We start from the raw sequence: 72089 nt of genomic DNA on the forward strand, positions 1-72089 counted from the left end.
GCAGCTTTGGGCCCAGGGTGAGAGCCACCAGCAGTAGAGTAGACAGCTCTGGGTCTGGAAATGAAGGAACAGGAGGCACCATCAGGGTAGGCATCTAGGTTCTATTCCCAGGGGCCTCGATTTACATCATTCAAGGTGACTCAAACTTATTAATGTTCTGGAGGTCATTAATATCCTCCCCTGTGATCAGCCTCAAGGCAGAATTTGGGGTGAGAACTTCTTCATCTCACTCACTCCTTTCTCACTGCCAGGTGTCCTTCTTGAGGGAAAAGGTGAGAAGAACGAAGACTCAGGAATGTGCAAATTTGGTTTACTGAATTGGTCCTCACACCCTGTGGGGCAGATCATAGAGCCTCTTTCTGATGAGCCAACAGTCTCACAGTTTACAGACGGTGGACAGATGAGGTGGTTCAGACCCAAGGAAACCCCTCACTTCTGGCCTGCAGGATGACTCTGAGACCTTGTCTTTGGACCAGGACAAAGCCAAACTCTCTGGGCCATAGGGACAAATGTCTGCCTGGCCTCACATGGAGTGAGAACAGATGTCACGGTCAGTGAGAGGCAAGGCTGCCCTGCTTTGCTCCATGCACATGGTTTGACAAATCCCATGTATAGAGGTGAGGAGGAAGTCCTCAGGCTGACCTGACCTCAGGAGACCTGCTGGATGGACAATACCCTGGGGAGGCAAGGGAATGGGGTCTAGTGCTCAGGAGAGTTTCAAACACCATCCAGCCCATCTGGACCCCAATGTCACTGTCAGCTGACGTCTTTCTGTTAGACACAGAGGTTGGATCTGTAAATACAGTTTCAGATTCTTTTACAATGACTGTTTTTTTAAAATATTTACACAAAGAAATTAAAATGATTTTTGAAATATGTGGAATAATTTTAAAGAAGGAGCAGAGAGCTCACCATATTTGCTCCTGGCATGTTAAGAAGATGGCAGGTCTCAGCTGGGGGTTGGAGGGTGCTGGACTTTTTCTCTGTTGAAAGGGCTGTATCGCCCATGTTTGTACCTGCTTCTAGAGGGCAGCCTCTAGCAGAGGACTGGAGGAAGTGGGGATACAGAGACTTAGCCAATCCTCTCCACTTCATATACTCAAAAAGAGCATCCAGCAAGCCAGCTTTCTGTCTGAGGCTGAGTCTTGTTGTGTACCACATTGTTTTTAACATCTTCCTTTGCCAGTCCTGCCTCCTTCCCTTTCTCACAAACGTGGATTGGCAGCACTCCACAGTGAGTGAGTCTGCTTCCCAGGGCAGCTGGCAGGCAGAGTTTATCTGGGAGGGGTCTGGATTGCCAGCTCCAATGAGCACAGTTGGACATGGGTCCCTACCAGTTGGCTGGCCAAGAAGTCCCCAGTCCTGATGAGCAGTAGAGCAGGGTAAGTCCCAGTTTGCCTTGGCTGGAACCTCACTGTGGTGACCTGGGCTGGTATAAGCAGAGGAGGGGTGTACTCTGGCAATCTGGAAGTGAGTCGATCATTATAAGAACTACAGGTTGGGTGGCTATTGCTGGGCATCAGTCCTTCGCAGGAAGACAATACAATATGAAGACCAACTGATCACACATGAAAAGTTTTTTTGTGAATGTCAGAGGACTTCCAGGCAATATTGTAGACTCCTAACTCCTAGAGCTGAAGGGCAGAAAAAGCTTGAGGACATAATTGGGTCCAATATAATCATAAAAGCATCAGTGCTACAGAGAGGATTGACTTCTCAGCTACAGTCACCTGTTCTGCCAAAATAGGGCTGTGAAGGGAAATATGAGAGAGCGAGATACTGAATTGTGGGATAGGGACATTGGGGCCAAGGCATTCAAAGCCCACAAGGCACTATTTGACTGGTGAAGACAAGGCAACAGCTTAGTTACTCATCTTGGAATATAACCTCTTAACTCAAATTAAAAAACAATAAAAGGACAGTAAATTCTATGGAAAACTGGTTCTCAGTAATCCTTGGAGAGCAATGCCCAAACTGTGAAATTTCTTGGAGACTTAAGAGAAAAATCATAAAATACAAATGCACAATTACCTATGCCATTGCCCCCCCCCAACCTTCATCAGCCACAGGAAAGGGCAGGAGAAACAGACAAGGGCAGGTAGCCAAGGAGTCTGAGAATTATTTGGAAATCCCATCAGCAATATTAAATCCAGCTTAAATTAGAAAATATTGGAAATGTGTCCTGTGGTCAGGACACAGATCATAGGAAGGGATTTCAAAGTACGCCTGACCCAAGAGGGTTGACTCAGAACCCCCAGAGTCTGTGAATATGGTATCTTACACTGCAAGAGGGACTGCATGGTAATTAGCTAGGGTCTTGAATGGATCATTATCTTGGACTATGGGAATTGGAGCCAACTTAATTACAGAGACACTTACAAGTGAAGGAGGGAGGCAGGAGAATGGGAGCAAGAGGCGTGATGACCACAGCAGAGGTCATGCATCTGGGGGCCTTGGTAGAGGAGTGGGGCTGCTTCTAGGTGTTGGAACAACAAGGACACAGACTCTCCCCCAGTGCCCCCAGAAGGAATGAAGTTCTGCCATCCTGTTTTAGACTTTCCACCTCTAGAAATGGGAGATAATGAATATGTGTTGTTTTAAGCTACTAAGTGTGCGCTAATTATTATAGCAACAATAAAAACCCAATACAGGGAGGCATGGACATTTTAAAAGGACAGATGTGAATAAAAGGGTCAGGCACAATTTAAAATGCATTACTCTGGGGGGAAGGTAAAAAGGAAGGAAGAGGTGCTGTTTCAAAATTGAGTGGTCAAGAGACAAAGAAAAAAAGGGGATGGCAAACTTGGGGTCCTGAAAAAAGAACCAGAAAGATCACGGGACTTGGAAATTCTCCCCCACTGTCCAAGCCAACCAACCAATCCCAAGGCCCAGTAACATATGTGGTCACGCTATACTGAGAGAAGGGAAGTCCATTAAGCTAGAAGTATTGTGAAATAACCTCAATACCATAAACATGAACAAAAAGATGTACTTCATTACACCACACCCCTATAGACCCAGGATGGCAGTGGCTGGAGTCTTGGGACAGCCAGGGAAGGTGGCATCTTGGTGCAGCAGTGTCACATAGACACCTTACTCTTGACTCCAGCCTACCAACCCAGACAATCCTAGTATCCATTTCCAGCCTTAAGACACTAGCAAGGTTACTAGTACAGGCACACTGGAAACACCAGACATAATGGCCATAGCTTGAGCCTCAGTGCACAACCAAAGACTAAAACCCAAACCCTAGCTGATCCAGACAAGATGGTGTGTACTCATTTCTCCCTGCTCTCCTAATTCAGTATAAGCCTGATCCCTGGAAATCACATAATTCAAGCACAGGAGGACTCTGAAAGGTGGAAGAGGAAGCCAGGTGGGCTAGGTGTCTGTGGACTGGAGGAGGAACACAGCATCAGGCAACATGGCTCCATACTCCCGTGTCCCCAGGCACAGAAGGAGGCCCAGGTGTATCATTTGAACAAAGAAAAATCTACACTCAATAATCTCAGTTTTCATTTCAAAAAATGTGGAGAACAGTCTGAGGGGTTTGAAGTGGCGGGGGGGTGGGAGGTTGGGGTACCAGGTGGTGGGTATTATAGAGGGCACGGCTTGCATGGAGCACTGGGTGTGGTGAAAAAATAATGAATACTGTTTTTCTGAAAATAAATAAATTGGAAAAAAATGTGGAGGAGCAAAATAAGCAGAAGGGGGGAAAAAAGAGAAGAAAAAACAATAAAATAGAAAAGAAAAGCAATAGAGAAAATCCCTGAGACAAAAGTGGATTCTTTGAAAAGACTGGCAAAATCAAAACACTTTTAGCATTTCCAACAACAAACACTATGAGAAATGACACATTTCCCATATGAAGAATGAAATGGGATATCACTACAGATCCTACAAACATCAAGGATAGCAAGGTAATATCATGAGCAACTCTATGGGCAGAAATTTGGACCAAAGAAAAGAAATGGACCAAATTCCTCAAAAGCACGGCTTGCCATGAGCATCCAATATGAAATGAAGAATTTGAGTAGCCATTCAGATTCTTTTCAGATCAACAAAAAAAATTGTGGAGTCGCAGGTGTTTCATAGGAAAATTCTTTCAAGCATTTACAGATGAATGAAAACCAAGTTAGGTGCACAAAGTAAAGTTATTGTAGAAGTTTTGGGAACTCTGAATATATATTCCATTTATTCCATAGTCCATGAGGGAATTATTGTTAATTTTATGAAATGTATAATTGTATTGATTTTGTGGAAAAATCAATGTCACTAATCACATGGCCACACAATTATGGACTCCATTTGCAGCTGGATGTGCATGCATGACTAAGTCATCAGCGGACACAATGATGCAACTTTTGCATACTTCTAGTTTTAAGAGATATTTGCTGCCATTATGATGAAAACATCTACAAGGGATAAAAACCACAACTAGGTAAGAAAGAACAATAGCGGGGATGGGGTGGTGGCTGGTCTGGCACAGTGATGTAATCACTGTCAGGAGAAGAAGCAGGAGGCAGGAACAATAAGATCATCTCCCTCCCTCTCTTCTTTCTTTCTCTAATGCATAGTTATGTCAAAAGATCTATAAATGTAAGTACCAAGCCTTACCATTGATTATCTTGGAGTGTGGGTTTTGGGTGAAGGAAGCGCACACCAAAATTCTAGTTTTAATCTATAGACTTCTGGATTATTCTATTATAAGCATGAATTACTACTTTTCACATAATAAAGGGTAAAATTTAAATGCCAGATCACGTGGCACAAGGCTCACCAGAGTTTCCATCTGTGCACTGGTCTTTTCGGTGGGCAGAGGTCTCCAGTATATGGCTTTTGCTGACTACCTGCTGGCCATCATGCTTCACCTTGCATGTGAGCACCATCTCCTCTGTGTGGGCAGAGAAATTGACCAGGAGCCAGCTCATCCAGTTAAAGGTCCCATCCTTGTTCTCTATGATGCTTGAGGATGTTTCTGTTCGGGCCATGTTTCCATTCTCCAGCCAGGTCAGTTGTAGGCGCTGAGGGTAGAACTTCTTTGCTTGGCAGGTGACCTTCACCTGGTCCTCTGCAATGCATTGCTGGGAAACCATCAAGGTGGGTGGAACTGAAACAGCACAGGGCAGAAGCTCTCACCTTTCGGAACAGATGGACCATGGGGAGGGGCTCCAGAACTTAGCTATCCCCACATAGCAAGGGAGTCACCCAGAACAGGGCTAGGCATATACAGCTGGTGCTCCAACACTGAGGGTAGTCTTTGCATATGAATGAAATCCCTAAGCACAGTGCCCAGCACACAGTAGGTGCTCAAGGTGATGGCCCCTGATAAACTAAGAATGAGTGAAATCAAGATACTCAGCCCCACGCATACAGTTTGAATAGAATAACTGTAGCAAAACAAATGACCTCACCAAGCACAAGGTGGCGTGGAGTTCAGCAGGTGCTCAATAAATGGAATTGCTACTGTAAAGTAAAGGAAACTACCGAGAGCGATGCTTGGTACATGGTAGGTGTTCACCACCCAGTGGCCATGGAAACAGTAGGAGGTAATGGCACATCTAGCTGCAGGTGACCTGGAGGGTCTGCCAGGGGTCAGACTCCAGGGAACAGAGGGCTTGGGGCAGGGAGTGGAGGAGGGACAGGCTCGGAGACTTGGGGGCCAGACCCGGCTGGGGCTGGTGGGGAGGGGCATCTACCTCGGAGGACCTCAGACAGGTTGGCAGTCCCACGAAGAGGAGGGACCCCCTGCAGGGTCACGTGGGTCACCTCGCAGATGACCTGGGAGCGAACGTCCCTCGGGCCCAGCACCAGCCTGGTTGTGCTGGAGATACTGTAGAACGTTCTGTCTCCATCTTGGTCCACGCTGGTCCGGGAGGCTGCCAGCTCATTCCCGTTTCTGAACCATCTCAAGGTGATGTTTCTGGGGGAGAAGCCGTGGGACTTGCAGGTGAAGTTCACTGTCTGCCCCGGCAAGGCCCTGACCATCGGGCCCGACACCACGGGGGGAGAGGGTTTGGCTATAAGAAGAGCAGTTGTGAACAGTAAGCATGACTGTGGTCATCAGCGCTCAGGATACCTGTGAGGTGCTGTGGAGAACCCGCCACCCTCAGCGTGCGGAGCACAGTGTCCTCTTCTCCTCGCACAGAGGAGGCCCTGAGGTTCCAGAGCTGAACTCTGAGTCAGGGGCAGGGCCCAGGTGCAGTTCCAGACCTGAGTTCAAGTCCCCCTCTCTCTTCTCTGCCAGGCGACTTCCCACCAATCTGGGCACAGGAAGGACGTTTCTAATGGGTCTGACTGTTGCATCAACTGTTCCTATCTGCCTCCCTGCAAACCTCACTGAGGTCAGAGAGTGTGTGCAGCAGTCCGTGCAGGGAAACAGGGGCAGAGCTGGACCCCCATAAAAGCCGGAATCAGGCTGGCCAGCTGACCGCAGGTCTGGTCGGGGCACAGCCTGGCTCCCATTCTGTGAAATGGGACACCAAGCATTTCTCCTTCCTGGGTTGCAGGGAGGGGCAAGTAAAAGAATGCTAGCAGTTTTGTTTGGAATTTATCACTGAAAACACATATCGAAAGGAGGAGATAACTCAGAAGGTGGCTGAGTAACCCCAGCCTCACTATAACGTTAAGATCCCCCTCTGAATATTCATCCAAAACCCTCATAAGTGTTAGCCTTCTTGCCCCTGTTTGGGGTCATAGGTTTGGAAATTATTCCCCAACATCTTACCTGCACAAATAAAGACAACTTTGTGAGGAAACTTTCCCCTGGGTGGTCTCTGTCTCTCCCTCACCAAGGAAACTTTCCCCTAACCTACTTTGGTTCAGGTACAAAGGGGCTGCTCCTTACCCCTCATTGTATCCCAGGGGGACTTCTGTGGTCTCCAGCCTTCTCTTCCACAAAAGAGCAAGAGTCCCACCCTCTTGAGCCCAACAGTGACCGCCCCCCACCTCTTCCCTTGAAGATTCTCTACTGTAAGTGATTATGGGGAGAGAAGTCCCTCTGGGTGCCCAGACCTGGTGACTATTTAACAGCAGAGGGAAGATGTGTGTTCCCAAAGCTGAGTTTAGAACATGAACTCTTGCTCATGGAGCTGAAACACCCTCCAGGAAAGTGCCTCCCCTGCACCCTCATTCTGCAGAGCCAAGAATGGGGTGCCCTGTGAGGCTGGCACTGTCCAGTGCCTCTGTTCTGTCCAGGTCATTGTCCCAGGCTGCTCAGTGAAGGAGCAACATCACACAACTGGGGAAAGACTCCGGATGCTCTCACATGTGAGAAGCCATGTCCTCCAGGAATAGGCTCGACACTTCATGAGATGTTTGTGTATCTGTCTGATCTGGGGGTACAAAGTAACAACACCCTGTCTCATAACTCTTTTTTTTTTTTTTTGCTAATTCTGTTTTTTTTTCAATTTATTTATTTTCAGAAAAACATTATTCATTATTTTTTCACCACACCCAGTGCTCATAACTCTTTTTAAAATTTATTTATTTCTCAACAGAAAATGAAAACACTTGCAGAAAGGAGGAGGAGTGCCCCATCTCTTATCCTGGACAAAGTCCTACAAAAAAGGCCAAGTACCAACTAATTGAATAGCCTTGTTTTACACATTTGATACATTCTTCTTCTTTTTTTTTAATGTGTGAGTTTGTTTGTTTGTTTTTAAATTTTTTAAATTTATTTTCAGCGTAACAGTATTCATTGCTTTTGCACCACACCCAGTGCTCCATGCAATCTGTGTCTCATAACTTTTTAAAATGCTTACTACTGAAAAAGACAACAACATAAGATTTTCAAGGAGGTCTGAATTTTCTCCTACTTTGACTAGCACAGTGAGTGTGCAGAGAACAAGGCTGTGAATCCCGATGCTTGGGTTCAATCTTAGCTCCTGTACCTGCTTAGGTCAGGTCCCCTGAGCCTCAGTGTCCTCATCTGTAAAAGGGCAGAGATGGGTTCTCCTTGCTACCTCTGGTAAGAGGAGCACCTGCCACAATGAAGACATGGGGTTGGCCTGCCACCTGCCCTTTCCCCTCTGTCTTTACCCATTCTCAACCAGGGCACCACCTGTGTGGGCAGCTTGGGGAAGAGGAAGGAGCGCTCTTCCAGGAGGAACAGACCTGCCCGGTGCTAGTGCTGGTGCCCAGGCAAGGGACGTAAGACAGGGAAGTCCTATAATGTCTGCACAGTCATAATAAAGCCACCTGTCCAAGTCCAGGGGGTGTGGGGAGACTCAGTCACTATGAAGTCAGTCCCTGAATTGCATGAAGCTTTTCTGGACAGACCCACAACAAATGCCCAGCCTCTGGCATCTTCTCCTTCCGGGGCTGTCAGAGTAGACAGCCAGCCTGTGCCTCTTCTCACTGTGATCTTGCTGAAGCTAAAAGAAAGAAAGTCATTGTCCCACCTCCCTACCCTGGGTGCATATGTCCACACTGGAAGGGAAGGGAGTGTAAGCTTCATGATAGAGGACACTTTGCCTGTTTTGTTGCCTGCTGCTCCAGGGCATCTAAAACAAAGTCAGCACAGCAGATGCTCAGTAAGTGCTGAGTGGAGATAAACCTGGCCACCTGGGAGGGAGTGCTCTCTGGAGACAGGGTGAGCTTGGGCCTTATGACTGGGAAAGCTCCTCAGACTCTCAATCCCTCATCCCTGGAACCAGAGAGCTGATCAGGATTGTAAAAGGGAGCTATGGAGTCTGTAGACAAGAGTTCTGGATTTTCCCACCATTTTCTAGTCATGTGGCCTTGAGAAAATAGCATGACCTTTCTCGGCCTCAGCTTCCCTGATCCATGGAAGTGGCTGAAGTCAGGGGCACTCACCACAACACCTTATTCTTAACTGTCAGACAATCTTATTGACCTATTGTCACAACCAAGGGATGGCAGAGGCCCACATCATACTCACTGCTCACGGTGACCTGAGTGCCTGGTCCAGACTTAATCTCTACATCAGGGTACCCTTTCTGGAACTTCACACAGTAGTAGGTTCCGGTGTCTGCTGGGGTGATGTTACTGATGCGAATGGAAAAGTCCGTGTTGTTTCTCCTTGTGGCGTCTGAAATATTTGTCACTCGGGGGAAGTGGCCTCCTTTGAAACTGAAGATTAACTTCCGGCCTGGCCCTGTCCCCCTGAACCACTCAACCTTCCCCAAGGGGAGCAGGGAAGTCATGGTGCAGTGCAAAGTGGCTGTATGTCCGGCTATGATAGACACTAACTTCTCAGGCTGGATCACCTGCAGCTCTGCCTCACCGGCTGCACCTGGAGGGAAAACAGAGCAGTCATTTACTCATCCTTATGTGATCCTGTGTGTTTTCTCAAGTGTTGATCCACAACAGCTCATTGACTGAGTGTGCACTGGGAGCGGACCTTGAGATGTACGTGGCATGTAGCCCTCACCACAAGCCTGTAAGATGAAACTCTATCACAAATGTGGAAATAAGACACAGAGACTCAGTGATGTCACACACTGCAGGTTAGAGTGCCCTGATTAGAGCTGGAGTCGCTCTCTGAAAGTTTCATGCTTCACCAAATGTTTCTGGTTGTCCACTTTCTGGCCTCATAGAGTGTTGCTCTTTCTGGATCCGTGTATTCAGTGGGACCATGAGACTTCTTTAGACCACTGTGTGTGAGCTAAAGGAAGGGATGTGTTTTCTGGGCTGTGCCTTGAACTTCAGGAACCTCTGTGGATGAACTTCCTTCTTCCATATGCATGTGCCCATGCTGGAGTCTGTTGATCAGTCTGGATACTTGAGTGACAGTGATGACAGAGCTTTTGACAAAAAATGAACAGGTAGTTTAAATGAGCGGTAAAAGAGAGTTTCAAATCCCTGTGCCCCCCCCACAACTGCAATCATATTATATCAGCTTCTAAATGCTGCTATAGCAAATTATTAAAAATGTAATGTCTGAAAACTGCATAAATGTACTGTTTTATAATTCTGGATCAGGAATCCAAAATTGCTGTTGCTGGACTAAGACCAAGGGTCAGCCAAGCTGCATTTCCTCTGGAGGTCTATCCTTTGCCTTTCCAAATTCGAGAAGCTACTGACATTCCTTTTCTCATGGTTCCCATCTTCCCATCACTTCAAATTCTCACCTCTATTGTCACTTATCCTTTTCTAACTTTGACTTTCCTGCCTCCTTTTTATGAAGATCCTTGTGAACATATTGAGACCACTTTGATAATCTAGGATAATCTTTAGGTCAAGAGTCTTAAGTCAACCATTTATGCAAATCTTTTCTGTTGTGTAAGAGAAAACTGTTCACAGGTTCTGGGTATTAGAATATGGACCTCTTGGGGGGGGTATTGTTTCATTGACCGGATGTCTCCCAAGACATTATGGAAACCAGAAACTGTAAAACAAACAAACAAACAAACAAATCATTTGTCTAGGCCATTATTACAGAGGCTGAATGAGCAGGTAACTTACTGGAATCTCTAAGAAGAAATATTGAAGAAGTGAACTAGTGCAAGAGTTTGTGAAATTAAACTAGAAATCAATAACAGAAGAATAAACTGAATATTCTCAAATATATTGACATAAAACAACACACTCTTAAAAACAATCAAAAGGCCCAAGAAAGAATCACAGGGAAATTAGAGAACATATTGATTTGAATGAAAATGGAAACACAACATGCCCAAATCTGCAGTCTGTGGTGAAAGCTAGCTGTGCTAGAGTTAAATTTATAGCCGTAATGCCTACATTAAAGAAAGATCACAAATCTATTAACAACCATACACATTAAGAAATCAGACAAAGAAGAGAAAAATAAATCCCAATCCCAAAGCTAGCAGAATGAAGGAAATAAAAAGACTAGTATAGAGTTGAAAGAAAATGTTAATAGAAAAACAACAGAGAATATAAAAAAGCCCAAGAATAGTTCTTCAGAAAAAACAATATGATTCACAAAACTTTAGCTAGATTGACTAACAGAAAAAAAATACAGAGAGAGAAGACTTCATTAACTAATATAAGAAACAAGAGAAAGATTTTACTAGCCATTTTTATAGCAATAAAGGGGATTCTAAAAGAGTACATCGAAAATTGCACACCAATAAATTGAATAACCTAGATTAAATGGAGAAATTTCTAGACACACACAATTTATGAAGACTGAATTATAAAGACATAGAAAATATGAATAGAATATCACTGGTAAGATCATTGAATCAATAATCAAAAAATTCCCAACAAAAAAAAAGTCCAGGACTATGTAGCTTTACTGGTGAATTCTTAAAATTTTCATTTTTTAAAAAAACTTCATTTATTTATTTTAGAGAGACAGAGAGAAAGAGAGAGGGAGTGTGGGGGGGGGAAGCAGAGGGAGAGGGACAAGCCAACTCTGCACTGAGCATGGAACCTGACTTGGGGTACAATTCCACAACCCTGAGATCAGCCAAAATCAAGAATAAGATCCTCAACTGAGGATATCTGAATGACTGAGTCATTCAGATATCACCCTGCCAAACTTTTAAAGAAAAACTAACACTAATCCTCTCCAAACTACTCCAAAAAATTAAAGATTTAGGAAAACTCCTAGGTCATTTCGAGTCTTTTTGAAACTCATTCTAGGGCAGCAAAGAATACAAAAAATACGGGCAAAGATACCACAGGCAACAAAGAAACTACAAGAAAACTACACACCAGTATCTTATCTGAATACTGATGCAACAATGTTCAACAAAACATCAGCTAACCAAACTCCATAGCATATTAAAGAATTATACACAATAATCAAGTGGGATTTCTTCCTGGAATGCAAGAATGATTCAACAAAGGAAAACCAGATAGGGTAATAGGACACATTTATAGAACGAAGAAAAAATTACCATGGTCATCTCATTGGATGCAGAAAAATCACTTGACAAAAGTCAACATTTTTCATGATTAAAAACAATAAATTAGGAAGAGATGGAAACTTACACAAAATGAGAAAATCATATGATAAAACTAGAACTACCTCATTCTTGATGATGAAAGTCTGAAAGTTTTTTCTCTAAGATCAGGAACAAGGCAAGGATGCCCACTTTGACCACTTCTATTCAACACAATACTGGAAATTCTAGAAAATGCAATAGTCAAGAAAAATAAATAGCACTCTGGTTGCAAAGGAATAAGTAAAACTCTCTCTCTTTGCACATGACATGATTTCATGGGAAGCGATCCTGAAGATTTCACACATAAAAGTAAACTGTTAGAGTTAGTAATAAATTCAGTTAGTTTGTGTTATATAAAATCAACAGTCAAAATCAGATGCATTTCTACACAGTAGTGATGAACAACTCAAAAAGGAAATTCAGCAAGCAATTCCACTTACACTAACATAAAAAAGTATAAAGCACTTAGGAGTAAATTTCTGCATGGAAATGAAAGACTCGTACACTAGAAAGTGCAAAACATTGCTGAAAGAAATGAAAGAAGACATAATTAAGTGGAAAAACATCCCCCATTAGTGACTGGAAGATTTTACATTGTTAACTTGTCAATGCTACCTAAAGCAAAAGACTCCACCCCCAAACTACTAGAACTCATACAGCAATTCAGCAACGTGGCAGGATACAAAGTCAATGTGCAGAAATCAGTGGCTTTCTTATACACTAACAATGAAAATACAGAAAGGGAAATTAGAGAATCGATTCCATTTACTATAGCACCAAGAACCATAAGATACCTGGGAATAAACCTAACCAAAGAGGTAAAGGATCTGTACTTGAGGATCTACAGAACACTCATGAAAGAAATTGAAGAAGACACAAATAGATGGATGACCATTCCATGCTCTTGGATTGGAAGAATAAACATTGTTAAAATGTCTATACTGCCTAGAGCAATCTATACTTTTAATGCCATTCTGATCAAAATTCCACCGGCATTCTTCAAAGAGCTGGAGCAAATAATCCTAAAATTTGTATGGAATCGGAAGAGACCCCGAATCACTAAGAAAATGTTGAAAAATAAAAATAAAGCTGGCGGCATCACGTTACCTGATTTCAAGCTTTATTACAAAGCTGTGATCACCAAGACAGTATGGTACTGGCATAAAAACAGACACATAGACCAGTGGAACAGAGTAGAGAGCCCAGATATGGACCCTCAACTCTATGGTCAATTAATCTTCGACAAAACAGGAAAAAATATACAGTGGAAAAAAGACAGTCTCTTCAATAAATGGTGCTGGGAAAACTGAACAGCTATATGTAGAAGAATGAAACTCGACCATTCCCTTACACTGTACACAAAGATAAACTCAAAATGGATAAAAGACCTCAATGTGAGACAGGAATCCATCAGAATCCTACAGGAGAACATAGGCAGTAATCTCTTTGATATCAGCCATAGCAACTTCTTTCAAGATATGTCTCCAAAGGCAAAGGAAACAAAAGCGAAAATAAACTTTTGGGACTTCATCAAAACCTACACATTCAATGCAAGCACTTCCAAAATCCCCAGGGCATTTTTAAAAAATAAGTAGAAAAGTCCATTTTGAAATTCATATGCAATCTCAAGGGACCCCAAATCACCAAACAATCTTGGAAAGAACATATTTGGAGAATTCACACTTCTTGATTTGAAAACCTACTACCAAGTATAATAATGAATACTATGAAATGACAATAAAATAGAGATATAGAGCAATGGAATAGAAAAAGAGAGCCTAGCAATAAACCCTCACACATAAGATCAAAAGATTTTCAACAAAGGTGCTTACCTTTCAATGGGAACGGGAGGAAGAACAGTCTTTTCAGCATAAACTGCTGGGAAAACTGAATATCTACATGCAAAGAATAAAGTTGAACCCTCACTTTATATAAAAAAAATGAACTCAAATTGGATGAAGGGACCTAAATATAAAAGTTAAACTATAAAATTCTGAGGAAAATAATTTAGGCAAAACTCATGATACTGGATTGGGCAATGACTTCTTGGACATCGGGCAATATCAAAAGTGAAAAGGCAACTCAGAGAATGGAAGAAAATATTTGCAAAGCATATGCCTCATAAAGGATTATTAACAAGCATATAAAAAGAACTCCTACAATTCAACAAGAAAATAACAAAAAGCTCAATTAAAAAATGGACCAAGTGTCATTCAATGCTCTTTTTTAAAAATTAATTTATTTATTTTCAGAAAAACAGTATTCATTATTTTTTCACCACACCCAGTGCTCCATGAATCTGTGCCCTCTATAATACCCACCACCTGGTACCCCAACCTCCCACCCCCTCGCCACTTCAAACCCCTCGGATTGTTTTTCAGAGTCCATAGTCTCTCATGATTCACCTCTCCTTCCAATTTACCCCAACTCCCTTCTCCTCTCTAACACCCCTTGTCCTCCATGCTATTTGTTATGCTCCACAAATAAGTGAAACCATATGATAATGGACTCTCTCTGCTTGACAAGCATTCAATGCTCTAGTTTCTTTATTGATTTTCTACTTCGATGATCTGTCTATTTCTGAGAGAGGCATGTTAAGATCTCCTACGATTAGTGTATTCATATCAATATGACTCTTTATTTTGATTAACAGTTTTCTTAAGTAATTGGCTGCTCCCATATTGGGAGCATAGATATTTACAATTGTTAGGTCATCTTGGTGGATAGTCCCTTTAAGGATTATGTAGTGTCCTTCTGTATCTCTGACTACAGTCTTTAGTTTAAAGTCTAATTTATCTGATATGAGAATCGCTACCCCAGCCTTCTTTTGAGGCCCATTGGCATGAAAGATACTTCTCCATCCCTTCACTTTCAGTCTGGGTGTATCTTTAGGTTCAAAATGGGTCTCTTGTAGACAAAAAGATGGAAGACCATTCCATGCTCTTGGATCGGAAGAATAAACATTGTTAAAATGTCTATACTGCCTAGAGCAATCTATACTTTTAATGCCATCTGATCAAAATTCCACCGATATTCTTCAAGAGCTGGAGCAAATAATCCAAAAATTTGTATGGAATCAGATGAGACCCCAAATCACTAAGGACATTTTGAAAAACAAAAATAAAACTGGGGGCATCACGTTACCTGATTTCAAGCTTTATTACAAAGCTGTGATCACCAAGACAGTATGGTACTGGCATAAAAACAGACACATAGACCAGTGGAACAGAGTAGAGAGCCCAGATATGGACCCTCAACTCTATGGTCAATTAATCTTCGACAAAACAGGAAAAAATATACAGTGGAAAAAAGACAGTCTCTTCAATAAATGGTGCTGGGAAAACTGGACAGCTATATGTAGAAGAATGAAACTCGACCATTCCCTTACACTGTACACAAAGATAAACTCAAAATGGATAAAAGACCTCAACGTGAGACAGGAATCCATCAGAATCCTACAGGAGAACATAGGCAGTAATCTCTTTGATATCAGCCATAGCAACTTCTTTCAAGATATGTCTCCAAAGGCAAAGGAAACAAAAGTGAAGATAAACTTTTGGGACTTCATCAAAATCAAAAGCTTCTTCACAGCAAAGGAAACAGTCAAGAAAACAAAGAGACAACCCACGGAATGGGAGAAGATATTTGCAAATGACAGTACAGACAAAAGGTTGATATCCAGGATCTATAATGAACTCCTCAAACTCAACACACACAAAAGAGGCAATCATATCAAAAATGGGCAGAAGATATGAACAGACACTTCTCCAATGAAGACATACAAATGGCTAGCAGACACATGAAAAAATGTTCATCATCATTAGCCCTCAGGGAGATTCAAATTAAAACCACATTGAGATATCACCTTACACCAGTTAGAATGGCCAAAATTAACAAAACAGGAAACAACATGTGTTGGAGAGGATGTGGAGAAAGGGAAACCCTCTTACACTGTTGGTGGGAATGCAAGTTGGTGCAGCCTCTTTGGAGAACAGTGTGGATATTCCTCAAGAAATTAAAATAGAACTTCCCTATGACCCTGCAATTGCACTCCTGGGTATTTACCCGAAAGATACAGATGTCGTGAAAAGAAGGGCCATCTGTACCCCAATGTTAATAGCAGCAATGGCCACGGTTGCCAAACTATGGAAAGAACCAAGATGCCCTTCAATGGACGAATGGATAAGGAAGATGCGGTCCATATACACTATGGAGTACTATGCCTCCATCAGAAAGGATGAATACCCAACTTTTATAGCAACATGGATGGGACTGGAAGAGATCATGCTGAGTGAAATCAGTCAAGCAGAGAGAGCCAATTATCGTATGGTTTCACTTATTTGTGGAGCATAACAAATAGCATGGAGGACAAGGGGTGTTAGAGAGGAGAAGGGAGTTGGGGTAAATTGGAAGGAGAGGTGAATCATGAGAGACTATGGACTCTGAAAAACAATCTGAGGGGTTTGAAGTGGCGGGGGGTGTGGGAGGTTGGGGAACCAGGTGGTGGGTATTATAGAGGGCATGGCTTGCATGGAGCACTGGGTGTGGTGAAAAAATAATGAATACTGTTTTTCTGAAAATAAATTAATTAATAAAAAAATGGACCAAGGACTAAAGTAAACGTTTGTCCAAAGAAGGTATTCAAATAGCGAAAAAGTACATGAAAAGATATTGAACATCACTATTCATTAGAAAAACGAAAATTAGAACCACAATGAGATACCCCTTAATCCCTTAGAATGGCTTTGTCAAAAGCGAAACAAAACACAATACAATACAAAAATATCAGAAAATAAGTGTTGAGTAAGTTGTGGATAAATTGAAATTCTTGGACATTGTTGGTAGCAATATAAAATGATATGACCGCTGTGGAAACAAGGGTATTTTCTTTAACATTTAATTATATATAATTTACCGTAGATTCAACAGTTCTACTCTTAGGTAAATATTCCCCAAATTATAAGAAGGTACTGAGATAATTGTACATCAATGTTAATAGCAGCATTACTCATGATAACTGAAAGGCAACAGAAAAAAAATCATTTCTATCAGTAGATAAATGGATAAACTGTTGTATATAGATATATGCAATGGAATATTACTTAGCCTTAATAAGCAATGACAATCTGATATATTCTATAAGGTGAATGAACCTAAAAAAATATCCTAAGTGAAAAGAGCCAGACGCAAAAGGACAGATAATATGATACCACTTATATAAAGTGCCTAGAAGAGACAAATCCATAGATAGAGAAAAGTAGACTAGGGCACCTGGGTGGCTCAATTGGTTAAGCGTCTGCCTTCCATTCAGGTCATGTCCTAGGGTCCTGGGATAGAGCCCCATGTCTTGCTTCCTGCTCGGCGGGGAGACTGCTTATTCCTTTCCCTCTGCCTCTGCCCCCAGCTTATGCTATTTGTCTCTCAAATACATAAATAAAATCTTAAAAAAAAACTAGACTAGATATTACCAGTGACCATGGTGGGAAGAAGGAATGGGGAATTCTTGTTTAATGTATACAGAGTATCTGCTTAAAATGTTGAAAAAATCCCTGAAATATACAGTGGTTCTGGTTTCACAACATTGTGAATGTACTTAAGGCCACTGTATTGTAACCTTAAAAATGGTTGAAACAGTAGATTTTTACACTACGTATATTTTACACAGTAAGAATTATGTACTCAAAGAAGGTGATAGGCCTGTGTAGAGCCTTTGAGCGGACTAAATGGCTCAAGGGAAAAGAGAAAATATTCTAGGGGCTGGTAGATTTGAGAAACCTGCCCTTGAATGGGCAGATAGAACCATGGGAGTACCAAGCAAGGATACCAGGAGACTTCAAACTCATGTTCTGAAAAGAATTGTGGGTAGTTCTACATCTGGACAATGAGTTACACATTGAAGGGACACGAGTCACCTTCAGGCAATCATTTAACTGCAAGGGCAAGACTTTGCAGTTTGATTTCCTTGCCTCAGTGACAAGCCAGTCCCTGGAGACTGATGTGAAGAAATACAAAATCATTTCTTCTTACTTGAAGTGTCGTCAAAACCAGGCAGGGATATAAATCAGAGAAGCAGGCTGCTGGTGCATCACACATACACCCAATGTTCTTTTCCATTTCTTAGCTACTCCTCAGGGAGGAAATTTGTGTGTGCAGAGTGTGAGCTGGTAAAGCCCCTACAATTAGTATTATTTGCAACCAAACATGCCCTAAGGAGGGCACGTGCTATTATAGGCAGGTCTTGGTGTGCCAAGAACATCAGGTTTGTAAGTCTTGAGGAGAAGATTGGGGTTGGGAAGCCTAACTGCTAGGACAATAATGGGAAGACTTAGGAATGCACCATGTAGAGAGAAATGGAGGAAATATGAGAGAGAAGAGATCAGAGAGTCAAGAGGATCCAGGGAAAGGTGAAAACTCTGCCATCTGTATATCTATAATCCTTACAGTTCATCTCTGGCCCAGGCCTTGCCCCTAAACTCTGATTTTTATGTACAACCAGCCACTCAACATTTTTCTTAAGTAGAAACAAACCTCTCAAAACAAAACAAAACAGAACAAAACCTCTCACGGCTAACATGTCTCAAACTGAACACTTTAGTTTCCCAAACATCCTTGTACTTCTCAGTTGAGGCACCTTATTCTCCTAGATGCTCAGGTCCCAAGACCTTAGAGCCTGTCTGTCGTCTTTCTCTCTCTCTCTCTCTTTCTTTATCTCTCTTTTTCTTTCTTTCTAAATTATGGTATGTTAGTCACCATAACAATACATCATTGGTTTTTTTCTTATTGAGTCTTTTAAAATTGTTAACGTATAGTGTATTATTTGTTTCAGGGGTACAGGTCTGTGATTCATCAGTCTTACACAATACACAGCACTCACCATAGCATATACCCTCCCCAGTGTCCACCACCCAGCCACCCTATCCCTCCCATCCCCCTCCCCTCCAGCAACCCTCAGTTTGTTTCCTGAGATTAAGAGTCTCTTATGGTTTGTCTCCCTCTCTGGTTTCATCTTGGTCCTCTGTCTTGTTTCTCAAATTCCTCATATCAGTGAGATCATATGATTGACGTAGTGTTCAATGATTCATTATTTGTGCATAACACTGAGTATTCGTTAAAACGCGTGCCCTCCTGAATACCCATCACTGGGCTAGCCCATCCCCCCACTCCTCTCCCTTCTGAAGCCATCAGATTGTTTCCTGGAATCCATAGTCTATCATGGAGCCTTTCTTTCCCACCCCAATCCTATGCATTAGGAATTGTGTTGGCTTCCATTTGCAGGCACGCACAATCTGACCTCTTTCCCATTTATTTCCTGACTGCTATCTTGGTTAAAAGTGATTTTCCCTCTTTGCATGAATGCAGTGATCTCTTGAGGCTCTAGTTTCTTCTATTTATGCCCTGTGGTAGTCTATTCTCAATTTTGAATAATTTATAATTCATGTCAGATCATGTGACTTCTGTCTTCAAAACCTTACAATGATGTCCACAATAGTCAAACTATGGAAAGAACCTAGATGTCCATCAACAGATGAATGGATAAAGAAGATGTGGTATATATACACAATGGAATACTATGCAGCCATCAAAAGAAACGAAATCTTGCCATTTGCGACAACATGGATGGAACTAGAGCGTATCATGCTTAGCGAAATAAATCAAGCGGAGAAAGACAACTATCATATGATCTCCCTGATATGAGGAAGTGGTGATGTAACATGGGGGCTTAAGTGGGTAGGAGAAGAATCCATGAAACAAGATGGGATAGGGAGGGAGACAAACCATAAGTGACTCTTAATCTCATGAAACAAACTGTGGGTTGCTGGGGGTAGGGGGTTGGGAGAAGGTGGGTAGGGTTATGGACATTGGGGAGGGTATGTGCTTTTGGGTAAATTGGAAGAGGAGGTGAACCATGAGAGACTATGGACTCTGAAAAACAATCTGAGGGGTTTGAAGTGGTGGGGGGGGGTGGGAGGTTGGGGTACCAGGTGGTGGGTATTATAGAGGGCACGGCTTGCATGGAGCACTGGGTGTGGTGAAAAAATAAGGAATACTGTTTTTCTGAAAATAAATTGAAAAAAAAAAAAAAACCTTACAATGGCAACCATTTCACTCAGAGTACAAGTCCAAATACTTAGGGCCCTTCCGGTGGCTTAGCTGGTTAAGCATCTGCTTTCAGCTCAGTTCATGATCCCAGGATCCTGGGGTCAAGCCCCATGTCAGTCTGCCTGTTCAGTGAGGAGTCTGCTTCTTCCTCTCCCTTCTACCCCTCCACCTCCCACTTGTGGTCTCTCTCTTGCTTTCTCTCAAATAAATAAATAAAAATAAATAAAATAGTTTTTTTTTTAAAGTCCGTATACTAGAACAGAGCAGGAGAATTCTGCTCTCATGTTGCTCCCATGCTATTCATGAAGGCTCTTCCTCCAGAAAATCACATGGCTCACTCCCTGACCTTCTTTCAATCTTTGCTCCATTCTACCTCCTCAATGAGGCCCACCTCGGCTACCTGTTTAAATACATCCTACCTGAAGATTCTTTCATTGTCCTATCCAGCCGTATTGTCATTCTTTTTTCTTAACACTCATTGCTTTCTGTATTCTATGTTATTTACTGATTTGTCATGTCTTCCTGTCCTTTCCTCCACTATGATAGAACTTCCACAAGGGCAACTGCTTTGTCTCATGTGTACAGATGCAGGAATTTCCAGGTGTGTGTGGTACACGGTGGTATTCAAGAAATTGGGAAGTTATTCCTTATGAGACTTCCTGAGGTCTGGAGGTGTCGGCTGGTACTAGATGATGGGGATTAGGATATACAAATGTGGATGTAATTATAGATGCCAATCAGGCAGGAGTTTTCACATCTTTTATCCCTTTTTTCCCTTCCCATCCTGATCCAGCAGGGAAGGGGATCTCTAAGGTAGTAATGCACAAAGTTCTACTCATTTTACCAAGAAAGAAGTTTGCTTGTCTTAAGAGCTCAGTGGAAGGTGAGCAATAAGTCTAGAGAATTAGGAAAGAGGGTGAGTAGCTGAGAAGGAATCACACATCCATTCAATGTGCATTTCATGTAGACTGGACATGATGTGAAGAGAACAATATGGAAATCATTTTTAAGAATTTCATGTGTGTGTGTGTGTGAGTGTGCATGCCTGGGATATGTATTCTTCCTTAAACCCACTCATAAGCACAAACACACACACACAAGTGCGTTAACAAGTATATAAAGTATAGCCTACCATGTTAGTATACAGATTGTTTTGAGGAGTAAATGAAATGGTAATTACATGTTAAAGGCCCAGTAAAAAATAAATAAATAAATAAAGGCCCAGTAAAAAATTCGGCGCATGGGAAACATCATTAACAAGAGTCTGTGAATACATGCAGCACAGTGGAACTCTGGAGACCTCTACGTGTGATGCGTGATGTCTCTTCTGTTTGCCTCTCTGTGTTTTCTAATGTTTCTGCAATTGGCCTCCATGGAGGAGCCTGGAGCTGAGTGGCCTGGACACGAACCCCAGATACTCCACTGACTTAGGTAGGTGATAGTGGGCTGGTTGCTCTCTCTGCCTCAGTTTCCCCATCTGCTAGTCAGTAGTACAGTCATAGCTACAGGTAGGCCTTCTGCGGAGGGTCTGGGTAGCACACCTGTGTTTACCAGGAGGCCCCAAATGCCCAGGGGCAGGGAGAGGTTGAGGAGGCAGGGAATGGGGAGTCTACACCAAGGCAACACTCACCTGTGAGTCCCAAGAGCAAAGCCAGCAGCAGGTGAGGAGGGCAGGGTCCGGAGGCAGATGCCCACATTGTAAAGGCCTGAGGATCCCGCTCTCTGCAAATGTGTGTGCTGGGGCAATGGGGCCTCTGTTCTGTGTTCTCTGTTCTATCTGTGATAGAAGAGGAAGTGTGCATGAATCAGTAATAGGATTGTGAGGCAGCAATCTGCTTCTGGATTGTGAAACAGACGTCAGACAGAGAATGCCTCACATGGTGATAGGAGCCTCTTCTTACATTTCAGAGAGAGTGGTCAGGCCCAGCAGGAATGATGTTTCCTGCCCGCCTGGGGTCTCTGCTCTCTGCACTAGACCCCTCCCCCATCTTCAGATCTTCTTGGCCATTCCACACGTGGAAGCTCCAGGTCAAGAAGGATCTGCATTTGGGGGCTGTGTCTCATGTCCTGAGCCCTGGGGATGGCTAGCTTGTGGCCTCATTCTGCACCAGTACCCACTAAGAGCTACCGAGCTGGAGGAAAGAACAGGTATGCCATGGTCTGCAAAACTTTGGGACCGAGTGAGGTCTGCTCCAGAAATGACTCCCTATTCCAACCCTTTATTGAAGGAAATTGTAAAACTTTGCCCAAATGTGCAATGCAGTGGGGACGTTAGAAGTAGTATGTGCTTGGGGTGCCTGGCTGACTTAGTCAGTGGATGGTGTGATTTTTTAAATTGGGTTTGTGGGGGGTGCCTCGGTGGCTCAGTGGTTAAAGCCTCTGCCTTCAGTTCAGGTCATGATCCCAGGGTCCTGGGATCGAGCCCTGCTTGGGCTCTCTGCTAGGCAGGGATCCTGCTCCCCTCCACCCCCCGTCTGCCTCTCTGCTGACTTGTGATCTCTATCTGTCAAATAAAAAATAATAATAATAAATTGGGGTTGTGGGTTCAAGCCCCAAGTTCAGTGTAGAGATTACTTAAAAAAGAAATAAATTCTTAAAAAAAAATTGTTGGATGTGTTTGCTTCCAACAAAAAGCATCATTTCCTCCATTCTTTCAGGAGAAGAAGTGGGTTCTGTGTCCCAGACATCACACTCCCAGGCATTTATCTGAGTGTAATGAAGACTACTGCCTCACAAAAACCTGTGTGTGAATGTTTAGAGGAGCTTGCTTTGTTATCGCAAAACCTGGAAATATCCAAACTGCCCAATGATAAGTGAGTGGTCGAACAAACTGTGGTGCATTCCTACAGGGAAATGCTATTCAGCAATAAAAGAAATAAACTAATCTTCATGTTTACAGCTTGTAAGTTTCCAAAGGCATTATGTGGAGTGAACAAAATCACTCTCAAAATATCCCATACTGTGTATCTCCACTTCTACAACATTCTCGAAGTTACAGAGAACAGATCGGCATGTGCCAGAGGTTTGGGTGGTGGGGCTGGCTGTTACTCAGAGAGGCTAGCGCAAGGGTAAGCTCTGCAGCCATGGAATTGTTCTGCACCCTGAATATGGTGGTGGTTACCCAAAAATACACATGAGCAGATCAACACACACAAAAGCTGGGAATGTTACAAGATTGAGCTCTAAAACACAATGTCCTTGCCATTATAATGTGGACACGGACTATGATGTCATCCAGAAGATTCAGTTAAAAATCAATTAAGAGTGGAAAATGGTTGCCTCAGGGAGGTGGAAAATAGTGGGAAGTTAGGAGACTCCAGTTCTCATATGTAGAAGGTAGAGAACTATTTGCCTGTTGAAGCATGTGCATATGTAACTTTAACAAAGGTAAAAACTAACCTAGGTGAGATGATTGGTGTTGTAAGAGTTACACAGAAGAAAATGTCTGTACTATGAGCACTAGTCCGAGTGTGATAAGCTTGCTGGACTAAGGCTGATGTTCAAAACTCTATTACATTCTTATTCAGCAGTCCCAAACCCGCTGCAAACAGTAATAGTAGTAGTTAAAGATTCATAAACTAGAAAGTATTAAAGATAGCTCTAAGTAGGGCTGCATAAGACCATCCTGGGACTAAAAGAGCCCTGTAAACTGGTGAGCTGAAAGTCATCAAAGAAAACCTAAAACACCTCATGTCCGTGAGTGGTAAAACTCAGTATTGGAAAGATGTCAATTTGCTCACATGAATATATAATCAATACAATCAAATCATAATGGTAGAAGGGTTTTTAATGAAAGTAGACAAAGTGATTCTAAAATGCATCTAGGCCAAGAAGATCCATACCAGTTATGAGCAACAGGTCCGAGGTGGAAAGTTTTGCCCAAAAGAGGTATTGAAACTTATTATAAAGCTGTTCTAATTAAGGCAGTTAAAAAAAATACATCTAGCATCAGCAAAATTCTTATTGCTGCTTGTATATGTTCATCGATGGAGTTCTTGTAAAATCTTTCACGCACATAAAAAATGTGATTCTCATATGTGGAATTTAAAAAGAAGCAAAACAGATGATCATAGAGGAAGGGAGAAAAAAGTAAGATAAGATGAGAACAGAGAGGAGGACAAACCATAAGAGACTTTTTTTTTTTTTAAGATTTTATTTATTTATTTGACGAGAGAGACCCAGTGAGAGAGGGAACACAAGGAGGGGGAGTGGGAAAGGGAGAAGCAGGCCTGCTGCTGAGCAGAAAGCCTGCTGTGGGGCTTGATCCCAGGACCGTGGGATGGTGACCCCAGCCAAAGGCAGACTCTTAAGGACCCCAGTACACTGGGATCATGACCCAGCCCAAAGCAGATGCTTAACAACTGAGCCACCCAGGCACCCCCCATAAGAGACTCTTGGCTCTAGGAAATAAACTGAGGGTTGCTGGAGGGAAGGTGGGTGGGAAATGGGGTAACTGTATGGTGAGTGTTAAGGAGGACACTTGATGTAATGAGCACTGGGTGTTGTATGCAACTGATGACTCACTAAATCCTACCTCTGAAACTAATAATTCAGTATATGTTAATGAAAAATAAAAATAAATAATAATAAAAATAAAAAAAATAAAAGTCTCCATGAACCAAAGACTATAAAAATTTTATTTTGCGTTTTTTCTTATGGTTTCTTCTAAAAGCTTTACAGTTTAAGGATTTAAATTTAGGTCTGTGATCCACATGATCATATTACATTTCTTTAGTATTTTGGTATAAAATGTACAATAATATTGCTATCAGGTAACATTATTTTCAGACAATATTAAAATTTGTGTATGTTATAAGGAAACAGTCAAGATTCTTCTTCTTGTTTTGGTTCTACTTCTTCTTCTTCTTTTACATATGAGTATCTAATTATTTCAACACCATTTGTTGAGAAAACAATCCTTCCCACATTGAATTACTCTGGCCACTTTTTAAAAAATCACTTGATTGTGGAGCATAACAAATAGCATGGAGGACAAGAGGAGTTAGAGAGGAGAAGGGAGTTGAGGGAACTTGGAAGAGGAGGTGAACCATGAGAGACTATGGACTCTGAAAAACAATCTGAGGGTTTTGAAGGGGTGGGGGGTGGGAGGTTGAGGTACCAGGTGGTGGGTATTGGAGAGGGCACGGATTGCATGGAGCACTGGGTGTGGTGCAAAAATAATGAATACTGTTACGCTGAAAAAACAAAAAAAAATAAAAAAATCACTTGACCAAATGCATATTATGTATGGGTCTATTTCTTTTTTTTTTCCCATGCCAGGACAAATTTTATTTTAAAAATATTTAAAAAAATTTTTACTATCAAAGTCGACATACAGTGCTATGTTAGTTTTAGGTCCACAACATAATAATTTAAGAATTATATGGATTATGCAATGCTCACAGCACAGTAAGTGTAGTCTCCAGCTGTCGCCATACAATGTTATTCCAATTCTGTTGACTGTATTCCCCTGTGCTTTACTTTCATCCCTGTGACTTAGAGGTAGGATAGCTTTGACAGAGATAGACAAGTAGCTAAGGGGCAATAAGACCCCATGAAAAGAATGGCAATAAGATCGACACATTAATGGAGTGGTTTGCTGTATGGCAAAGGCAGGTGGCTGTACTGATCAGTGGGTACTGGATAATTTACCCCAATGGGGAAAAAAAATAAAAGATCACTACCATTTATAACACATGCACACACAAACACACACATGTACACATGTGCACACATACATGCAGCTCAGAAAAATAAATCAAGGTCAAAGGTCTATGGAAAGAGCAAAACTTCATCAAATTAAAAGATGTGGTCCATATACAGAATAGAATATTAGCCATCAGAAAGGGTGAATAACCAACTTTTGCATCAACATGGATGGAACTGGAGAAGATTGTGCTGAATGAAATAAGTCAAGCAGAGAGAGACAGTTGTCATATGGTTTCACTTATTTGTGGAACATAATGAATAGCATGGAGGACCCTAGGAGAAGGAAGGGAATAAAGAAGGGGTTGGAAATCAGAGGGGGAGAGGAACCATGAGAGACTAGGGACTCCGGGAAACAAACTGAAGGTTTTAGAGGGGAGGGGAGTGGAGGGATGGGTGAGGGAAGGGTGAACCCAGTGGTGGTTATTAAGGAGGGCATAGATTGCATGGAGCACTGGGTGTTGTAGGCAAACAATGAATCATGGAACACTACATCAAAAACTAGTGTACTGAATGGTGACTAACATAACATAATAAAAAGATTAGAAGCCCCCCCTTTTTTTGTATAACAAAAACTCCCAAATGATATTAACATTCTTGTTCTGTGGACCACAGCAGAGGAGCTAGAGGGACTCTATCATGTGAACCCAAAGAAACAGAGAGAAAAATGCCCATTGCAAAGTTGTGTTACCCAAACAGCAGATAGAATTTTCATACCATCCTGAGAAAAATCCTTGACTTGTAGCATATGCTTATAATAGAGAGCTATAGAACTGGGGAAAATTGATAAAATTGAACTATGTTTATCAGCATGAGCAAATATCACACACTGTGTTGAGCATAAAATAATAAAATTTCCAGAATTCTGTAGACAGTATAACAATATATATAAAATATAAATTGGTAAAGGGTTTATAGTATGTTATAGTTATAAAATCAAGTTTGAGAATGATAAACTCCAAATTGAGGAAAGTGTTTTTAAAAGAAACAAAAGACCATAATGGCAAAATGTAAATGTTTTGCAAAGATAAGATGGTAGTACCAAGGATTCTTCATATATCTCAGAACCAAAAAATGCTTATTTCATGTAGTGGTTTTATTTATTTATTTATTTATTATTTATTTATTATGTTATGTTAGTCACAATACAGTACATCATTAGTTTTTGATGTAGTGATTTCAAAATATGTAGGTGTTAAAATGGTACTTGGGGAAGCTCTGTATAAAAATAAAATGTGCTCCTCCTAATTATGGAAGCAGTCCAAGTGTCCAGCAATAGATGAATGGATAAAAATGATGTGATATATATATGTGTGTATATATATTTGAATATATTCAGCCCTAAAACAAGAATGAGATGTTGCTGTTTGCAGCAACATGGGTGGAGCTAGAGAGTATAACGCTAAGCAAAATAAGTCACTCAGAGAAAGATGAATACTATTTGATTTCACTTATCTGTGGAACTGAAGAAACAAAACAAATGAACAAAGGGGGAAAAAGGAGTCAAACCAAAAAACAGATTTAACTATAGAGAAATACTGATGGTCACCAGAGGAAGGTGGGTGTGGGGATGAGTTATTGGTGAAGGGGATTAAGAGTATACCTGTCAGGATGAGCACTGAGTAATGTATAGAATTGTTGAATCACTATATTCTACGCCTGAAACTAATATAGCACTATACCTTAACTATACTGGAATTAACTTTCAAAAAATAAAAAAATAAAGTAAAAGTAAAATGTGCCCTGAAAATTAATAAGAGTTGTTCCTGATCAGGAGCAAAATGGACACCTTCTTTTCTTTCTTTCTTTTTTTTTCCTCTTAAAGTTTTTGTTTATTTATTTATTGACAGACAGAGAGAAAGAGTGAGCACAAGCAGGGGGAGCTGCAGAGGGAGAGGGAGAAGCAGGCTCTCTGCTGAGCAAGGAGCCCAATGGGGGGCTTGATCCTGGGACCTGAAGGATCCAACCCTGAAGACAGACGTTTAACCAACTGAGCCACCCAGGCACCCTGGAAACCTGGTTTTCTTGACCCACTTGATTCTCTTTTGGGCAGAGGCACAGCCGGTTTGAAGCTCAATGCATCAAGGTCCAGACATCCTCGGGTCCCTCAGACCTAAGTCCATCCTTGACTCTGCTCTGAAGCTCAGAGAGAAGGAACATCAGGGTGTGTGAGAAAGGGATCATATCTAGGGAAGGGGGGCAGCAGCTCCTTCCCTCAAGTGAACCTCTTGAACAGGGCAGGAGGCAATGTAGTGCAGAGCTTGCAGGAGCAGTCGGGGAAAAATTCATCCATTCATTCATTCACTCATTCATTCTTGTATTCCCCAAATACTTATTGACCATCTACTATGTGGCAGGCACTCTGCATGTCTGGAATCATGGTGCAGATCAGAAAAAAGACCCCTGTCACTGCAGACCAGCCCCTCTGTCTGAGTTCTGAACTCTCCCACACCCACGATCATCTTTGCCACTAGTTAAAGCCTTCCAGTCCTTCGTCACCACCATTAGTAAAGTTTAGCATTACTTTTCTTATTTATTCAAAAATAACTCCTATGAAATTTGACATACATAGCAGTATATGGGGGCACTCTTTGGAGTTTGGAGCTCAAATCTTTGACCTTCATCCCACCTTCACACCTTGGATCTCCACCTAGGATTCAAGGGACGTCATTGAAAAATCTTCAAACCCCAGGGCACTGCAGGATGCATTAGAGCTGGAAGCCTCTGGGATCTCCTACAGACATTTAGAGAAAACAAGACTGTTCTCAACCTTTTCTTGAGGCTGGTTGCCCCCTGATATGTGCTGTGTGAAATAGTGGGCTCATCTTGGACTCTTCTGATCAGCCTATCATAGTGACCACTACCCTCTCCTTATGAAATAAGGCCTGTCCCCAGCTCACCTGTCACAGCTCTGCCACCGACAGATGTAGATGATTGTGAAACTCATCACCAGCACCTTGAAGCCCAGAAGGAAATCCACAAACATAAGGACAGACATCTCCTGACTTACCTATAGGCAGAAGGAGACAGCAAATGGGACTCTGTGACTTTAAAGACCTCATGCCATTCAGCAGACAAGGGTGACCCAGTAGCTCAGAGCAATAGAGGTGAGCTTACCTGAGCTTGCAATGACCTGTATATGCGGAGGTCTGTTGTGGACAGTAGGAGGTTGGCCTAGATGGGAGGTTGCGCCTCGTGCTGCACCTTATAGATGAGGATCCACTCGGACTCCTGCCCCAACACATTCACCAAATGCAAAATTTCCGAAGTGTAGGTCTCATCGCTATTCTGCTTGGATTTGAGTTGCTTGGCTCCCTTGAACATAAGAGACTTCTCTACTTAGGTGAGATGCACACTCTGTGGATAGAATCTCTGCACATGGTAGGTAATAGCCACCAAGTCCAAGGGGAGTGAAGACTGGCACACTGTCACTTTAGGGGGAACTGACACATTCCACAGAAAGCAGAGAATTACTATAGAAAATCCACCATGGGTGCCAAGGACCTCCTGGAAGATGGGCCATCTGCTTAGGGCCTGCTCTAGAGGAGGATGCAGTACCCATTAACAGGTGCATCCATAAGTAAATGCATTGCTGACTGAGAGAGTGCATTGAGTGAATGCATGCTTGATGTGTCAGAGGATGGGAAATGTATGCATGAAAGAATGATGGGATCGAGGAAAGCCATCCAGATCTCTCCATTTTTTTCTCCACTTTGGCTATGAAAGATGCAAAGATGAACATTCCATTCCATTTAAGAACATGTAAGTCAATGACAGTACAGACAAAAGGTTGATATCCAGGATCTATAATGAACTCCTCAAACTCAACCCACACGAAACAGACAAACACATCAAAAAATGGGCAGAAGATATGAACAGACACTTCTCCAATCAAGAAATACAAATGGCTATCAGACACATGAAAAAATGCTCATCATCATTAGCCCTCAGGGAGATTCAAATTAAAACCACATTGAGATATCACCTTACACCAGTTAGAATGGCCAAAATTAACAAAACAGGAAACAACATGTGTTGGAGAGGATGTGGAGAAAGGGGAACCCTCTTACACTGTTGGTGGGAATGCAAGTTGGTGCAGCCTCTTTGGAGAACAGTGTGGAGATTCCTCAAGAAATTAAAAATAGAGCTTCCCTACGACCCTGCAATTGCACTCCTGGATATTTACCCCAAAGATACAGATGTCGTGAAAAGAAGAGCCATCTGTACCCCAATGTTTATAGCAGCAATGGCCACAGTCGCCAAACTATGGAAAGAACCAAGATGCCCTTCAACGGATGAATGGATAAGGAAGATGTGGTCCATATACACTATGGAGTATTATGCCTCCATCAGAAAGGACGAATATCCAACTTTTGTAGCAACATGGACGGGACTGGAAGAGATTATGCTGAGTGAAATCAGTCAAGCAGAGAGAGTCAATTATCATATGGTTTCACTCATTTGTGGAGCATGACCAATAGCATGGAGGACAAGGGGCGTTAGAGAGTAGTAGGGAATTTGGGTAAATTGGAAGGGGAGGTGAACCATGAGAGACTATGGACTCTGAAAAACAGTCTGAGGGGTTTGAAGTGGCGGGGGGGTGGGAGGTTGGGGTACCAGGTGGTGGGTATTATAGAGGGCACAGCTTGCATGGAGCACTGGGTGTGGTGAAAAAATAATGAATACTGTTTTTCTGAAAATAAATAAATTGGGAAAAAAAAAAAAGAACATGTAAGTCAGAACATTCCATTTAATGTGAAAAAATAATGAATACTGTTTTTCTGAAAATAAATAAATTGGGAAAATAAATAAATAAATAAATAAACATGTTACTTAGAAAAGCCAAAAAAAAAAAAAAAGAATCTATTACTCACTTTGTAACCTGACAGTTTAAAATTTGAAGATTCACAGACACTACATGGTTATGAGTCCAAGATATGAGATTTTACACAGGAAGGAACTAGGGTTTGGAGAAGTTCAGTAAGTAGTCCAAGGTCATGAGCAGCAAACCTCAGATTTTGCCAGATGCAGCATGTTTTACCATCAAGCTCGTCTTACAACTTTAAGGCTCTATGCATTTGTGATTCTTGGCTTCTGCAGTCATTACCTATACTTCTAGAAGTCTTTTCAACTGGATTTTCAGCTGTACAGTAGAATGTGTTCATAATGAGGAAAACCTGGAAGATATTTAGATACCATAAAATATATATTTCAGTAGATTTCATACAGATACACAGCATAGTACACTGTAACACTAAGCCAAGGGCAGGAAGATCTAGATTGTAGTCCCTGTGTTAACCACAGTCAAATGCAAGAGAATGGCAGGTAAGCCACCCATACTATATTTTTCAGTTTGAGGGAAATATGTAACTTTTCCATGGCCAGTTGGATGGCATAGAATGTGGCTGGACTTGAAGAGAACATTACTGAGGAAGACTGTTTCCCAACAGCAGAACAGATGGACACGCTAATCTCTTTGTACTTAATGTAATTAATCAGGAAGTGGCAAGGAGCAGAAAACACTGGTGGATCTCAGAGAATAAGAGAACAGCAGAGCTGGGGGTAGACTAGGGCAGACCAGTGAAAGATTAAGTGCTAGGAGAGTGACTCTGCCCTTCCAGGACAGCTTTTCCAAACAAACCTGGTAGTGGAAGACACACAAGACCCCTCCTTCTAGTATCATGGCTTCCCAGAAGCCATAGAGGAGATCACAGTCACTGATTGACTTTCTGTGTGAAGAACAGGTCTCTGACTGCACTGTGGTGGCCCCTAGTGACTGGGATCAAATCAAATGGGCTAATGGAATTGTGAAGGCTTGTAGAGGTTCTGTCTGCCTGTGGATCCATTTGTTTTGATTCAGGAGCAACTAGGCTTTGTGGCTAACTACACCCAAGTTGAGATTTCATCCAAATCCAGAAGCTAACTTGTGGCTACAAGGGTCTGTGAGTGAAGGGTAGAGAGTCAGGAAACAGGCTACAATAGACCCAATGCTTATTCTTGAGGTCAGGTTTGTCTATACACCTCAGAGAGGCCAGTCAGACTTCTAGGCTCAGTTTACCAACTTTTTGGACCATGCAATGCATACTTGTGGTTGCACTTTGCCTACTGAATATCTTTTTATTTTTGAGTTTTTCTTGCCCGATGTTCAGGTTTTGGTGGTTGTGCCATCAAAGAAGAGCATGGTTTGTCAATATGGCTTGATTCAATATGCTGCATAGGGTCCCTGACTGACAGAATGGCCAACTACAGAATCCTAACCTATAGGGTGTTCATGGATTAAGGGGCATAGTATCTGGTGTATAGTGATGATTTGGTACATGTTTCAGGTTTTGAAAAATTTATTTTTACAAGCCAAGGAAATGGAGTTTCTCAGGCTGTACTCACCATTTACAGACATATAGGTGCCTGAACCAGATACATATGCCATGTCAGGATGCCCTATTTCTTTTTAAGATTGAGTGATTGATCGATTCATTGATTCTTCTTTTAAAAAAAAGTAGGGACTAACACACCCTTTTAATATGTTTTTAAATGTTTTTAAGGTTTAAAGAGTGTTTAACGTTTGTAGTTCCTAGTAGGAAAACATTATCTGAATGAACCCTAATGGCAAACCATTGTCGAATGTTTCAGTTGCATGGGGAGCAGAGCAGTAGGGATTCTCCTCACAGCACCCCAGATTTCTTCATGAGAAGGTCAGAGGTACACTGGTTTGTATTATTGTGACATCCATTACGTGATTGAAGTTGCTTTTCCTTCAGCAAGGGCTTTATTAATCAGAAGGGTATTATGCTTGACCTCCAAATTTGGCTGACAATTTACTGATGAGATTCATAACTCTTGGGTTTCTCTGATATTTGATGTATTCTCTGGGTTCTGGGCTGCATCCTGGAAGGCTACCATAACTTCCAGAACCTGCATGACTGCAAGAACTTCCGGATCACTAAGAATTTCATTGAGCCCAGGCATTCCTGCCATTCCAGACAGCCCCCCTGCCATTCCAGGCATTCCTCCAGGAAAATTACAAGGCATTCCCCCAGGAAAGTCACCTGGGAAAGAGCCATACAGAGCTCTTGATTATTGTCTGGCTTCTTCCTCCCTCTGGGCTCTCTCATGTTCTTCCTGAGCCTTCTTAACCCTTTCTATTTTTTCTTTGATCTCTCACTCTTCGTGTTTTTGCTCATACTTTCTCCAATGTTCAGCAATTTTCTGGGCCCTTGGTTGAATTTCTTTCAGCATTGCGCTAGCATCTTCATCATAATCCAGTTTACAAGCAAGAGCAAGATCATGTGCTGCTTCTTCCCAATGGCCCAGAAGTCTATGTGCTTTCCCTCGCCACTTATAAGGCTGAGCTGAATCAGGATTTATTTCAATAGCTCTGTCACAGTCTTGAATGGCAGCATTTGGCTTCTGTAATTTGATGAAGACACCGGCTCTCTTGGCATACAGAATGGCTAAGCCAGGATTTGGTTTGATGGCATGTGCGAACAAGTCAATGGCTTTCTTTAGATCACCATCATTTAGGGCATCAATGGCAGCCACTTTTTTATCATTTTCCTGAAGTATCATTCCCTCGGTTATCTCTACATTTTCATCTCCCATTTCTTGAGGGGCATCAGTATCTGGTTCAATCACACCTTCATGGTCAGTGTCTAGATCACTTTCCTCACTTGATGGTTTATCTGTCTTTCTGTTTTCCTCTGCCTTCTTACTATCTGTTTTTTCTTCCTTGATACTGTCTTCGAATTTAGTTTTATGAGTGGCAGGTGGTATTTTATCACCCATGCTCTCCACCTACTCCCACAGGAAATGCATTTCCTTGGTGTACAGAACGCTAGAATCCAGGGAGGAGTCAAGATGGCAGAGAAGTAGCAGGCTGAGACTACTTCAGGTAGCAGAAGATGAGCTAGATAGCTTATCTAAAGATTGCAAACACCCACAAATCCAATGGGAGATCGAAGAGAAGAAGAACAGCATTTCTAGAATTGATTTCTAGAATCAACCACTTTCTGGAAGGTAGGACTGGCGGACAAGTGAATCCAAAGCGATGGAAAGATAGACTGCGGGGGGAGGGGCTAGCTCCCGGCAATGGCAGAGAAACAGAGCACAAAATCAGGACTTTTAAAAGTCTGTTCTGCTGAGTGATATTGCTCCAGAGGCTAAACCGGGGTGGAGCCCACTTGGGGGCAGCGTGGCCTCAGGTCCCGCAGGGTCACAGAAGGATCGGGGGTGTCTGAGTGTCGCAGAGCTTGCAGGTATTAGAACGGGGAAGCCGGCTACAGAGACAGAGCTGAGTAGTGAGCTCTCAGCTCGGGGCTACCTTGAACCAGTTGCAGGCTCGGTGGGCTAGGAGCGCGGCCAGAGGCCAGGGAGACGGGAATAATTGGGCGCTATTCTCTGAAGGCGCACTGGGGAGTGGGGCCCTGAGCTTTCGGCTCCTCCAGGCCAGAGACTGGGAGGCCGCCATTTTCATTCCCATCCTCTGGAACTCTATGGAAATCGTTCGGGGAACAAAAACTCCAGAAAGCAAACCCGAGCTGATTACTCAGCCCGGCCCTGATAAGGTCAGTGCAGTTTCCACCTGGGGCAAAGACACTTTAGAATCACTACAACAGGCCCCTCCCCCAGAAGATCAACAAGAAATCCAGCCAGGACCAAGTTCACCTACCATGGAGTGCAGCTTCAATACCAAGGAGAGCAGTGGAATTCCAGAGGAGGAGAGAGCAAAGCACGGAACTCATGGCTTTCTCCCCATGATTCTGTAGTCTTGCAGCTAATTTAATTTTTTTTCTTTTTCATTTTTTTTCTTCTTCTCCTAAATTTTTTTTAACTTTTACCCTTTTCTTTTTTAATATTTTTTAACTAGTTTATCTAATATATATATATATATTTCTTTTTTATGTTTTTTCTTTATTCTTTTTTTTTAATTGTTTGTTTTATTTTTCTGGACCTCTTTTTATCCTCTTTCTCCCCCTGCTCATGATTTAGGATCTCTTCTGATTTGGTTAAAGCGTATTTTCCTGGGGTCTTTGCCACCCTTTTAGTATTTTACTTGCTCCTTCATATACTCTTATCTGGACAAAATGACAAGGCAGAAAAATTCACCACAAAAAAAAAGAACAAGAGGCAGTACCGAAGGCTAGGGACCTAATCAATACAGACATTGGTAATATATCAGATCTAGAGTTCAGAATGACGATTCTCAAGGTTCTAGCCGGGCTCGAAAAAGGCATGGAAGGTGTTAGAGAAACCCTCTTGGGAGATATAAAAGCCCTTTCTGGAGAAATAAAAGAACTAAAATATAACCAAGTTGAAATCAAAAAAGCTATTAATGAGGTGCAATAAAAAATGGAGGCTCTCACTGCTAGGATAAATGAGGCAGAAGAAGGAATTAGTGATATAGAAGACCAAATGACAGAGAATAAAGAAGCTGAGCAAAAGAGGGACAAACAGCGACTGGACCATGAAGGGAGAATTCGAGAGATAAGTGACACCATAAGACAAAACAACATTAGAATAATTGGGATTTCAGAAGAAGAAGAAAGAGAGAGGGGAGCAGAAGGTATTTTGGAGAGAATTATTGGAGAGAATTTCCCTAATATGGCAAAGGTAACAAGCCTCAAAATCCAGGAGGTGCAGAGAACCCCCCTCAAAATCAACAAGAATAGGTCCATACCTTGTCATCTAATAGTAAAATTTACAAGTCTTAGTGACAAAGAGAAAATCCTGAAAGCAGCCCAGGAAAAGAAGTCTGTAGCATACAATGGTAAAAGTATTGGATTTGCAGCTGACTTATCCACAGAGACCTGGCAGGCCAGAAAGAGCTGGCATGATTTATTCAGAGCACTAAACAAGAAAAACATGCAGCCAAGAATACTATATCCAGCTAGGCTATCATTGAAAATAGAAGGAGAGATAAAAAACTTCCAGGACAAACAAAAACTGAAAGAATTTGCAAACACCAAACCAGCTTTACAGGAAATAGTGAAAGGGGTCCTCTAAGCAAAGAGAGAGCCTAAAAGTAGTAAGTCAGAAAGGAACAGAGACAATATATGGTAACAGTCAACTTACAGGAAATACAATGGCACTAAATTCATATCTCTCAATAGTTACCCTGAATGTTAATGGGCTAAATGCCCCAATCAAAAGACACAGGGTATCAGAATGGATAAAAAAAACAAAATCTATCTATACGTTGCCTACAAGAAACTCATTTTAGATCCGAAGACACCTCCAAATTTAAAGTGAGGGGGTGGAAAACAATTTACCATGCTAACGGACATCAGAAGAAAGCAGGGGTGGCAATCCTTATATCAGATCAATTAGATTTTAAGCCAAAGACTATAATAAGAGATGAGGAAGGACACTATATCATACTCAAAGGGTCTGTCCAACAAGAAGATCTAACAATTTTAAATATCTATGCCCCTAACGTGAGAGCAGCCAACTATATAAACCATTAATAACAAAATCAAAGAAACACATCAACAATAATACAATAATTGTAGGGGACTTTAACACTCCCCTCACTGAAATGGACAGATCATCCAAGCAAAAGATCAACAAGGAAATTAAGGCCTTAAATGACACACTGGGCCAGATGGACATCACAGATATATTCAGAACATTTCATCCCAAAGCAACAGAATACACATTCTTCTCTAGTGCACATGGAACATTCTCCAGAATAGATCACATCCTGGGTCCTAAGTCAGGTCTCAACTGGTATCAAAAGATTGCAGTCATTCCCTGCATATTTTCAGACCACAGTGCTCTGAAGCTAGAACTCAATCACAAGAGGAAATTTGGAAAGAGCCCAAATACATGGAGACCCCTCCTTCTAGTCTCCTGGCTCCCAGGAAGCCATAGTAGGAGATCACACTTACTGATTGAATTTCTGTGTGAAGAACAGGTCCCTAACTGCACTGTCGTGACCCCTAGTGACCGGCCACCAAGCCTCAATCACATTACAGTTAGAAATGGGTGAGTGAAGTTGTGAAGGCTTGTAGAGGTTCTTTCTGCCTGTGGGTCCCTTTGTTTTGATTCAGGGGCAAGTAGGCTTGGCAGCTAACTACACTCAAGTTGAGATTTCGTCCAAATCCAGAAGCTAGCATATGGCTACAAGGGCTGTGAGTGAAGGGTACAGAGTCAAGAAACAGGCTACAATAGACACAATGTATATTCTTGAGGTCAGGTTTGTCCCTACACCTCAGAAAGGCCAGTCAGATTTCTAGGCTCAAGTAATAAACTTTTTGGACCATGCAATGCACACTTGTGGTTGCACTTTACCTACTGAATATCTTTTTATTTTTGAGTTTCTCTTGCCTGATGTTCAGGTTTTGGTGGTTGTGCCATCAAAGAAGAGCACGGTTTGTCAATATGGCTTGATTCAATATGGGGCATAGGGCCCCCAACCGACAGAAAGGCCATCTACAGAATCCCAACCTACAGGTGTTCATGGATTAAGGGGCATAGTATCCAGTGTATAGTGATGATTTGGTACATGTTTCAAGTTTTGAAAAATTTGTTTTTATGATCTAAGTAAATGGAGTTTCTCAGGCTATACTCAGCATTCACAGACACATAGGTGCCTGAACCAGATACATATGCCAAGTCAGGATGTCCTCTTTCTTTCTTTCTTTTTTTTTTTTTTAAAGATTTTATTTATTTATTTATTTGACAGAGAGAGAGAGAGAGAGAGATCACAAGTAGGCAGAGAGGCAGGCAGAGAGAGAGAGGGGAGGAAGCAGGCTCCCTGATGAGCAGAGAACCCGATGCGGGACTCGATCCCATGACCCTGAGATCCTGACCTGAGCTGAAGGCAGAGGCTTTACGCACTGAGCCACCCAGGCGCCCGGGATGCCCTCTTTCTTTTTAAGATTGATTGATTGATTTTTGATTGATTGATTTGAGAGAGAGAGAGAGAGAGAGAGAGAGCCTGACTCAACGCTCATTCTCATGACCCTGAGATCATGAGCTGAGCCAAAACCAAGAGCCAAATGCTAAACTGACAGAGCCACCAGACACCCCCAGATGCCCTCTTGCTCATGTCACACAGTATCGGGTGCCCACATCTTTGGGCTCCATGTCACTGATGCAGATGGAATAGTGTGTGTGGTTGACCTCTGTGTTTTCTACTTGGTTTATTCAGGGGCAGTGGTTTCCATTGAAACTGAAGATTAATTGCTGTTCTTGCCCATTTTCCCAGAACCACAAGACAGGCCCTGCTGGGGAGAGAGCAGACACATTGCAGGCCAGGGTCAAGGTCAGCCTTTACTGAAACTAAACTCTCAGGCTGGGTCGCCTGGAAGTTTCGATCCAAAGTTCCTGGGAAGAAAATTGGCTTCATTTCTCATGTTCTTTGTCTTGGCCAAGATGATGTGAGGGTCTGGTTCTAGGTCAAGGTGGAGCCTCATTACACCTTTTTTAAGCAACATGTACTGACACAGATGTATGAAAATTACAAATAGGGTTGCTATATGGGATAAGGGGAGAGGGACCCATGTATAGAAAGGGGAAATATCTTCCTTCTGCATCATGATAGGAGAATGGCCTGGAGCATAGTAGATGCTGAATAAACAGAGGAACTTGGTGCATAACAAATTACCAAAAACTTAATAGTTTAAGAAAACATACATTATTTCATAGTTCCTGTGGACAGGAGTTCAGGCACAGCTCAGCTTAGCTGTCATACACAGAAGGAAGATGATGTGAAGACACAGGAATGCTGTGTACAATTTGAGGATGGTCAGAAGCTTCAAGAGAGGCCTAGAATAGATTCCTCCTCAAAGTTTAGCAGCTTTAGTTATAGTTCAAGCTTGAAGGCAACCAAGATGACCTCCAGTTGGTGTATGAATATAGAAATTGTGGTACATCCAGACAGTGGAATATTATCCAGTGCTAAAAGAAATGAGCTAGCAAGTTGAAAGGATATGGAAGAAACTTAAATGCTTAGTACTAATTGAAAGGAATAGCCTGCATACTGCATGATTCCAACTATATGACACTCTGGAAAAGGCAAAACTATGGTGAATATAAATATATCAGTGATTGCCTGGGTTTAGGGTGGAAAGAGGTAAAAAGACAGAGCAGAGAGGATTTTTAGGGCAATGAAACTACTCTGCATAGTACTATAGAAGTTTATATCAATCCCATAGACTATGCAATACTCAGAGTGAACCACAATGTGAACTATGGACTTTGGATGCTAATGACATTTCAGTGTAGGTTCATATTTGTAATAAATGTATCAGTCTGGTGGAGGATATTGATAATGGCAGCAGCTGTGATGTGTGGGGACAGGGAGTCCCATGGGAAATCTTTGCACCTTCTGCTCAATTCATGTGTGAACCTAAAACTGCTTTAAGATGAAGTCAATCTATTAAAGTCAATCTATTAAAAAAGTAATCCATATCAAAGATCATCTAGATTTTTTCCATGATATCCACTAGGAATTTTATAGTTTTGTGTATTATGTATGAGCTATTTTTATGAAGGCTGTTAGGTCTGTATGTAGAAGCAATTTTTTTTGTTTGGATGTCCCGATGTCTAGATGTTCACTGTTTGCCAAAAAAGACTATCTTGGTCATTCTCACAGAACAGTTGGCTGTATTTATGTTGGTGTATTTCTAGATTTTCTATTCTGTTGCATTAATCTGTGTGCTGGTTCTTTCACCAAAGTCACTATTTCAATTACTGTAGCTTTCTTGGAAGTCTTATAGTCCAATGGTGTCAATCTTGAGTTGGCTATTCCAGGTATTTGGATCAATGGTCATGGAGAGGAGACTCCACAAGCTTGTTAACTTTTTCAGCAAATAGAAACAGAAATATTTAGTTCTCTGGAGAGCCTGTAGGGTTCAGCTTCCATCAGTGACCCAGGGAGACCTCTAGTGACAACTTCTGGACAATATTTCATGAGCACAAAACCTCTGCAAATTTTTAACAGCAGTCATCTTTGGATGGAAGTATTATAGATTCTTTTCCTGCTTTATAATTTCATGTTCTCCAACATTTGTTTTCCATTAAGAGGTAGTAACTGTGTGGTGGTAGTAAATTGAAAAGACAGGTTCTTTGTTCCTAGGGGCTGGTGGATGAGAACTCTGATGTCTGTGCTGTGCTCAGCCCTGTGACCATTAGCGTGAAACTATTCCCTGAACAAAAATGTGTGGGACAGACAGAGCCACTGGGAGTTTTTGTGAGCTGGGAACCCTTCCAGTTTAGTTCTGTAAATTCTGAGGAGGACAGAAAAGTTCTCTCCCCAAGAAATTCTAGGTAAACAGGTGAAAAGAACACAGTAAAAAGGCACAGGAGTGTCCCCAGCACATACACCTAAAGACCCATTCCCCTGTAAATGCCAGCAGCGGTGTCAGAAGTAGGGATGGCAGAGGCCAGCACAGTGGGGAGGCAGGGACAGGCATTGTGGTGGCCCCTGGAGCCTTCTCTGTCTGAATGCTGTCCTAGAGAGGCCAATGTCATGCTCTGAGGAGAGAAGACACTCCCTGCCTCCATGATGTCAGAGGAAGGGGATTATGATGAGGGAATGACCATGGGACTTTTAACACTTTTTCTTTGAGATTATCAAATGGAAAGTCAAGGTGGCCACAAGCTGAGAACCTGCTGGGCCAGTCGCTTGGGATTTCCAGAGCTTATGGAATCTACATGCTTGTGCTCATTCCTGAGTCTCATCCCATCCCAGTCTCACCAGGCTCCACCCCTGCTGATGTAGAGACTCAAAGACATGATGTGGAAAGAGATTAGAGTTTTAGAGATGGTGATGATTTTTGTCTTAGAGGATGGAAGGGGCTCCATCCCCATGTTGATGAGACTCTGGATGTGACAAGGTCCCAGGCTTGACCTTGGGCATGGAGGATTTCCTCAACTGAGGCCATCTCAAAGAGGGATGACAGCTGAGGGCCATCTCCTCAGGCCTGGTGTATTACAGGATCCACCACCCTCTGCAGAGCCTTTTCCACCTCAATTGCTTGGGGACAGGACATGGATTAAGTGCATCCACCACTGAGGTCTTAAAGCTACACTACTTCACCCAAGCACCCAGAGTTCTCTGACTCCACCTGATCTAACATGGGCTTCACTAATTGGAAACATTTAGAGTGAATATCATGGGGGACTGAGAAGAAGGTTCTCCAGGGATCTCTGAGTGCCAGGCTTCAGAGTGAGCTCTAACAGAGGACAGAGGACAGAAAAAGGAAGAGGAACATTAGACTTGGGAAGTAAGATAAAATCTGGGTATAGAAACGCAGACATCTCCCCACCACACATTTCCTCGAATTGCCCTCCAGTGTGTGCAAGAGGCAGAGATCCAGCTGAGGACAAGATGTTGACATTATTTTCTTAGAATAGAGTTACATTTTTGGAATAGTTTTACATTAGAGAAAAATGGCAACAATCACACAGAGTCCAATATATAGGTGCATACAGTATCCCCTCTTTATAGCATCTTACAATAACTTGTTGCTTCTGCTATAATTAGTGAACCAATATTGGTGCATTGTTATTAACCAAAATCCATAGTTTGACTTTGTCTTAGCTTGGGCCGCTATAACAAAATAGCATAAACTGAATGCCTTGAAACAACAGGAACTTATTTCTCACAGTCTTGGAGGCTGGAAGTCTGAGATCAGGGTGCCATGATAGTTGGGTTGTGATGAGATCTCTCTTTGAAGTTGCAGAATACCAACTACTTGTGTTTTCACCTGGTGGATGGAGTGAGCTGGCTGTCTGGCCCTTTTTCATGAAGGCAATGATCCCATTCCTGAGGACTCCACCCTCATGACCTCATTATCTGCAAAGTCCCCACCTCCAAATCCCATGAACAGTGGAGAGATACAACTATTCAGTCTAGAACAGATTTCCTTATTTTTCACTCCATGCCCCTTTTTGTCCCAGAATTCCATGCAGGTTACCACATTACATTTTCTTGTCCTGTCTCTCTAGGCTCCTCTCAGCTGTGAGAGCTTCTTGGACTTTCCTTGATAGCAATGGCCTGACAGTTTGGCATGCTGCTCTGGTATATTGTGGATTGTCCCTCATTGCAATGTGTCGGATGCTTTTCTCATACACAGACTGGGGGAGTGGGTTTGGGGAGGAAGGTCACGGAGGAAAAGTGTTATTTTCATCACATTATATCAGGGAGCACATTGTGGCCGTGGTTTATGAGTATTGGTGAACTCGTGATGATGTGACTGGACTGCATTTGTCTAGTGTTCCCTCTGTAGTTACTCCCTATTCCTCCATGCCATCCTGTCACCTTTGGAGGAGAGTCACACCAGTGACTGCACTGCAGGACTAATCAGTTAAGCTCACTTCTGAGCTTGAAGTGTCTTGATAAATCATTTGGAGCTCATGAAGGCATAGCTACCAGGGAAGTGGTGACAGGGGTGCTGGTCTCCAGAATGTGGATATGCAGCCAGAGGAACAGAGTGAAACAAGCTTACCACATCATTGAAGAAGGTGGTGGGAGGGAAGGTAAAATATTGCAAGGATGTGAAACCAGAAGTATTCAAATTAATATTGAAAGGATTTCACAACATTGAAAGTGCAAGGGATTGAATGTTGGAAGATGATCCCAGTTGAGACTGAAGTGAGGTAATTTAGATGGTGGCCCTGTGTGGTCAACTATGCAATCAGAAGAAGGTTAGCACTGTGCAAACTATTCATGATGAGTCTACAAAATAACAAAATGCTTCCCTTTTCAGTGTTTCTAAATTTGAAATGACAATACACCCAATAAATAATGGTTCTAGGGGCACCTGGGTGGCTCAGTGGGTTAAAGCCTCTGCCTTTGGCTCGTGTAGTGTTCCCAGGGTCCTGGGATTGAGCCCCACATCGGCCTCTCTGCTCAGCGGGGAGCCTGCTTCCTCCTCTCTCTCTTTGCCTGCCTCTCCATTTACTTGTGATCTCTGTCTGTCAAATAAATAAATAAAATTTAAAAAATAATAATGGTTCTATTGTTTTTTTCAGTTTCCTATACATTCATCATTGACATTTGGAAACTTTCTGTGTTTTAAAAATGTTTTTAAAGGTTACATAAAAATCATTATTCTCCCTGGTTTGTTGAGATCACTTTGCATGGTTTGAGCTGCACCATCATTGTTCTGTCCTGCACTATTGTGCAAAGTGAGCACTGCCTCCACTTATCATGTCAGCTGATCTTAAGTTCTATGAAAACAATTTAATTAGGTAATGAGCTGTGGGAACACAGAGTGAGAGAAAGGAATTGCTATTTCATACAGGGTGATTCGTGGAAGGGACTTTTTAATAAGGTGACCTGTAAACAGAGCTTAAAAGAGGAAGAGAGTGTCATACAGATCTTTAGGAGGAAGAAGCAGAGGAAAGACACAGTTTGACTTCCATTGCCATGGAATCACTGTAGCTGAACCTGGAGAGCCTGTAAGAGATGAAGAATGGTCCAGGAAGGTGTGCTGGTGGCCAGGACCAGGGAGCAGCCTTGGGGTGAGCATTGTGCGGATTCTGGGTGGAGTTCATTGGTTTTGGGAGGAGGCTTGCACTCACTCCTGAGAGCTTCTCAAGAATTTTATAAGCAAGTTGTGAAACACTGTTATCTTGACATTGGTAACAGAAGTCCACGGGCACTACGAATCAGGCTTCTTTTCCTTTTCCTGAGTAGACTGCTTCACATTTACCATCTGGCCACTGGATGTAGCATCTGAAGGCAGAACTGAATATGGGACAAGATGGGATAGGGAGGGAGACAAACCATAAGTGACTCTTAATCTCACGAAACAAACTGGGATATAAAGTAAGAAAACCGAGGATGGCTCCAGGCTTCTCGACTGCCAGCTCATGTACATGAGCACTGGGGCTGGGAAGGATGAAGGTGACAGAAGAGCTAGTGTTCCCATCACAGGGAGAAGGGCATCTTGTCCCTGGGACTGAGGAGTAGGACATGTAGGCAAAGAGGAAGGAGAATCATTTCTCTTCTTCAAACCAGGATGAGATTCATTTAATTTAAGACCCAGTGAAGAACCTCACCAAGTCGGGAATGTCTGGGAGTTGACAGAAATAACTCCTAAGAACGTGGACGTGAGCATGTAGTTCATGGCCATAGTTCCCAGAAGATGAATGAGAGGCACCTGGTATGTGTAGGTGGGACTTGTCTCTCACATTCAGGCAGATATCCATGCATCAGTCCCCAGAGCAAGTTCCCATTGTCCCTGCTGAGGACCTGGTATAAAGACCCAGCTTTAGGGTCATCAAGGATTGTGAGAAGGAGCAGAAGGGACTGTGGGCAGGTGGGTCTCTGGAAGAAGCAAGGTATTAGGACAGAGTTGGGAAGCTTCTAGTTGTTCCTTGTTTTTGGCTGGGCCCCTCAAGGAAGGAAGGAGGCAGCAGAGACTGAGGATGGCATGTAGTAGGGGAGGAAGGAAGGAGCTGTGGGACCCATGTTCACAGCTGATTATCTGCTCATCATTCCAGAAATATTCCCAACATGTCTCTTATGTCCTCAGGGCTATTTTTCCTCCTGGGACACCTGTTGTGAAAGTACAGGCAGCCCCTGATAGAGGACTCTGCCACTTTAGCCTTCCTCCCTTAGGGCTTGATCCCCTCTCTCCATCCCCTCCAGTATATCTCACAGAGGGTCAGATTGGAAGCTGTCCTCAGAGCAGCCCTCTGACACCTGTCAGCATTCCTCTAAATGCAGATGTCTTGTGCCCAAAGGAGCCCCAGTGCTCCATAATCTAGTGATGGTCTCCAAGGAATCCTCCCACACAGATGCCTCTCATTCAGCCTCTCTGTCCACTTCCTTCCCAGAATCCCTAGGCCTCTGTCCACACTCTTTGATTGACTTTGACCCTGTCCACATTTACAGGCTAAAGGCCCCCTCCCCGACACCTTAGGGAGCCTGGACCGCTGAGACACCTGAGAGTATCAAGGGAGGTGTGTCAGATGCTCTTTACTGCAGGTGAGCACTGACCCTGTGTGACCTGTGGGCTGCCCCTCTTCCTGACCTGGCTCTTTCTGGGACTAACCATGGCCTGCCCTCCCTGACCCACAACTTACAATTGGGCGCTCGCTTCTTGTGGACATAGATGGCAGAGATAGTGATGAGCAGCAGCAGCTTCGGGCCCAGGGTGACAGCTATCAGGATTGGAGTGGATGGCCTTGACTCTGGAAAAGAAGGGATAGGAGGCACCATCAGAGGGGGGCACCCTGGAGTCCATTCCCTGGGTCCTCCACTTACTGTATCTGAAGTGACTCAGGCTTATCAACGCTCTGAAGTTCATGAATTCTTCCCCTGCTCAAGGGAGAATTGCGGTAAGTCTATCTTCACCTCACACACCCCTTCTTGGCTGCCAGGTGTCCTTCTTGACGGAAGAGGTGAAGAGAACGAGCACTCAGGAACGAGTAAGTTTGGTTTACTGAACTGGTCCTCACACCCACTGGGGCAGGTCATACAGCCTCTTTCTGATGAGCTAACAGGCTCACAGTTTACAGAGGGTGGACAGATGAGGTGGCTCAGATCCAGGGAAACCCCTCACTCCTGGCCTGCAGGATGACTCTGAGACCTTGTCTTTGGACCAGGACAATGCCAAACTATCTGGGCCATAGGGTCAAATGTCTGTCTGACCTCAAGTGGAGTGAGAACAGATATCACAGCCAATGAGGGGCAAGGATGTCCTGCTTTGCTCCATGCACATGGTTTGACAGAGGTGAGGAGGGAGTCTTCAGGATGACCTGACCTCAGGAGACCTGCTGGCTGGACAATATCCTGGGGAGGCAAGGAAATGGGGTCTAATGCTCAGGAGAGTTTCAAACACCATCCAGCCCACCTGAACCCCAGTGCCACTCACTGTCAGCCCATGTCTTTGTGTTGGACATAGAATGTTGGGTCTGGAAGAACAGCTCCCAATTTTTTGATTTTGTACAATGACCCATTTTTCTTTCTATATTTGAATTTTAAAAATCCAAGTATATTTCTGAAATACATAGAGCAATCTTAAAGGAAGGAGTAGGGCCTCACCATATTTTCCCCTGGCATGTTAGAGAATGGCAGGTCTCTGCTGCGGAGGTGGGGGGGGCGCTGTACTTTTTCTAAGTGAAAGAGCTGTACTGTTCATGTTTGTACCTGTTTCTAGAGGGGAGCCTGCAGCAGAAGGCTGGAGGAAGTGGGGGAACAGAGCCTAAGCCAATCCTCTCCATTTAAACAACTCATGAAAATATTTAGCTTGCTTGCTCTCTGTCCGAGGCTGAGTCTTTCCATGCTGACTTGTGTCAACATCTCCCTTTGCCAGTCCTGCCTCCTTTGCTTTCTCATGCATGTGCACTGGGCAGCACCTCGCAGTGAACTTTCTCTCTTCTCATATCACCCGAGAGTCTCCCTCCTGGGTCACCTGATGTGTGGAGTTTGTCTGGTTGGGGTCTGGAAAGCCAACTTTAATGGGCCCATTTGGATTGGGGTCTCTTTCTGCCAGCTGGTCATGAGGGCCCCAGCCCTGTGGGAGGTAGAGCAGGGTAGGTGTCGGCTTGCCCTGCCCTTGTCACTGCTGAAACATCACCATGGTGACCTGGGCTGGTGTAAGCAGAGGAGGGGAGTATCCTGGCATTCTGGAAATGATGTGAAAATTACAAGAATTATGGGTTGGGTGGCTGTTGCTGGGCATCAACACTTCGGAGAAAGACAGTGCAAAGTGAAGATTGATCACATGTGAAAGATTATGTGTGAATGTCAGGGGACTTCTGTGCAACAGTGCAGACTCTTACCTCCTAGAGCTGGAAGACAGAAAAAGTTGAGGACACTGTTGGGTCCGACATAAACATAAGAGTATCAGTGCTACAGAGCGGACTGAATTCTCAGCTACACTGCACTTACTGTGCTGGAGTAGGACCCTGATGGGGAAATATGGGAGATGGATACTGAGATGTGGGATAGGGACACTGGGGCCAAGACTTTCAAAGCCCTCTGGGCACTTTGTAATGGGCTGCTAAGTACAAGACAGAGGCTTAGCTACTCATCTCCAAATACAGCCTCTCAACCCAAAGGAAAAACAACGAAAGGACAGTAAATTCTATGGAAAACTGGCTCTCGGTAGTCCTTGAAAAGCAATGCCCAAACTGCAAAATCTCTGGAGACAAAAGAGAAAACTCTCCATGTCCAAATGCATATCACCTTATGCCATTCCCCTCCCACCTTCACCAAGCACAGGAAAGGGCAGGAGATGGTGTGGACTCATCTCTCCCACCTTTCCTGGCTCAGTAGAAGCCTGCCCCCTGGAACTCATGTGAGATCCACACATGGAGGGCTCTGAAAGGGGGAAGAGGAAGGCAACTGGGCTAGTTGCTTCCATTCTTGAGGAGGAACCCACACCAGGTATCCTGAGTCCACACTCCCAATTCCCCAAGACCAGAAGGAGGACCTGCTGTGTAATTCCAACAACGAAAAGTCTAGACTTGATCATTTTTTTCCTATTTCAAAAAAAATGAGGAAGAACAAAATAAACCCAAATCAAGAGAAGGAAATTTAAAAAAAGAGGAGAAAAAGCAAAGAAATTAACAACAAACGATAGAGAGTATCACTGAAATGAACGTGGGTTCTTTGAGAAGACTGATAAATTTGAAAAACTTCTAACCATTGTAACAATGAAAAAAAATGAGAATTGACACTTTTCCAATATCAGGGATGAAATGGGATGCCCTACAGACATCACAAGGATTACTAGGTAATACTATGAGAAGCTCTATGTGAAGAAATTTGAAAACTCAGAGAAAAACACCACATTTCCCAAAAGCACAGCCTACCACAAGCATCCAATATAAAATGAAGAAATTGAGTAGCCCTAGCTATTCAGATTCTTTTCAGAGAAATAAAAGAATCAGGTGCCTGGGTGACTCAGTGGGTTAAGCCTCTGCCTTAGGCTCAGGTCATGATCCCAGTGTCCTGCGATAGAGTCCTACATTGGGCTCCATGCTCAGGAGGGAGGCTTCTTCCACCCTTCTCTCTCTCTGCTTGCCTCTCTGCCTACTTGTGATCTCTCTCTCTCTCTGTGAAATAAATAAATAAATATTGGAAAATTAAAAAAAAAAAAAAAGAAACATGGAGACCCAGATATTTCACAGGAAAATTCTTTTAAGCATTTACAGGTGAATTAAAACCAAGTTAGGTCCACAAAATAAAGTTAATAGAAGAAGCTTTGGAAAATTGGAATATATACTCCATTTTAGATGATACTGGAATTATTGTTAATTTTACTAAGAGTGTAATTGAAACGAATTGGAATTGGCATAAAGTAAATGTGCTTTGAGTGATCATGACTATTGCTGGTCTGCTGTCACAAATAAAGGGAGAGAAGAGACCCCAGGTGTGACCACACATGGTTACACAGGAGCCTGGTCAAGACTCAAAACTACAGATCCTCAGGGTCTCTTCTGGAATTTCAGAATGCCAAGTGCAGATATTTTCCATGGTGATGATGGAAAAGTGTAGAAAAGATAGAGACCATACTAGGTGGGAAATAACAGGGGGAAGGGTGTTTGGCCAGGCATGGTGACTTAATCACAGTCAGGTGAGGAAGCAGGGAGCAGGACGCAAGAAACAAAATCATTGAGGTCTCACCCTGGGTTTTATGGGTTTCCTGGTCCTTCTGGTGGGCTGAGGCCACAAGGGTATGGTTTCTGGTGACCGCGGGCTGCCCGTCATGCTGCACCAGGCAGGTGAACACCATGCCTTCCCTGTGGGCAGATGAGTTCACCAGGAGCCAGCTTGTCCAGTTAAAGGTCCCATCCTTGTTCTCTACAAGGTTTGAGGCCCTTGAGGCCATTTCTGTTCGGGACACGTTGCCATTCTCCAACCAGGTCAGCTGGAGGTGCTGGGGGTAGAACTTCTTCACTTGGCAAGTGACCTTCACCTGGTCCCCTGACACGGTCTGCTGGGAAACCACCAAGGTGGGTGGAACTGAAACAGCACAGGGCAGAAGCTCTCACCTTATGGAACAGACAGAACATGGGGAAGGGGCTCAAGAACTTATCTTTCCCAACACAGCAAGGGAGTCACCGAGAACAGGGCTAGGCATGCAGTTGGTACTCAAACACTGAGGGTAGTCTTTGCATATGAATGAAATCCCTAAGTACAGTGCCCAGCACACAGTAGGTGCTCAAGGATTGATGGCTCCTGATAGGCAAAGAATGAGTGAAACCAAGATACTCAACCCCACGCATACAGTTGGAATAGAATAACTGTAGCAAAACAAGTGACCTCACCAAGCATACGGTGGTATGGAATACAGCAGGTCCTCAATAATTGGAATTGCTATGGTACAGTAAGAGAAAGTACCAAGTGCAGTAATTGGCACATGGTAGGCATTCACGACCCAGCGGCCATGGAAACAGTAGGAGGTGACAGCACATATAGGTGCAGGTGACCTGGAGGGACTGCCAGGGATCAGACTCCAGTGAAAGGAGGGCTTGCAGCAGGGAGTGGGGGAGGGACAGGCTCAGAGACTTGGGAGCTGGACCCGGGCTGGGGTTGGGGGAAAGGGGCATCTACCTCGGAGGACCTCAGACAGGTTGGCAATCCCACGAAGAGGAGGGCCCCCTTGCAAGGTCACATGGGTCACCTCACAGATGACTTGGGAGCGAACGTCCCCCGGGGCCAGCACCAGCCTGGTTGTGCTGGAGATGTTGTAGGAAGTTCTGTTTCCCTCTGGGTCCACGCTGGTCTGGGAGGCTGCCAGCTCATTCCCGTTTCTGAACCATCTCAGGGTGATGTTTCTGGGGGAGAAGCCGTGGGACTTGCAGGTGAAGTTCACTGTCTGCTCCGGCGAGGCCCTGGCCAAGGGGCCTGACACCACTGGGGGAGATGGTTTGGCTACAAGAGAGCATTTGTGAACAATAAGCATGACTGTGGTCATCAGCGCTCAGGATACGTGTGAGGTGCTGTGGAGAACCTGCCACCCTTCTGAGAGTGTGTGGAGGGCGGTGTCCTCTCCTCTTCACACAGAGGAAGCCCTGAGGTAACAGAGCTCAACACTGAGTCGGGGGCAGGGCCCAGGTGTAGTTCCAGGCTGGAGTTCAAGTCCCCCCTTCTCTTCCATGCCAGGTCACTTCCCACAAATCTGGGCACAGGAAGGACATTTCTGATGGGTCTGACTTTGGCATCAACCGCTCCTAGGTACCTCCCTGCAAACCTCACTGAGGTCAGAGAGCATGTGCAGCTGTGACAAAGCCTGGCTCCTTCTCTGTGACATGGGACAGGAGGGATTTCTCCTTCCAGGGTTGCAGGGAGGGGCAAGTAAGAGAATGTAAACAGTTTTGCTTGGAATTTATCACTGAATACTACAGATAGAAAAGAGTAGATGAATCAGAAAGTGGCTGACAGTAACCTCAGTCTCATTATAGTGTTAAAATCCCCCTCTGAATATTCATCTCCAGCCCTAATATGGAGAGCCTACTTGCCCCTGTTCCGTATTATGGCTTTGGAAATAATTTCCTGTGATCCCTTACCTGTAAAATAAAGACAGCTTTGTGAGAGAACTTCCCCTGGGTGGTCTCTGTCACTTTCTCACCAAGGAGCCAAGCTACTTTGGTCCAGTTACAACGGGACAGCTCCTTACCGGTCTTGCATCCAGGGGAACTTCCTGTGGCCTCCAGCTGTTTCATCCACAACAGAATAAATGTCCCACCTTCTCCAGCCCGACAGTGACAGCCACCCTCCTTTTCCCTCTGACATTCTCACTGCAAGCAGTTATGGGGAGGGGTCCCTCCGGGTGTCCAGACATATTGACTGGACAACAACGGAGGGAAGATGTGGGGTCCCAACAGCTGAGTTTAGAATGTGAACTCTCGCTCATGAAGCCGAACACCCTCCAGGATGTACCTCTCAGTCATTCTTAGTCTGCAGAGTCAGGAATGGGGTGCCTGGTGTTGCTGGGATTGCGGGGGCCACTCTGCTCTGTCCAGGATGGTGCCCTAGGCTGCTCAGTGAAGGAGAAACACAGCCCAACTGGGGAAAGACTCTGGATGCTCTTACACGTGAGAAGCCGTGTCCTCCAGGAACAGGCTCGACACTTCACCAGATGTTTGCATACCTGTCTGATCTGGGTGTGCAAAGCTAGCCCACCTCTTCCCGTGTTTTCTTAATGTTTACTGCTGAAAAAGAGAACCATACAAGACTTAAAAGAGTTTCAAGGTGAGGGTGGGCACTTTCTCCCACTTTGACCTGTGCAGTGAGTGTGCAGAGAGCAGGGTTGTGAGTCAGGTTGTGGCTCACTTCCCTGCTCAGGCCGGATCTGCGGAGCCTCAGTGTCCCCATCTGTAAATGGGCTGAGATGGTCCCTCCAGCTTCATCCATTCTCAACCAGAGCATCCTCTGTGTGAGCAGCTTGGGGAAGAGGAAGGAGAGCTCTCCCAGGAGAAACAGATCTGCCTGGTGCTGGAGCCACGTACTGGCGCTGGTGCCCAGGCAAGGGACATATGACTGGAAAGTCCTATAACACCTGCACAATCAGGATAAAACCACCTGCATGCCTATGTCCAGGAGCTGAGGGGAGATTCAGTGCTCTTATGGGAGTCAGTCCCTGAATTGCATGACACTTTTTGGACAGACCCACAACAAATGCCCAGCCTCTGGCATCTTCTCTATCCTGGGCTCTTAGCATAAACAGTGAGTTTATACCTCTTCTCACTGTGATTCTTCTACGTTGAAAGACAGACATGTCCCACCTCCCTGCCATGGGTGCATTCGTCCACAGGAAGGGAAGGGAATGTGAACTTCATGAGAAAGGAGCCCTTCCCTGTTTTGTTTTCTGCTTCCCCTGCAGGCAGACGAGAGCCTGTACACAGCCGGTGCTCAGTAAGTGTTGAGTAGAGAAGAGTCAGCCACATGGAGGGGTCACTCTCTGGAGGCAGGAGTAAGATTGGGTCATCTGACTGGGCAAGTCACTCAGACTGTAAGTCCCTCATCCCTGGAATCAGGGAGCTGGTCAGGATTGGAAAGGTCGACAGCTTTGGACCCACAGACTGGGATTCTAGACTTTCCCACCATTTATCAGGGGCCTTAAGCAAGTATCAGGACCTCTCCAGGCCTCTACTTCCCTGATTGGTGGAAAGGGCTGACATCGGGGACACCCACCACAACACCTGATGCTTAGTTGTTGGTTAGACAGTGGAGGGCATTCTTATTGACTTGTTGTCACAACCAGGGACAAAGGAGGCCTAGGCCATACTCACCACTCACAGTGACCAGAGTGCCTGGTCCAGACTGAAACTCCACATCATCAGGGCTCCCTTTCTGGAACTTCACACAGTAGTAGGTTCCGGCGTCTGCTGGGTTGATGTTACTGATGCGGATGGAAAAGTCCGTGTTGTTTCTCCTTGTGACGTCTGAAGCATTTGTTACTCGGGGGAAGTGGCCTCCTTTGAAACTGAAGATTAACTCCCGGCCTGTCCCTGTCCCCCTGAGCCACTGAACCGGCCCTGTGGGGAGCAGGGAGGTCAGGGTGCAGCGCAGAGTGACTGTCTGTCCGGCTGCAACAGATACTGACTTGTCAGGCTGGATCACCTGCAGCCCTGCCTCACCGGCCACACCTGAAGGGAAAACAGAGCAGTTGTCTCCTCATCCTGCCATGATCCTGTGCATCTCCTCATGTGTTTACGCACAACAGCTGCCTGACCTAGTGCGCACCGGGAGCGGTCCTCGCTCCAAGCCTCTAAAGGGAGATCCCATCACGACTGAGGAAAGAAATATACAGAGAGGCTCAGTGATGTGGTACAGAGCAGGTTTGACTTCACAGCTGGATTTCCTGCCTTGGTGACTAGCTAGACCTGGAGACATCGAGAAACACAAATTCATTAAGTGAAATTATAGTACATGTTAAACTTCAGTAACAATCTTGGCACCTAGGAAACATGCAGCACATGATTAACAAGAGTTTGTGAGTACACGTAGCACAGTGGAACTCTGGAGACCTCTGCGTCTGTTGTGGAATGGCTGTCCTTCTGTTTGCCTCTCTGTGTTTCTGATATTTCTCCTCTTGATCTCCACTGAGGAGCCAGGCAGCATAACATGGTTAACAAGATGAGCTGTGGAGCTGAGTGGGCTGGACATGAACCACAGTAGCTCCACTGACTTAAGTAGATGGCACTGGACTGGTTGCTCTTGCTGCCTCAGTTTCCCCATCTGCTAGTCAGGAATACAGTCATAGCTACCAGGCAGGCCTTTTGCGGAGGGTCTGGGTAGTACGCCTGTCTTTACCTGGAAGCCCTAAATGCCCAGGGGCATGGAGAGGTTGAGGAGGCATGGAAAGGGGAGTCTCCCTCAAGGCAGTGCTCACCTGTGAGTCCCAACAGCAGAACCAGCAGCCAGTGAGGAGGAGGGTGGATTCCGGAAGCAAGGGCCCACATGGTGGAGGCCTGAGGATCCCGCTCTCTGCAAATGTATGTCCTGGGGCGATGGGGCCTCTGTTGGGTGGGGAGGAACAGCCTGCCCCTCTGGTGATGGAAGAGGAAGGAAGCCTGTATGATGCAGTGACAGGGTTGTGAGGTAGTGATCTGCTTCTGGATTGTGAAACAGACGTCAGGCAGAGAGTCCTCACATGGTGTGAGCGGCCTTTTCTTATATTTTGTTTTTGAGTGTGTGTGTGTGCGTGTTTTTAAATTATTATCATGTTATCTTAATCATCATTAGTTTTTTATGTACTGTTTCATGATTCTTCGTTTGTGTATAACACCCAGTGCCCCATGCAATCCATACCCTCTTTAATACGCATCACTGGGCTCACCCATCCCCCTATTCCCCTCCCCTCTAAAACCCTCGGTTTGTTTCCTGGAGTCCATAGTCTCTCATTCTTGGTCTTCTGCTCTGATTTCCCCACCTTTATTTTTCCCTTCCACCTCCTAATGTCCTCCATACTATCCCTTATGTTCCCAAATAAGGGAAACCATATAATATTTGACTTTTTCTGACTTATTTCACTCAGCATAGTCTCCTCCAGTCCCATCCATGTTGATACAAAAGTTGGGTATTCATCCTTTCTGATGGTTGAGTAATATTCCATTGTAAATATGAACCACATCTTCTTTATCCATTCATCTGTTGAAGGGCATCTCAGCTCTTTCCACAGTTTGGCTATTGTGGATGTTGTTGCTATGAGCATTGTGGTGCATGTGGCCCTTCTTTTCACTACATATGTATCTTTGAGGTAATGCCCAGTAGAGCATTTGCTGGGCCATAGGGTAGCTCTATTTTCTACTTTTTGAGGAACCTCCACTGTTTTCCATAGTGGTTGTACCAACTTGCATTCCTACCAATAGTGTGAGATGGTTCTCCTTTCTCCACAACCACTCCAGCATTTCTTATTCCTTGTCTTGTCAGGTTTTTCCATTCTAACCGGTGTAAGGTGGTATCTCAATATGGTTTTGTTTTGAATCCGCCTGATGACTAATGACGGTGAATATTTTTTCATATGTTTGTTAGCAATTTGCGTGTCTTCTTTGGAGAAATGTCTGTTCATGTCTTCTGCCCATTTTTTGACTTGATTATTTGTTCATTGTGGATTGAGTTTGAGAATTTCTTTATAGATCTTGGATACCAGCCCTTTATCTGTAGTGTCATTTACAAATATCTTCTCCCATTCCGTGGGTTGTCTCTTTTTTTGATGTTGTTGACTGTTTCCTTTGTTGTGCAGAAACTTTTTATCTTGATGAAGTCCTAAAAGTTTATTTTTGCTCTTGTTTCCCTTGCCTTTGGAGACGTGTCTTGAAAGAAGTTGCTGTGGCTGATGTTGAAACAGTTACTGTCTATGTTTCCTCTAGGATTTTGATGGATTCCTGTCTCACACTGAGGTCTTTCATCCATTAGATTTTAAGCTAAAGACCATAGTTAGAGATACAAAAGGACACTATATCATTCTTAAAGGGTCTATCCAACAAGGGGATCTAACGATTGGAAATATCTATGCTTCCTACATGGGAACAGTCAACTATAAAAGGCAACTGTTAACCAAAATAAAGAGACATATTGATAATAAAACATTAATAGTAGGAGACCTCAACACTCCACTCTCAGCAACAGATGAAAGACTCCGCATATAGACACCCCCCCCCCAGCCATTGATTAACTAACTGCTTCTTGGCTTTTCTGTAATCGTTTGGCCTCGCCCTTCCCCTGTTAGACCCTTCCCCCAGTTAATTGTTTAACCGCTCTCTTGCCTTTCTGTAACCGCTTGGCTTTTAGGGGGTGATACTGGTCTCCTGTTTAAACAGGATACCTTATGTGCATAGTCATGTAGGCAAGGGGGGTCGCCTAAGTATGTGGACCTAGTCACGTAGGCAGGATGTTTCTCTGCTAAGTAATAAGGTCCACTCCCCCTCCTCACTCCCCCTCCCCACCTTTCTCTTCGCGCGCCGGGGTCCTTCAAAGCCAATCTACAAACACGGAGTATGCCTTACATTCAAACCAGCCAATAAGAACCTTGTAACTATGTTTCTGCTTCTGTACGTATGCGCTCGCTTCCCCAAACCCCATAAAAAGGCCCTGAACAAAGGGCTGGCGCGCGAGTCCTTTTGAGACTTGATCGCCTGCAGGTACCTGTGTCAACTCAATAAACCTCGTGCTGTTTGCATCTGATCAGTGGACTCGGCTCGGTTTTTGGGTCCGGGGGTCTCCTCCTGAGAAGGGGTCCATTCCGGGGTGCTTGGAGCCCCGGGGGATCTTTCATTTGGGGGCTCGTCCCGGGATACGAGACCCCCCACCCAAGGACCACCGACCCACTGTCAGGAGGTAAGCTGGCCAGCACTTTATTCGTTGTGTCTGTTCGTTGCGTCTGTGGCTGCGTCTGAACCTGTTACTTGTGAATTTGCACATGCGTTTGGTTTGGGGTTCGATCGGATCCGTTTGTATTTGGCGAGGGCCAGAAGGAGCTGACGGGCTCGGACTTCTCCCTCGCAGCCCTGGAAGACGTTCCAGAGGCGTTTGTAGTCCCGCCGGGCGGGACATTTGAGTATTTGCGCATGCGTTTGGTTTGGGGTTCGATCGGATCCATTTGTATTTGGCGGGGGCCAGAAGGAGCTGACGGGCTCGGACTTCTCCCTCGCAGCCCTGGAAGACGTTCCAGAGGCGTTTGTAGTCCCGCCGGGCGGGACATTTGGGTCCTTCAGGACATTTGGGCCCCGGTGCAGCGGGGCATTTGGAGCTCAGCCTGTATCAGAGAGATACGTGGCCTTGGTTGGAGAGGGGGAATCCGGACCCCCGGGATCTCCGCTTGAGTTTTTGCTTTCGGTTTTGTACCGAAATCGCGCAGCGTCCTTCTTGTTAACTGTTTTGTGTGTCTTACTTATTGTCCTTGGTGTTTTCTTTGACTCTAAAATGGGGCAAACACTTACCACCCCCTTAAGTCTCACTTTAGGTCACTGAAGAGATTCTGAGTTTCTCCTAATAGATGTGGGGGTTTCTCCCTCACTCACTTCCCATGTTAATGGCTATAACTGGAACCAACTGGGGTTGGTCTAACTCGAGACAGAGACCATAAGGAATATTCCCAAGCAGCTGCCGAAACTCTCTTTGTTTCAGGGAAGTTTCCCTGTGTTCTCTGGCCCGACTTGGACTGCTTAATCCCTCCCCCCTTGCTGGTGGGAAAGCATGGCATCTGCTCCTCTGTTGGGGCTTATGAGCTCTAAAACCGGGAATCTTTTCTCTGCCTCCTGGCAGCACTTTGTTTCTTCTGTTTCCCCCTTATCATATTTCTGTACCAATGTGCGTGCAGCCTGCATGACTAGCCTCTCAATCATGCACCATGGCTCCTTCTCTCTTCACTGTCAAGGAGCAAGAAGAGCAGCCCCTGGACCTAACGCACCCCCACTCCAGATCTTCCCATGCATGTCTCAGGTAAACATTCAAAGTGGAGTGGGCCCAGGTGAAACGTAAATCACTATTGGAACTAAGTTAAGTTTGTTGGTTTAATTAAGATAAGATGTGTCTTTGAAGTTACAGCAGTAAATGTGAAGCTTTTATTCTATCAAAGTTTATTAAAGGTCAAATAAGCTTGTGTTATTTATTAAAATTTGTTAGCAAAGAGATGACTAAACTGATGGTTAATTGTCTGTCTCAAAGTTCTAATGGGTAATTGCTGAAGTAGCTTTCAAAGTCTTTGGTAACCTGAAAGTTTTAAAGTTTTGCTTGGGTGACAAATGGAATTAAATTGTGGACATCTAGGTCTTAAAGGATAAAATGCTAAGTCGTTAATTACTGGATGTAGGTTTATGCTTTTGACTTCTTACTGCAAAGAAACTAAGAGTATTTAAATCTGTTGGTAAACGTGTTTTGCACTTAACTGTTTCATAAATTTGACATCTGAAGAATTCTGTTGTAACAGTTCACAGTTGGTTAATACTTAGTCTTAACTAGAGATTAAGGGGTTTCTAAGACTATCAAATTCTGCTTAGTGTAACTAAAACTGATGGAAATAAGGAAAACTCTATAAAAAAGTAGGTGATATATAAAAAAGATTTAAGGAATGGGAATACATTTTGTTGAAGGTTAGGGAAGGTAATTTTGTCCTCAATAAAATGGTTGTTTGAAAGAAAATGGCTTGGGACAAAACCTGAATGCAAAGGAAAGATGTAAAAGGTTTGTGAAGGGAAATCTTCAGAAAAGGAATTTTAGATATGGTCAGGACAGACTAAAAAAAGAAAAACAGCCTCCAAGGTGATTTAATACTCTCCTGACCTGCCTCCACATAGATTATACTTCCAAGTATAAGGGCCATTTGGCTTTGAGAGATTAAGAAAGCAGCCCAACCTTGAGAGACTGCGAAAACACCCGGTTGCCATCCTCCATTGCCTGTAACCATAGAAATTCACTCTAATCTGTAAAGAGTAAAAAGGGAGATTGATCACCTCCCATTAGCCAGAGATACCCAAAAGAGAGGGTATCCAACCTGTTTGAATCTGAAGAGTGCCTGACTGTGTAAATCTGTCTGTACGGCTTCACTGCTTCGGCTACGGAGTCTGAGTGGGCTGCACCCTGAGTCTCGCAGGGCGTCATATGGCAGAACGGTCATCTACTCCACGGAGTAGCCTGGTCTAGGGTTTATTCGGACAGGCCTTAGCTCAAACGCTCCTAAGTTCCTGTGAGGAATGCGAGCAGGACAGCGGGGGAAAGATCCCCCACCCTTGTCTGCGACATCATTCATGATGGGAGAAAAACCCAGAAAACTCCTATCTTAAGACTGCACACTTAGAAATAAAATTAAAAAAGGGAAAAGACACTGGTATAAAAAAAAAAAGCTGGTTTTCTTTGTTTAAAAGGACAAAGTTTTCTTAGATTAATTGATCAGATAAGAGAATGTAAATGGTTTTCTCTTTGCCAGCCCAGAAAACCCAGTCTCTATGTTTTGTTTTATCACGTGTTTAACATCCCTAATTATATTTAGGCATGTGCTTTAAAACTTTCTAAGATTTTAGCAATTGTTGACAAGATTTAAACCAATGATAAACCTTGGGTTACATTTGGGAAAATGCTATAATTATTCTAGAGATTCTATACATTTCCTAAAGTTTTAAATGTTTTAAAAGATCATCGCTTGATATTATAATTATGAAAATGTTATGTGTCACAGAAGTAACCTGATTTCCTTGCCAGCTAAATTGTAAACTCTTGTCTCATCAGCTCTAACCATATCCATTCCGAGTTTTGTCATTTGTAATTGTTTTAATTCTCTTGTAAAATGAGTTTTATCTTAAAGGAGATTCATATAAAGGAATTTCAGGACAAATAGATATTTGATATACTTAAAAACCCTTAAACTGAAATGGGTAAGAATTTCCAAAACTAACTAAAGGTGCATTCACCAGATTTAGTAACATGGGACTAAATGAACTACAAGATTATAGTGTTGTGTCTCTTAATGTTTTGTCTTGTTTTAGACATTGCTGGTTCTCTAATGTTTGCTCTTCCAGACTAGGGATACTTTTTCTTAAGTTATCTGTAACTCACAGAGATGTAAAAGTGCTCAAGGCATTCAACTTTTCTCTCTATCTAAACCCTCTGAAACCAAAAGGTCTCAGTAAGTATTCTTTCTTCCATGGCAATCAGTCATTTGCATAAGTTCAATAAGAATCTGTTCTCTTTGTAACAGGACAGCATTGGAAACTGGTTATTTTACCAAGGCTTTGACTGGAATGTCATAGTTGAAAAAGACATGCATAGACTCAGATATGACCAGACAGCTTTAAGGAACTAAGGTTGACTTTCTGAAACCTGGAGCCATAAAGCCCCTTGGGACTGTTGGCCTGATACCTTGCTTACAGAGTTCCCAGCAGCCTCACCAGGTGAGTAAAGAATGTCACTCCTTGGTAGGTGCAGAGTCTCATGAAGAGGCATATGCCCAAATCGACAGGTATTGCAGGCATGCCTGATGGCAAGTACGTGGCTTGGCTTCTGGCCTGGAGAGGCTACTAGAAGTTCAACCTAGAGATTCCTTATAAGAAGTTCCAGCAAAGCAGATTCTAAAAGATCTATATGATCACACTCAACTGTTCTTGCTGAGCTTATGTAAATAATGGGCCAAGTTTGTTAAAACTGGACTTGTTTCACAAGTGACTTAGTCCTGATTTGGCTATCTCTGTAAATGAGGGTTATTTTAGAGAAAAAAATTATATTTTAATAACACACCTTTATGGATGTTAAATTCTAGATTCGATTGTCTTTAAATGTTTGTTTACCTAAGCTAAACAATTTGAGGTAAACTTCAGAGAAGTTACACAATAGCTTCTTTAATCGATCTTATTATCTTGTGGGTATATTAACAAGACCCCACGGCACATGATTAAACAACTGGAAAATGGGATCGATTCCCCTATAATTGTATAACTTAACTAACACCTTGTTTATGGCTGGGATAATAAAATTGCCTAAAGGCCAGCCTATTGCACTCCATAGGATTAACTATGGACTTATAGAGATAATGGATGACCCCACTTTCTTTATGATTAGATCGGATGATGCATGGGGGCCTCCCCTTATCTCTTGACAAGTTTTCTCACTTGCCAGTGATCCTCCGTAATCAGGATATTGTTAAGGCTGAACCACTCAAAGGTCTTCTTATTGGTTTCATCCCTTAGTCATATTTATCCTAGAGGCCACCTCTGTTGAGGTGCAATTGCAAACAGATGCTTTAGCGAAACCTAAAACAGCCCTCCTATAAAAAGAGCCTCAGAGCTCACTATGGAACAGCCCCTAACTAATGAGTTCACATCAGGTCCAGATTTTTCTTAAAATTCAAAGGCCACCAAAAAATGATGAAGGCCGACTAATTAAATACTGGGCTATACTTACAGATATGCCGGATGAATGACAGTTTACTGATGACAATAGTTTTCATAAAAAAAAAAAATAAGAAAAGCTAGGTATACTGTAGTGTTCACTAGCACTTTGCAATTGCCAAAGCCTAAGAATAAACATTAACATTGACTCCAAATATGCCTTCCTGGTGAAAGATCCCCCGGGGCTCCAAGCACCCCGGAATGGACCCCTTCTCAGGAGGAGACCCCCGGACCCAAAAACCAAGCCGAGTCCACTGATCAGATGCAAACAGCACGAGGTTTATTGAGTTGACACAGGTACCTGCGGGCGGTCAAGTCTTAGGAAGACTCGCGCGCCAGCCCTTTGTTCAGGGCCTTTTTATGGGGTTTGGGGAAGCGAAAGCATACGTACAGAAGCAGAAACATAGTTACAAGGTTCTTATTGGCTGGTTTAAATGTAAGGCATACTCGGTGTTTGTAGATTGGCTTTGAAGGACCCCGGCACGCGAAGAGAAAGGTGGGGAGGGGGAGTGAGGAGGGGGAGTTGGACCTTATTACTCAGCAGAGAAGCATCCTGCCTACGTGACTAGGCCCACGTACCTAGGCGACCCCCCTTGCCTACATGACTATGCACATAAAGTATCCTGTTGAAACAGGAGACCAGTATCACCCCCTAAAAGCCAAGTGGTTACAGAAAGGCAAGGGAGTGGTTAAACAATTAACTGGGGGAGGGGTCTAACAGGGGAAGGGCGAGCGATTACAGAAAAGCCAAGAAGCAGTTAGTTAATCAATGGCTGGGGGGGTGTCTATATGCGGAGTCTTTCATTCCCCCCTTTTTCTTTATCATGGATAGAATCTTATATCCATTCGCTCTGGTCCTGTACCAGGTCAGTTTGGGATCTGGTCTGTCGAATTAGCTGATATTGCTGTGTCACCAGTGGTTTCGCAGCCCCAATAGCGACTATAAAAGTGGGATGTCCCACTACAGTAGGTCCACTCTCTGGGTCTGTGAAACCCGGGGCATAAGTGTTCTTAACATACTTTGTTGACTTCAGTCCCCATAGCTTCCCCAAGGATTTAACCCGAGTTGCCCCCAGGGGGGATGGTTGTGAAGGCGGTCAAAGTAATTTTCTACGTCCTAATTGGCTGGAGTTCCCATTGCTAGCTTGCAGATGTTAGGGTGTACTAGCTGCAGGGCTTGCAGATGGGCTTGAGGAACTGAGTTATGTGTCTTTGGAAATTGGGCTATTGATAAGGTAACTTCTTTGTTGTAAATCTCAAGGACATTTGCAAACAAAGGGAGACTCCTGCCTTACAAGACTGTGATCTCTGCAATATAAACATTTGTTCTTTTTTCAGGGCAGTCAGGGGTGCCTGTGAAATGTCATACATATTACCAAGGGGAGGGGTGGAGAGGGGGTGCAAGGCGCCAGCCCCTGCTCCCTCTTCAGCCAGCCTCCTGAACAATTTTGACCCTTAAATCTTTAAGGTGGTTGAAGGTGGAAGGTCTTATCTTCTGTAATTTCTTCCTGCTGAATAGGGGCGTAGAGCTGTCCCTACCTACTCAGGTCAACATTGATCAGTGGAGGAATGTATAGGGGAGTTACGAAAGGCGGAGGCAGCTGAATCCAGTGCTGACAGTGTAAAAGTATCTTTGCGCATGGTAAGGATCATCTGTCATGGTGAAGTCATTGCAGCGATGGAGTCTCGGCATCAAGTAGAGAAATAGCGAACAAAGCAACATGTTAAGGTTAATAAGGCGATAAGAATGAGAAGCCCAAAAAGGAGATTTGGCTACAGTCCTCCTCCAAACCAGTAAGCTAACCAATTGCTGAGAGAGAGAGAAGGATCTTGTAGAGCTTTAATCTGGGCATTCATATCCTTTATTAATCCTGTGACACTTTTGTGATAGTCTGGGATGTACACACAACATTCTGTCTTGATAATTACATATATGCCACATGACATCCTCTAGTCACAAAGATGGAACAAAAATGGATGCTAAGTGATTATACCATTTAAAAAATAGATCGCATCCATCTTTGTTTTAAGTTGGGGAGACTAGCTGGAGTTGTAATGGTTTTAGTAATGCGCCCATGAATCCAGGCAAATCCTAAGGTACAGCGACCTATCCACCCTGGAGGAAGCCAGGGCCACAGGTTTGTTTCACATATCCACTGGGTTCCATTTGGAGCTGGCCATCTAATGCCAGGTCGCCTTGCCCAGTCAGTAGCAAACCAGTCAGTAGCCTGGAGTACTGTTACTTGGGAACACATTTCTAGTGATAGCCATCCTAGATATCGTGTGTTATTTGCCCAAATATCACTCGTATGATTTCTTTGTTCCCAGCATAAAACTGCCTTCTGACTGAGCCGTCCAATCGTGGGTGTAAGCCACAGATATGCATCCCAGATTTGATATACACCATCCTTAGTAAGTTAAGGAGGGTTTTGTAACTTAGGCCCATATTTGATTGGGGAGTTATGGCTTGACAGCAATCCCCTTTTTTTTTTTTTTTTTTTTTTTTCCAAATTGCTCCATGGGCATGTAGTACCAGGAAGGCATATTTGGAGTCAGTGTTAATGTTTATTCTTAGGCTTTGGCAATTGCAAAGTGCTAGTGAACACTACAGTATACCTAGCTTTTCTTATTTTTTTTTTTTTATGAAAACTATTGTCATCAGTAAACTGTCATTCATCTGGCATATCTGTAAGTATAGCCCAATATTTAATTAGTCGGCCTTCATCATTCTTTGGTGGCCTTTGAATTCTAAGAAAAATCTGGACCTGATGTGAACTCATTAGTTAGGGGCTGTTTTAGGTTTCGCTAAAGCATCTGTTTGCAATTGCACCTCAACAGAGGTGGCCTCTAGGATAAATATGACTAAGGGATGAAACCAATAAGAAGACCTTTGAGTGGTCCAGCCTTAACAATATCCTGATTACAGAGGATCACTGGCAAGTGAGAAAACTTGTCAAGAGATAAGGGGAGTTCCCCATGCATCATCCGATCTAATCATAAAGAAAGTGGGGTCATCCATTATCTCTATAAGTCCATAGTTAATCCTATGGAGTGCAATAGGCTGGCCTTTAGGCAATTTCATTATCCCAGCCACAAACAAGGTGTTAGTTAAGTTATACAATTATAGGGGAATCAATCCCATTTTCCAGTTGTTTAATCATGTGCCGTGGGGTCTTGTTAATATACCCACAAGATAATAAGATTGATTAAAGAAGCTATTGTGTAACTTCTCTGAAGTTTACCTCAAATTGTTTAGCTTAGGTAAACAAACATTTAAAGACAATCGAATCTAGAATTTAATATCCATAAAGGTGTGTTATTAAAATATAATTTTTCTTTCTAAGATAACCCTCATTTACAGAGATAGCCAAATCAGGACTAAGTCACTTGTGAAACAAGTCCAGTTTTAACAAACTTGGCCCATTATTTACATAAGCTCAGCAAGAACAGTTGAGTGTGATCATATAGATCTTTTAGAATCTGCTTTGCTGGAACTTCTTATAAGGAATCTCTAGGTTGAACTTCTAGTAGCCTCTCCAGGCCAGAAGCCAAGCCACATACTTGCCATCAGGCATGCCTGCAATACCTGTCGATTTGGGCATATGCCTCTTCATGAGATTCTGCACCTACCAAGGAGTGACATTCTTTACTCACCTGGTGAGGCTGCTGGGAACTCTGTAAACAAGGTATCAGGCCAATAGTCCCAAGGGGCTTTATGGCTCCAGGTTTCATAAAGTCAACCTTAGTTCCTTAAAGCTGTCTGGTCATATCTGAGTCTATGCATGTCTTTTTCAACTATGACATTCCAGTCAAAGCCTTGGTAAAATAACCAGTTTCCAATGCTGTCCTGTTACAAAGAGAACAGATTCTTATTGAACTTATGCAAATGACTGATTGCCATGGAAGAAAGAATACTTACTGAGACCTTTTGGTTTCAGAGGGTTTAGATAGAGAGAAAAGTTGAATGCCTTGAGCACTTTTACATCTCTGTGAGTTACAGATAACTTAAGAAAAAGTATCCCTAGTCTGGAAGAGCAAACATTAGAGAGAACCAGCAATGTCTAAAATAAGAGACACAACATTATAATCTTTTAGTTCATTTAGTTCCATGTTACTAATTCTGGTGAATGCACCTTTAGTTAGTTTTGGAAATTCTTACCCATTTCAGTTTTAGGATTTTCAAGTATATCAAATATCTGTATTTGTCCTGGAAGTCCTTTATATGAATCTCCTTTAAGATAAAACTCATTTTACAAGAGAATTAAAACAATTATAAATGACAAAAACTCGGAATGTATATGGTTAGAGCTGAAGAGACACGGGAGTTTACAATTTAGCTGCAAGGAAATCAGGTTATTTTTGTGACACATAACATTTCTGTAATTACAATATCAAGCGATGATCTCTCAAAACATTAAAACTTTAGGAAATGCATAGAATCTCTAGAATAATTATAGCATTTTCCCAAATGTAACCCAAGGTTTATCATTGGTTTAAATCTTGTCAACAATTGCTAAAATCTTAGAAAGTTTTAAAGCACATGCCTAAATATAATTAGGGATGTTAAACACGTGATAAAACAAAACATAGAGACTGGGTTTTCTGGGCTGGCAAAGAGGAAACCATTTACATTCTCTTATCTGATCAATTAATCTAAGAAAACTTTGTCCTTTTAAACAAAGAAAATCAGCTTTTTTTTTTTTTTTTTTTTTTTAACCAGTGTCTTTTCCCTTTTTAATTTTATTTTTAAGTGTGCAGTCTTAAGATAGGAGTTTTCTGGGTTTTTCTCCCATCATGAATGATGTCGCAGACAAGGGAGGGGGATCTTTCCCCCGCTGTCCTGCTCGCATTCCCCACAGGAACTTAGGAGCGTTTTAGCTAAGGCCTGTCCAAATAAACCCCAGACCAGGCTACTCCGTGGAGTAGATGACCGTTCTGCCATATGACGCCCTGCGAGACTCAGGGTGCAGCCCACTCAGACTCCGTAGCCGAAGCAGTGAAGCCGTACAGACAGATTTACACAGTCAGGCACTCTTCAGATTCAAACAGGTTGGATACCCTCCCTTTTGGGTATCTCTGGCTAATGGGAGGTGATCAATCTCCCTTTTTACTCTTTACAGATTAGAGTGAATTTCTATGGTTACAGGCAATGGAGGATGGCAACCGGGTGTTTTCGCAGTCTCTCAAGGTTGGGCTTCTTCCTTAATCTCTCAAGGCCAAATGGCCCTTATACTTTACTTGGAAGTATAATTTATGTGGAGGCAGGTCAGGAGAGTATTAAATCACCTTGGAGGTTGTTTTTCTTCCTTTTTAGTCTGTCCTGACCATATCTAAAATTCCTTTTCTGAAGATTTCCCTTCACAAACCTTTTACATCTTTCCTTTGCATTCAGGTTTTGTCCCAAGCCATTTTCTTTCAAACAACCATTTTATTGAGGACAAAATTACCTTCCCTAATCTTCAACAAAATGTATTCCCATTCCTTAAATCTTTCTTACATATCTCCTACTTTCCTATATATAGTTTCCCTTTATTTTCATCAGTCTTAGTTACACTAAGCAGAACTTTGTATTGTTAGAAACACCTTTAGTTATTAGCCATTTGTGAACTGTTACAACAGAATTCTTCAGGTGGCAAATTTATGAATCAGTTAAGTGGAAAACAAGTTTACCAGCAGATTTAAATACTCTTAGTTTCTTTGCAGTAAGAAGTCAAAAGCATAAACCTACATCCAGTAATTAACGACTTAGCATTTTATCCTGTTTGGTTAAGATATAGATGTCCACAATTCAATTCCGTTTGTCATCCAAGCAAAACTTTAAAACTTTCAGGTTACCAAAGACTTTGAAAGCTACTTCAGCAATTACCCATTAGAACTTTGAGACAGACAATTAACCATCAGTTTAGTCATCTCTTTGCTAACAAATTTTAACAAATAACATGAGCTTATTTGACCTTCAGTAAACTTCGAAGTTTCACATTTACTGCTGATAACTTAAAAGACACATCTTATCTTAGTTAAACCAACAAACTTAACTTCATTCTAATACTGATTTACAGTTCACCTGGACCCACTCCATTTCAAATGTTTACCTGAGACACAAGTGGGAAGATCTGGAGTGGGGTGTTAGGTCCAGGGGGTGCTCTTCTTGCTCGTTGACAGTGGAGAGAGAAGGAGCCGTGGTGCATGATCGAGAGGCTAGTCATGCAGGCTGCACGCACATTGGTACAGAAATACGATAAGGGGGAAACAGAAGAAACAAAGTGCTGCCAGGAGGCAGAGAAAAGATTCCCGGTTTTAGAGCTCATAAGCCCCAACAGAGGAGCAGATGCCATGCTTTCCCATCAGCAAGGGGGGAGGGGTTAAGCAGTCCAAGTCGGGCCAGAGAACACAGGGAAACTTCCCCGAAACAAAGAGAGTTTCGGCAGCTGCTTGGGAATATTCCTTATGGTCTCTGTCTCGAGTTAGACCAACCCGTTGGTTCCAGTTATAGCCATTAACATGGGAAGTGAGTGAGGGAGAAACCCCACATCTATTAGGAGAAACTCAGAATCTCTCCAGTGACCTAAAGTGAGACTTAAGGGGGTGGTAAGTGTTTGCCCCATTTTAGAGTCAAAGAAAACACCAAGGACAATAAGTAAGACACACAAAACAGTTAACAAGAAGGACGCTGCGCGATTTCGGTACAAAACCGAAAGCAAAAACTCAAGCGGAGATCCTGGGGGTCCGGATTCCCCCTCTCCAACCAAGGCCACGTATCTCTCTGATACAGGCTGAGCTCCAAATGCCCCGCTGCACCAGGGCCCAAATGTCCCGAAGGACTCAAATGTCCCGCCCGGGAGGACTACAAACGCCTCTGGAACGTCTTCCAGGGCTGCGAGGGAGAAGTCCGAGCCCGTCAGCTCCTTCTGGCCCCCGCCAAATACAAATGGATCCGATCGAACCCCAAACCAAACGCATGCGCAAATACTCAAATGTCCCGTCCTGCGGGACTACAAACGCCTCTGGAACGTCTTCCAGGGCTGCGAGGGAGCCAGCTTACCTCCTGACAGTGGGTCGGTGGTCCTTGGGTGGGGGGTCTCGTATCCCAGGACGAGCCCCCAAATGAAAGATCCCCCGGGGCTCCAAGCACCCCGGAATGGACCCCTTCTCAGGAGGAGACCCCCGGACCCAAAAACCAAGCCGAGTCCACTGATCAGATGCAAACAGCACGAGGTTTATTGAGTTGACACAGGTACCTGCGGGCGGTCAAGTCTTAGGAAGACTCGCGCGCCAGCCCTTTGTTCAGGGCCTTTTTATGGGGTTTGGGGAAGCGAAAGCATACGTACAGAAGCAGAAACATAGTTACAAGGTTCTTATTGGCTGGTTTAAATGTAAGGCATACTCGGTGTTTGTAGATTGGCTTTGAAGGACCCCGGCACGCGAAGAGAAAGGTGGGGAGGGGGAGTGAGGAGGGGGAGTTGGACCTTATTACTCAGCAGAGAAGCATCCTGCCTACGTGACTAGGCCCACGTACCTAGGCGACCCCCCTTGCCTACATGACTATGCACATAAAGTATCCTGTTGAAACAGGAGACCAGTATCACCCCCTAAAAGCCAAGTGGTTACAGAAAGGCAAGGGAGTGGTTAAACAATTAACTGGGGGAGGGGTCTAACAGGGGAAGGGCGAGCGATTACAGAAAAGCCAAGAAGCAGTTAGTTAATCAATGGCTGGGGGGGGGTGTCTATATGCGGAGTCTTTCACTGGTACTACATGCCCATGGAGCTATTTGGAAGGAAAGGGGATTGCTGTCAATCCATAACTCCCCAATCAAATATGGGTCTAAGTTACAAGACCCTTCTTATGGCTATACTAAGGATGGCGTATATCAGATCTGGGATACATATTTGTGGTTCTCACCCACGATTGGACGGCTCAGTCAAAAGGCAGTTTTATGCTGGCAACAAAAGAATCATACGAGTGGTACTTGGGCAAATAACACACGATATCTGGGATAGCTATCATTAAAAATATGTTCCCAAGTAATAGTACTCCAGGCCACTGACTGGTTTGCTACTGACTGGGCAAGGCGACCTGGCATTAGATGATCAGCTCCAAACGGAACCCACTGGATCTGTGGAACCAACCTGTGGCCCTGGCTTCCTCCAGGGTGGATAGGTCGCTGTACTTTAGGATTTGCCTGGAATCATGGGCACGTTACTAAGACCATTACAACTCCAGCTAATCTCCCCAACTTGAAACAAAGGTGGACACGATCTGTTTTTAAATGGTATGATCACTTAGCATCCATTTTTGTTCCATCTGCAGGACTAGAGGATATCATGTGGTATGTAGAAACCCTTAATAGATACACTACAAAAGCGCTCAATGATTCTCTAAATGGCATCTCCCTCCTTAATACCGAAGTCTCACAAATACGCAAGGCAGTCCTACAAAATAGGATGGCCCTAGATGTCCTGACAGCAGCACAGGGTGGCACTTGTGCAATTATCAAGACAGAATGTTGTGTGTACATCCCAGACTATCACAAAAATGTCACAGGACTAATAAAAGATAGGATGTTCTTCAATATCCTTCTCTCTCTCTCAGTAATTGGTTAGCTTAATGGTTTGGAGAAGTTCTGTGGCCAAATCTCCTTTTCGGGCTTCTCATTCTTATCGCCTTATTAGCCTTAATATGTTGCTTTGTTCGCTGTTTCTCTACTTGGTGCCGAGACTCCATCGTTGCAATGACTTCACCACGACAGATGTTCCTTACCATGCGCAAAGATACTTTTTCACTGTCAGCACTGGATTCAGCTGCCTCCGCCTTTTGTAACTCCCCTATACATTCCTCCACTGATCAATGTTGACCTGAGTAGGTAGGGACAGCTCTACGCCCCTATTCAGCAGGAAGAAGTTACAGAAGATAAGACCTTCCACCTTCAACCACCTTAAAGATTTAAGGGTCAAAATTGTTCAGGAGGCTGGCTGAAGAGGGAGCAGGGGCTGGCGCCTTGCACCCCCTCTCCACCCACTCCCCTTGGTAATATGTATGACATTTCACAGGCACCCCTGACTGCCCCGAAAAAAAAGAACAAATGTTTATATTGCAGAGATCACAGTCTTGTAAGGCAGGAGTCCTCCCTTTGTTTGCAAATGTCCTTGAGATTTACAACAAAGAAGTTACCTTATCAATAGCCCAATTTCCAAAGACACATAACTCAGTTCCTCAAGCCCATCTGCAAGCCCTGCAGCTAGTACACCCTAACATCTGCAAGCTAGCAATGGGAACTCCAGCCAATTAGGACGTAGAAAATTACTTTGACCTACAAAAGCTGCCTTCACAACCATCCCCCCCGGGGGGCGACTCGGGTTAAATCCTTGGGGAAGCTATGGGGACTGAAGTCAACAAAGTATGTTAAGAACACTTACCTTCTATGTATGCCCCGGGTTTCACAGACCCAGAGAGTGGACCTACTGTAGTGGGACATCCCACTTTTATTGTCGCTATTGGGGCTGCGAAACCACTGGTGACACAGCAATATCAGCTAATTCGACAGACCAGATCCCAAACTGACCTGGTACAGGACCAGAGCGAATTGGATATAAGATTCTATCCATGATAAAAAAAAAGGGGGGAATGAAAGACTCCGCATATAGACACCCCCCCCCCCAGCCATTGATTAACTAACTGCTTCTTGGCTTTTCTGTAATCGTTTGGCCTCGCCCTTCCCCCTGTTAGACCCTTCCCCCAGTTAATTGTTTAACCGCTCTCTTGCCTTTCTGTAACCGCTTGGCTTTTAGGGGGGTGATACTGGTCTCCTGTTTAAACAGGATACCTTATGTGCATAGTCATGTAGGCAAGGGGGGTCGCCTAAGTATGTGGACCTAGTCACGTAGGCAGGATGTTTCTCTGCTAAGTAATAAGGTCCACTCCTCCTCCTCACTCGCCTTCCCCACCTTTCTCTTCGCGCGCCGGGGTCCTTCAAAGCCAATCTACAAACACGGAGTATGCCTTACATTCAAACCAGCCAATAAGAACCTTGTAACTATGTTTCTGCTTCTGTACGTATGCGCTCGCTTCCCCGAACCCCATAAAAAGGCCCTGAACAAAGGGCTGGCGCGCGAGTCCTTTTGAGACTTGATCGCCCGCAGGTACCTGTGTCAACTCAATAAACCTCGTGCTGTTTGCATCTGATCAGTGGACTCGGCTCGGTTTTTGGGTCCGGGGGTCTCCTCCTGAGAAGGGGTCCATTCCGGGGTGCTTGGAGCCCCGGGGGGATCTTTCACAGACAGATCCATCTAAGGAGAAAATCAACAAAGAAACAAGATTTTTGAATGACACACTGAACTAGATGGACTTCATAGATACATACAGAACATTCCACCCTAGAACAACAGAATATTCATTCTTCTCAAGTGCACATGGAACTTTCTCCAGAATAGACCACATACTGGGTCACATATTAGGTTTCAACCAAAACCAAAAGGTTGAGATTATTGCCCGTAATTTCTCGGACCACAATACTTTGAAACCGGAACTCAATCATAAGAAATAATTTGGAAGAAATTCTTCCTATGTTTCAGAGAGAGTGGACAGGTCCAGCAGAAATGATGCTTCCTGCCCGCCTGGGGCCTCTGCTTTCTGCGCTGGGCCCCTCCCCCCCATCTTGAGGTCTTCATGGTGGTTCTCCGCTTGGGAGCCCCAAGCTAAGAAGGATCTGCAGTTGGGAGCTGTGTTTCAACTCCTGAGCTCTGGACACCTGGGGGTGGCTGGCTTGTGACCTCATTCTGTACTGGCTTCCACTAAGAGCTACTGAGTTGGAGAAAGTAATGAGTTCATCAGGACCTAAAAAATTTTGGGCTCAAATGATGTCTGCTCCAGAAATAACTCCCTATGCCAACCACTTATTGATGGAAACTTAGCCCAAATGCACAGTGCAGTGTGGACTTCAGAAGCTGTATTTGTTTAGGGTATGTGGTTGGCTCAGTTGGTGAAGTGAGCAACTCTTGATCATGGGGTTGTGAGTTTGGGTCCCAAGTTTGGTGTAGAGTTTACATAAAAAAGAAATAAAATCGTTAAAAAAAGAAGTTGTATGTGCTTGCCTCTAACATAAAGCATCATTTCTTCCACTATCTGGAGAGGAAGTGTGTTTTATGTCCCAGAGATCACTCTCCTCGGCATTTTTCTGAGCAAAATGAAGACCATAGCTTCACACAATCTCTGACTGAGTGTTTAGAGCAGCTTTTCTCAAATGGAAAAAAATTGGAAACATGTAAAATGCCCAGTGACAAGTGAATGGTTGAACAAACTGTGGTGCATTCCTACCAGGAAATGCAACACAACAATAAAAAGGCATAACTTATTTACATGTGCTCAACTTGCGAGATTCCAAGGCTTTATGTGGAGGGATCAAAACCACTCTCAAAATGTCCATACTGTGGGATTCCACTTCCACAACATTCTCAAAGCCAAAGAGAACAGATCGGCATGTGCCAGAGGTTTGGATGGTGGGGCTGGCTGTCACCAAGAAAGGCTAGCACAAGGGTAAGCTCTAAAGCCATGGAATTGTTCTGTACCCTGAATATGGTGGTGGTTACCCAAAATGCACATGAGCAGATCAATGCAAACAAAAGCTGGGAATGTTACAAGGTTGAGACACTTGATGTAATAACCACTGAGTGTCATATGTTACTCGTGATTCACTAAATTCTACCCCTGAAACTAACACTATTATATGTAAAATAACTTAATTTAAATAAAATCTTGAAAGAAAAAAAAGATTGAGTATAAAACACTGTGTCATTGTCATTATAATGTGTGCTGACTATGACATTATCTAAAATTAAAATGTTAAGGGGGTGGGGTAGAAATATGCACATGTGGTATGGTTTCCATAATAACAGAGCATTGCATCCCCATCATCCAGAGTGGGAAGTCAGTGAATAAAGCCTACGGGTGAGAAGTCAGGAAGAGATAATATCTGCATGCTCTATGAAATCTGGTTATAGAATCTAGAAGAATCAGTTAAAAAGTATAAGTTATCCTGCCACATTATGAGACTGTATGTATGACTCATGTGGTAGGATACAAAGTCAATTACAAAGTCAATGTACAGAAATCAGCTGCTT

At 43.5% G+C, this 72089-nt stretch overlaps 2 protein-coding genes and 1 pseudogene across 2 annotated transcripts in view; all 3 read right to left on the reverse strand.

The window, feature by feature from the left end:
* Positions 1 to 21685, reverse strand: part of LOC122915616 (signal-regulatory protein beta-1-like) — a 21729-nt gene extending 44 nt beyond the window's left edge. The window contains exons 1-5 of the mRNA XM_044262376.1: positions 21610 to 21685; positions 8903 to 9256; positions 5700 to 6020; positions 4781 to 5110; positions 1 to 54 (exon numbers count right to left, since the gene is read on the reverse strand). The exon at positions 1 to 54 is cut by the window's left edge and continues 44 nt beyond it. Coding sequence (XP_044118311.1) covers positions 1 to 54; positions 4781 to 5110; positions 5700 to 6020; positions 8903 to 9256; positions 21610 to 21676 — 1126 coding nt within the window. The 5' untranslated portion in view covers positions 21677 to 21685. The remainder of the gene's footprint in view (positions 55 to 4780; positions 5111 to 5699; positions 6021 to 8902; positions 9257 to 21609) is intronic.
* A 10773-nt stretch (positions 21686 to 32458) lies between these two features.
* LOC122915383 lies at positions 32459 to 43768 on the reverse strand (annotated as a pseudogene).
* A 390-nt stretch (positions 43769 to 44158) lies between these two features.
* On the reverse strand, positions 44159 to 53057 carry LOC122915384 (signal-regulatory protein beta-1-like). Its single transcript, XM_044262199.1, has 6 exons — positions 52988 to 53057; positions 51885 to 52241; positions 49204 to 49524; positions 48274 to 48612; positions 44724 to 44831; positions 44159 to 44193 (listed from the first exon to the last, which is right to left on the reverse strand). Exons 1-6 carry the CDS (start codon positions 53055 to 53057, stop codon positions 44159 to 44161), a joined length of 1230 nt encoding a protein of 409 aa, XP_044118134.1.
* Between the last annotated feature and the right edge of the window lie 19032 nt (positions 53058 to 72089).

Source organism: Neovison vison, chromosome 8 (assembly GCF_020171115.1).
Source record: "Neovison vison isolate M4711 chromosome 8, ASM_NN_V1, whole genome shotgun sequence".
NCBI lineage: Eukaryota > Metazoa > Chordata > Mammalia > Carnivora > Mustelidae > Neogale > Neogale vison.

Excerpts from the sequence above, each read along its gene's own strand:
- LOC122915384 (XM_044262199.1), bottom strand. The coding sequence starts at position 53,057 with ATGTGGGCCCTTGCTTCCGGAATCCACCCTCCTCCTCACTGGCTGCTG. Across the intron at positions 52,242-52,987 it reads TCTGCTGTTGGGACTCACAG|GTGTGGCCGGTGAGGCAGGG; the intron begins GTGAGCACTGCC and ends TTTTCCCTTCAG. Across the intron at positions 49,525-51,884 it reads CACTCTGGTCACTGTGAGTG|CCAAACCATCTCCCCCAGTG; the intron begins GTGAGTATGGCC and ends GCTCTCTTGTAG.